We start from the raw sequence: 60,948 nt of genomic DNA, 5'->3' as shown, positions 1-60,948 counted from the left end.
GTGTCGTTTATATCAAAAATGAACCATTGTTTACTGAAACTGGTAAGGTGACAATTGTTTTAGTCGCCTCCTCCAGGATATGTATGTCAGTGGTCCTATTGGGCTTCAAATGGACTTCAACTGTCCCTGTCTTGGTTCTTAATACGAGATTTTCTAAATCTAAACTTGCACCTAACTTAATTAATATGTCCATTCCCAATAATCCATCAAACCAGGAATGAAAATGGAATAAAAAGAAATAAAACGATTCCCCTTTTGCAATTTCCTGCAGCTCGACATCTTTTATATAACTGTTTATTTTATGACTCCCTATTGGAGTTTTAACTACAAGGTTTTCTTTCAATTTTTGCTGTTGATCTTTACTAACCATTGCGGGATTTAAATACGAATTTGTAGCTCCCGAATCTATTAATAATTTTAGTTTTTTTTCGTTATTTACTTTAACTACCACGTATGGTAATGTCGCCTGATGGGTATTCTTCCTTATATACCCTGTCTGTTTTTTGAGGCATTCTGGTAAAAATTTCCCTCGTCCTCAATGTTATTCAACTCCTGCTCCTCTTCTCTTTCTACTGTATTTAATTGCCCTAACTGCCATCGTTTGGCACCTCTAGGCCCAGTTGATGAGCATTCTGCAATTTCTTGTTTTGGCATTATTGCCTTTTTATTATACCCTGAAGAGTTAGAGCTCGACTGATTGTCATATCCTCTATTCCTAATTCCTTCCTTATTCCACCTGGGATTCCTGTTATATCCTCCTTGTTGCCTATATCCTTCATTATCTCTGTTAAAGTTGTTATTGTATCCTCTGTTTCTATTATACCCAAAGTTCTGCCTGTTATAACCCCCTGCCATACTAAAATTATTGCTCCTGGGTACCTCTTTAGACCGGTAATAAATGTCTCTCTCCTTAACCGCTATCTCGTATGCTTCCAAGAGCGTCTTCGGAACTCTTCCCCTCACGGCACTACCTAAATTGCCTTTAAGACCTGTTACGAACGCCTCCAGACACGTTTCCTCATATAACTTTTTCTTCGCCTGAATTGCGATGGGGTCCGTATCTGTCCTGTCTGTAACATTACACAATGCCTTATGTACATCAGATACCTCTGAGTAAAATAATTCTACTGTTAGTTTTTTATTTTCCAACTGGTTTAATTCACTCAGTAAATCAGGTTCTGACCTCTTGTCTGCAAAATGGGCTATCAAAATTCTTTTAATTACATCCCAATTTAATCCACAATTTGATTTTACCAAAATGTCATCGGCCTTTCCTTGGATTTTATTCCTTATTTGCCTAAGGATCATTAGTCCCATAGGTGTTTGATCCATCCCTCTAATCATTAAAAGGATCTCCTCTGCGTTTAAGATGAACTCGTTTATCCTCTCTTTTTCCCCCATAAAAACATGCATCGACCGGATCACGTCGGAAATTTTCACAGTACCTAACATCTCAAATGTTGCCTGTTGCATTCCTAAATTGTCCTGATGCGTCATTGTATTAGCTTCCCTGTTCTGCACTGCTCTAGAAGTTGAGGGCTCAAAATTTAACTGTTCAACTATCGTTGGCAAACTGGTAGCCTTTTTTATAACTTTACTTCTAGTCAGAGGTCTAAGTGACTCTTTGACTTTGCTAATTTTTGACATTTACAATTCTCTTTTGTTTACTCTTTCAACTATTATTATTATTATTTTTTTTTTCTTTGTTTGTGCTTATTATATAGTATATGTGTATCTTGATATATATCTTGTCTTTAATAATTCCTTTTCCTTAGAAGTGAGGTGTGTGTCGGTGTCTTTTATCTGTAAAATTTTGTTATTATCATTTGTTCAATTGTTTTATTACTAAAAAAATTTTTTGTACTGTGTTGGAAGTGTTGTGTATGTGTTTCTTTTATTTTTTTTTTTAATTTTCTTTTCACCCTTCTATACCCTTGCGCGATGCAGTGGTATCAGGTTCCCTTGTATTTTTGTAACATATATATATATTCTATTATTATTGCATAATCGTCACCCTTGCGCGATGCAGTGGTTTCTGATATGGCAAAATTACTTCTTGTAGGTGTTATAATTATTATATTTAACTTTGAGATTCACCAAATACCCTTGCGCGATGCAGTGGTCTTTGGGATTTCCTTGTCTGTTTACTATTTTTTTTTTTTTTCACGGTGCTGAAGCTAACTGGAAATCCTGCGCGATGCATTTATTCCAGCCACGAGCGGACAGTCACTTGCAATAGATATTTCTTTTATAATCTGTTTATGTATTGACAGGCAGAGTATCCACCCAGCGACCTGGGTTTCTTTTCCCAAGCTGCATGTTTGATGTTCGCGTCCAACATCGAACTTTCGAACGTCTTACTTGCAACTCAATCCGTCGAACTAAATGGTTCGATGACGTTGCAGGTCGCCAGGTTGCGTCGCACCACATTATTTGATTTAATTTATTCTTGCCAATGTTCTTTGTTGTTTTTTCATTTTATGCCTTTCAATTTTATCATTATTATATCTGTGCACCCTTTCTTTTTCTATTTACACCACACACCTCACTCCCATCACATCACTATTTTAACTTACTGTTGAATAAATATTACAAATAATTGTTTTCATCATTTCGGTCCTTCTCAGTTCTCCGGGTATGTGAGTCCTTTTTTTCTCCTTCCGGCTGATAGGTCCGGCTGTACCAGTTTTAGTATGAAATAGTTAACGGTGATTCTTACTCATCCAATATTCAGTAAACGTTTATATATAGACAGTTGATGTGTTCGCTTTGGTTGTTCCAAACGGAATAATTTTTATTGTGGCTTGAGATTCAAATCAAACCTCCGCCAAAGAATTTTATGTGTTTACAATTATGTATGTGTGGGTGAGTAAATGCTAACAAAGTATTTTCTGGAGCTCTGCTGAGTGGGTGCCGTTTAGCAACATCCTGCCTTGTGCTGATGTTGCATTTCTTATGTGCATCTTATGTGGGACAACGAACGGCTAACTGTCGGTCACTGTCCACTTGGAAGAGGGTAACACGGGGAGGTTTAGGCGGTGGCATAGTCGATGGTACCGGTACGGTAACTCGCGCACTTAGCTTCTAGTGTTGTCCATGCAGTTCGACAGATGGCGCCACCTAAACTTCGATTGTTTTGTAGAAGGAATACTTAGTTTGAAGTTTTTTGGCTGAGTATCGGGTATCTCTATTGTTTTATTTTAAAATGATATCATAGCTGGTTAATAAGTTACTATTAACTATATTGTTAACACAGCTTCTATTAAGTAAATACATATGCTTTGTTAAATTCGCTTCGGTTATAAGTAATGCTATATTGGAAAGATCGAAGGATTCGGTTGACTACAAAAAACACACAATCTCGTTGGTAGCAGAAAAATCGATTATTTCTATATCTGCTATCAAATCAAAGTTGTGACATTATCTGAGTAGATTTCTCGCTGCGTTCCTCTCCAATCGGCAAAATTGAGAACAATCACCACACATGAAGATGTATCCAAAGAGTGTGCGAGCCCTTTATATATAACACCCCAGTGCTTCCCTTAAGTAATCCATACCCACTTATGTGAAAAAACGTTGAAAGGCTGCTAAACGAGCGCCTTGATGAATTCGTCTTGTTTGGCTTAAGCTAACCTGCAACGTTGGCAGGATCTGCGAATGCTTTTTTACGGTCCCGTGGTGATGCCATCCGACTACTAAGCGCGTTATGTGGTCTCCGTATGCCAGGACGATTTGTTTTTGGCTGTTAAGATTATCCGCGCGCCCCTCGAACTCGCAATAGCTTTTGGTCATCTAGAAAGAAGTTCAAACATATTAGATGGATTTGTGATGAATTTATCTACCCCGATCCTAACTTTAGATCTTCGAGTTAAACTTATAATATTGTGCGCAGCGCCATGAAGTAGTTTGAGCACGCTGCACCTTCTGGCCAAAACCGCTCAAAGTAGAGTAAAAACGTTGCTAGAGCCCGATATAGCCTCCGCCAGTCTGCATTTATGATGGACTGCAGAGTTAAGGTGTGGATGGCAAGCAGTCTTTGACTGATATCCATTGTGCCAAGTTTGAGCCGAGCAACAGGAACTCTGTCCCCCTGGGCCGCTTGTCGGCGTTTTTGATGCTGGTTGATTTTGTCGCAAGGTCAGCGGGTTTATCGTTGGTTGGCACCCAGTGTCATTGGTTCACGTTGGTTTTGCTTAGGATCTGTTTGGTCAGTCTCTTCTCCCAGAACTTTGCGTTTCAGTCGAGGGAACTTAATTTTTTAAAAACGAACTCATTATGTTCCAGCTTTTTCCGTTGTACACCTCTATTAATGGATTTGCAGTTATATCCGGTTTGTCAGGGATTTCTTCTGAGTTCTGATAACCAGTTGCGTATGCTAAAGCCACCCGCTGCCATTGGGGCCATTCTTAATGAGATTAACAGATCGGGTCCCCGATCCCAGCAAAGTCAGTACCATGTTACGAACGGTTAGGGATCATAAGATGATAAACAGTAGTCTACTTAAATAAAAAGGTAACGTAAGATTTGCATTTATATTAAGGTCCCGATAAACAACAATTCGTAACATTCTTATGGTACTGATTCCGTGCGCTCAATACGTATTCATCATTGTGAAGTCCTAAGCTTCAGAATCAGACGGACTAGCGAAATAAATAAAGTCTAGTTGACCTTAAACCTGATTCCGTTGGCACATTTGAGATTGACATTAAGCTTAATGTGACATGAACTTCACAGCGCGTAATGTGTTTAAAATAAATGTGTATATGAGTCATTTACCCCTACTGATCCAAGCAAAAATATCTTCCCAAAAGGGGTTCTCTAGCTGATTTTTTATAAACAAGAAAAGGTTATTGACATCAATAACTCATTTGAATAAATATTATATACAAGCGCACGAGTTATATTGTGGCTTGAGATTCAAACCGAACCTCCGCCAAAGAATTTAATGTGTTTACAATTATGTATGTGTGGGTGTATAAATGCTAGCAAAGTATTTTCTGGAGCTCTGCTGAGTGGATGTCGTTTAGCAACATCCTGCCTTGTGCTGATGTTGCATTTCTTATGTCAATCCTATGTGGAACAACGAACGGCTAGCTGCCGGTAGCTGACCAATTGGAAGAGGGTAGCACAGGGAGGTTTAGGCGGTGGCGTAGTCGATGGTACCGGTATGGTTACTCACGTGCTGCAAATCCTGCCTTATTGCAGGACCTCTGGCAGGAAAAACCACTCCTATTCATGGGGATTTTCTTTTTTTCTATGCAATTGTGGAGTCTCATCAGCAATCGCGTAAGACAAGATCATTAGCTTCTCTTCCTCGTCTACGGATATCCTGCTGAGCATTAAAAAGTTTCATAAACTCACGAATATATATGACTTTTATCGTAAACTATATTCGTTGAAAACATGTAACAAGTTGAGGGAAGCGATTTGAAACCGTAAAGGGCATATACATTCTTGGTAGTGATCATAAGCAGAGTTAATCTAGCCATGTTCATCTGTCTGTTCGTCTGCTTCAACGTCGAGATCTTTTAAACTATAAAAGGCAGAAGCTTGGAATTTAACTAACAGATTCAAGTTACACCTATGCAGTGCAAGTTTATTTTAAAATGTGTCCACGCCCACTCTAACGACAACAAATCCCAAAACTATGTTATGTTATTGGGTAACATATGTATTTTATAGTATATGTTTACATTTTCTAGTTTAAGCATCTATGTTTGAAAAACTTGTGACGAGGGTGGGGTGGTGCACGCTGTTAGCTTGTAATTTTGACCCTTCAGCTTGGCAGATGACAACGATTGATTAAATATTTGAACGGAAAATTTAGGAGTTTGCTCCTTCTTTTCAAAATCATTAACCAATATTATTTTTCTTGCCTAGTAAAAAAGTTTTATTTTTTTCTTTGTATAGGATGAACTGACTAAAGAACAAACTGCTTGTAAGTAACTGAAATAAATTAAGCAATTGTTTAAGTTTGAAGAATTATTTTTCTTATAGTACTACGCAATGCATTTAATGCTTTTGATCCAGAAAAAATGGTTACATAAATACGGGCATGTTTGGTACTATTCTAAGTATGCTGGGTCACAAACTTGACGATGCTACTCTTGCTGACATTATTGCTGAAGTCGATGAGGATAAATCAGGTCAAATTGTATTTGAAGAATTCGCTACACTGGCCGCCCGATTTCTTATGGAAGAGGACGTCGAAGCTATGATGGATGAACTGAAAGAAGCTTTTCGCCTTTACGATAAAGAAGGAAATGGCTATATTAAATGGAACCAACTTAGTTAATTTGTTTTTTTTTTTTTTTAATTTTACATTCATTTATTTATTTGTCGAATCTTCACCCTTAGGCAGTTTTAAAATTTTTAATCTATAAATTTAACTGATGCCCATTTACAGGGTCATTTGCTTTTAAGTTAAGTTAGCTTGGGTTCTGGTTTCGATGTACCAGTTCGTTGATGTTATAGTTCTAAGCACTTTTTACTGTGCTTTTTATTATTGTTAAACGTTGATGCACTCTAAACATTACAAACAAGTGGAGATTGAAATGCAAATATGATTATATAGATTATTATAATTATTATCAGGAATAGGAAAGGGTTCATGCAGGCCAAAATTTGAGCTACATCTTGGCAAGTTAAGAGTATGGTAGTTGCGGGTTAGTCTAAAAGGCACATTAAAAGTTAAGCGGCTTACCAATTCTTTGGGGTCAATATAACTTTTGACAAAATTGTGTATAAGTTAGTACCAAGCATGATTCTACGATTTAAAAGAATAGGTAAATTATGCAATAGTAATCTACTAAAGTATGAAGGCAACCTTACGTTATGATCTTAGTTCAAAGCACGAAGGCGAAAAGAAGAAATTTTGTTTGTATCGACTCAATACGATCAATGTGTACTTGATATTGGAGCGCAATTTAACAGCAGAAAGATCATTGATGAATAAAGTAAACAGCAATGGTCCCAAATTACTACCCTGGGGCACTAAAAATGTTATATCACAGCAGTCTGTATTTTAATATTGAATCCTTTAGCTATAATAGATTTCAATTCAAGTAGGTTCGTGGCAGACCTTAGTAAGAAACACAAATTTTGCAAATGAGCGGTACAAACGCGCTCAAATGCTTGAGGTATTGCAGACAATTTAGAAATACCTCTATAATTTTGAACATGCGACTTTCATCCCTTAAGCTTAATGTGACATGAACTTCACAGCGCGTAATGTGTTTAAAATAAATGTGTATATGAGTCATTTACCCCTACTGATCCAAGCAAAAATATCTTCCCAAAAGGGGTTCTCTAGCTGATTTTTTATAAACAAGAAAAGGTTATTGACATCAATAACTCATTTGAATAAATATTATATACAAGCGCACGAGTTATATTGTGGCTTGAGATTCAAACCGAACCTCCGCCAAAGAATTTAATGTGTTTACAATTATGTATGTGTGGGTGTATAAATGCTAGCAAAGTATTTTCTAGAGCTCTGCTGAGTGGATGTCGTTTAGCAACATCCTGCCTTGTGCTGATGTTGCATTTCTTATGTCAATCCTATGTGGAACAACGAACGGCTAGCTGCCGGTAGCTGACCAATTGGAAGAGGGTAGCACAGGGAGGTTTAGGCGGTGGCGTAGTCGATGGTACCGGTATGGTTACTCACGTGCTGCAAATCCTGCCTTATTGCAGGACCTCTGGCAGGAAAAACCACCCCTATTCATGGGGATTTTCTTTTTTTCTATGCAATTGTGGAGTCTCATCAGCAATTGCGTAAGACAAGATCATTAGCTTCTCTTCCTCGTCTACGGATATCCTGCTGAGCATTAAAAAGTTTCATAAACTCACGAATATATATGACTTTTATCGTAAACTATATTCGTTGAAAACATGTAACAAGTTGAGGGAAGCGATTTGAAACCGTAAAGGGCATTTACATTCTTGGTAGTGATCATAAGCAGAGTTAATCTAGCCATGTTCATCTGTCTGTTCGTCTGCTTCAACGTCGAGATCTTTTAAACTATAAAAGGCAGAAGCTTGGAATTTAACTAACAGATTCAAGTTATACCTATGCAGTGCAAGTTTATTTTAAAATGTGTCCACGCCCACTCTAACGACAACAAATCCCAAAACTATGTTATGCTACTCTGGGACATGGTAGAGGACAGTTATTGGGTAACATATGTATTTTATAGTATATGTTTACATTTTCTAGTTTAAGCATCTAAGTTTGAAAAACATGTGACGAGGGTGGGGTGGTGCACGCTGTTAGCTTGTAATTTTGGCCCTTCAGCTTGGCAGATGACAACGATTGATTAAATATTTGAACGGAAAATTTAGGAGTTTGCTCCTTCTTTTCAAAATCATTAACCAATATTATTTTTCTTGCCTAGTAAAACAGTTTTATTTTTTTCTTTGTATAGGATGAACTGACTAAAGAACAAACTGCTTGTAAGTAACTGAAATAAATTAAGCAATTGTTTAAGTTTGAAGAATTATTTTTCTTATAGTACTACGAAATGCATTTAATGCTTTTGATCCAGAAAAAATGGTTACATAAATACGGGCATGGTTGGTACTATTCTAAGTATGCTGGGTCACCAACTTGACGATGCTACTCTTGCTGACATTATTGCTGAAGTCGATGAGGATAAATCAGGTCAAATTGTATTTGAAGAATTCGCTACACTGGCCGCCCGATTTCTTATGGAAGAGGACGTCGAAGCTATGATGGATGAACTGAAAGAAGCTTTTCGCCTTTACGATAAAGAAGGAAATGGCTATATCACTACAGGAGTTCTAAGGAAATTCTAAGAGAACTAGATGATAAATTAACTAATGACGATCTAGATATGATGATTGAGGAAATCGATTCAGATGGATCAGGAACAGTTGACTTTGATGGTATACAATTTCAAACATTTTGGTTTGTTTAAAATTTCTTAAGAATACTTTTTAAATTATAGAATTCATGGAAGTAATGACTGGTGGCGATGACTATAAAACTTGTCCACGGAATACCTTCTCAAAATTATTCTTGAAAATGGAACAGCAACTTTTATCGAACACTGAACAATATTATGGTTAAAGCTGTTATAAATAAGTGAACGCGCAGTAATTTTTACATTTAAATGAATTTATTCATCCTAAAAAACGTCCCTGTTATAATTTCTTTATTAAATGGAACCAACTTAGTAAATTTGTTTTTTTTTTTTTTAATTTTACATTCATTTATTTATTTGTCGAATCTTCACCCTTAGGCAGTTTTAAAATTTTTAATCTATAAATTTAACTGATGCCCATTTACAGGGTCATTTGCTTTTAAGTTAAGTTAGCTTGGGTTCTGGTTTCGATGTACCAGTTCGTTGATGTTATAGTTCTAAGCACTTTTTACTGTGCTTTTTATTATTGTTAAACGTTGATGCACTCTAAACATTACAAACAAGTGGAGATTGAAATGCAAATATGATTATATAGATTATTATAATTATTATCAGGAATAGGAAAGGGTTCATGCAGGCCAAAATTTGAGCTACATCTTGGCAAGTTAAGAGTATGGTAGTTGCGGGTTAGTCTAAAAGGCACATTAAAAGTTAAGCGGCTTACCAATTCTTTGGGGTCAATATAACTTTTGACAAAATTGTGTATAAGTTAGTACCAAGCATGATTCTACGATTTAAAAGAATAGGTAAATTATGCAATAGTAATCTACTAAAGTATGAAGGCAACCTTACGTTATGATCTTAGTTCAAAGCACGAAGGCGAAAAGAAGAAATTTTGTTTGTATCGACTCAATACGATCAATGTGTACTTGATATTGGAGCGCAATTTGACAGCAGAAAGATCATTGATGAATAAAGTAAACAGCAATGGTCCCAAATTACTACCCTGGGGCACTAAAAATGTTATATCACAGCAGTCTGTATTTTAATATTGAATCCTTTAGCTATAATAGATTTCAATTCAAGTAGGTTCGTGGCAGACCTTAGTAAGAAACACAAATTTTGCAAATGAGCGGTACAAACGCGCTCAAATGCTTGAGGTATTGCAGACAATTTAGAAATACCTCTATAATTTTGAACATGCGACTTTCATCCCTTTTTATGAAGTGGAATAATAAAAGAATCTTTCCAGATAGTTGGAAAAACTGATGTGACAATTGTAACAGTTTAAGAATCGGTTTACAAATAGATAGGCACAAAACTTAAGCACGCACCCAGGAAGCCCTTCTGGACCTAGAGAGTATGCTGGTGTTGTGGTTTTTAAATTCCTTAGAAGAGAACTTTTTGTTATTACCGGGAAAAAAATACAATTTGACCTGTTAAAATTGTAAACTGAATTTAGACAAGAGCACGCACTATCGATAGTTTGGAAGAACTTGGCACATAAATCAGCAATTTCAGAGACCTTAAGAACATTAAAATCCGATCGAGCAACCACATTTTTCAAAAAATCAGATGGCTTGCCCGCCTTTTGTACTTTTGTAAGTGTTTGTTTTTAGTTTTTAAAGTCTTTGAAGCTCTTGTGTAAGCCACGGAGGTCTGTGGTCTTGGAGGAAAACTGTCAGGAACGCATTCATTAAAAAACGTGCTTAAAACACTATAGAATAGTTCAGTGGCACTTTCCATATCCATGCAATTGTTTGAAATGGTCACACTTTTGTGAAGCTCCGCTTTAAACACCTTAAGCTCGGCTTAAAAAACTAAAAACTGTTTAAGCAGCAGCATAAACATAAGTAAAACACTTAAAACTTCATTTTGCCCAGAATAAAAAATCCACAATTTTAAGTGCAACAACAAATCTGTTAAGAAACAGTGCATACCATAACACAAGAGCAAAAGACAAAACACTCAACACATCAAAACACTCAATCGAAAAACTCTCGTCACCAACACAAATATGTCTTCAACAGCAAAGCGACTCAGGAAGGAAACTCACTCTGATCTGAGCCCGTGACTCCGATGTTCAATTGCTTCACACGATCGACCAGAGATTTTCCGAGCTAAAGGAGGGGAGACCCGTGATGGCGAGGCACGTATAACCGGCAGTCTTTAAGTTGATAGCAGCTGACTGCAACAATCTTTCTCTGCGAGTCACTCAATTGGAGAGCGACTTGAGAGAGATGGGGATGTTGAGGCAGGGGGTCAAGGAGCTGGAGGCGAAACTGCCATGATCAGCGTGTTGAAGAGTTAGCGGCAGAGTGGGTGGCCTTCTGCAACGCACAGGCGGAGTCTGAAGTCGCCTGTGATTTGTGTTGGCATGGGGTCCCACAAGTCCAGGGGGAAAATGTGAAAGCACTTTTCCACGCACTGTGCTTCTCTCTCAAACTATTTTTCGAAGGTGTCCGTGAAAATCGGCCCATACAGTATAATTATAATTATTAAAATGGAACACGTGCACGATAAAGCGGCACTGCTGCGTGCGATCGGCGCATACCGAAGAGAAAATAAAACGCAACGGAGCTTAAAGCTCATCGGCCTAAATTTGCCAGCGTTTATATATATATAAACAATCGGCTGATCAAACCAAAGTACGAAATATTTAAGTGGGCGATGCATCTCAAAAGGCCAAAGCGCCTAACAGCTGTTTTCTCTCGGCGTGAAGATATCTTCGTAAATGAGAAAGGATTAGGAGAGGCGATATGCGTGCAAAGCTTGGGCGAACTAGATCGAATGGAGATTAGCACACCCGATGAATTAGCTGCTCTGGGAACTGCTAGTTCTGGGACTTCAACTGATAATTCATTTCGCGCCTTAAAGGCTTTTATATTTATATTCCATTTTTGAGAAATTATCATTAATTTTATTATATTTATTCAGGCTTAGAATCAGTCGCATTAATTTTATTTTGTTTCTTAGTATGGTGTTGTAGCGGCGCCTGAAGAACGTTTTTTAGCCTAGAAGCATGCTTTAGTTTGGTAGTAAGTGACCAATGGAGACTAGCCAGATGCATCTCCAAATTTAGTGTCGGTAATTAGTTTTTAACAAAAAAAAAATACTAAATAGTATTTTTGCAAGTGATGCCAGGTCGAGCTTGAATCAGCTGTTGCTGAAAGGTTTGTTCTACTCCGAAATGGAGGACTTCTCATCTGGCAGAAATTTCTGGCAATGGCCAAAACCGACGGCTCATGATTTTTGAACTATCTTCTTAATTGAACCAGCGTGGCAGTCAGATGAGGAAAATTTTCTTAGTACCAATTCGGTAAAGTTGTGTATATAGAAGCACGCGGCAGATCGAATTTCCCTCCAAGTGATTTTTCCAACGTACTAATTCCAACAAAGAAGTTAGTTATTTTTTTCTCGCTAATTATTTTTGAGTGTTGAATTTTGGTTTTTTTGTTTTCTAAAATGTGTTAACTTAAATCAAACAAAAACAAGAATGGAAGCAAACTTCGGCAAGCCGAAGTTCAAATACCCTTGCAGCAATTAAATATTTTTGAAGACATTAAAATTATGATTTACTTGCGTGTATGTTTAAAAGCATTGAAGCTATGATGATTTGCAGCTCAATTATTTGAGTTCCTATGGCAGCTATATTATATCGTTTTCCGATTTTAATAAAATTAAAAGAATAATTCTGAACTGAGAAATAATTAAATAATCTAAAAGAATTTCTAAAAAAAACAAGAAAGAAAGCAAACTTCGGCAAGCCGAAGTTCATATACCCTTGCAGCTATTGCATGAATTAAATACTTTTGAAAACATTTAAATTATGATTTACTTGAGTATATGCTGAAAAACATTGAAACTATGATGATTTGCAGCTCAATTATTAGATAGTTATTTTATATATTTTTATTATTTCTATGGGAGCTATATGCTATAGACGTCCGATTTTGATAAAATTTAAAACATAATTCTGAAATAATTAAACATTGCTATATGTCGAAGAACTAAACAAAAAATTAAAAAACAGAAAAGTTATAATTTTTTTTCATTTATTTTTCCGATTGTTCCTATGGGAGCTATATGCTATAGTCGTCCGATTTTGATGAAATTTAAAACATAATTCTGAAATATTTAACCATTACTATATCTCGAAGAACGAAACAAAAAATTAAAAAACATCAAAGTTATAATTTTTTTTCATATATTTTTCCGATTGTTCCTATGGGAGCTATATGCTATAGTCGACCGATTTTGATGAAATTTAAACCGTAAATCGGAAATATTTAAACATTGCTATATGTCGAAGAACTAAGCAAAAAATTAAAAAACAGCAAAGTTATAATTTTTTTTCAATTATTTTTCCGATTGTTCCTATGGGAGCTATATGCTATAGTCGTCCGATCCGGCTCGTTCCGACTTATATACTACCTGCAATAGAAAGACAACTTTTGGGAAAGTTTCATGCAGATAGCTTTAAAACTGAGAGACTAGTTTGCATATAAACGGACGGACAGACGGACAGACGGACAGACGGACGGACAGACGGACGGACAGACGGACATGGCTAGATCGACTCTACTAGTGATGCTGATCAAGAATATATATACTTTATAGGGTCGGAAACGTCTCCTTCACTGCGTTGCAAACTTCTGACTGAAATTATAATACCCTCTGCAAGGGTATAATTACAAATTAAAAAAGTTACATTTTTAAAAACTCGACTCGTTTCGACTTATATACTACCTGCAATAGAAAGACAACTTTTGGGAAAGTTTCATGCAAATAGCTTTTAAACTGAGGGACTAGTTTGCATAGAAACGGACGGACAGACGGACGGACAGACGGACATGGCTAGATCGACGCTCCTAGTGGTGCTGATCAAGAATATATATACTTTATAGGGTCGGAAACGTCTCTTTCACTGCGTTGCAAATTTCTGACTGAAATTATAATACCCTCTGCAAGGGTAAAAAAAGAACAATTTATTAAAAGAATAAGTGATTTAATAATGAAGGAACAATAACTATATCATGGAAAAAATAATTTTTAATTTAATTAAATAATTAATAAGATTAAAATAAGTTATGATTCATCTAGTGCGCGGTTAAATTACGGTTACTATCTCCCTGTCAAAAGTTTTCTTAAATTAGCTTTTGATTAAAAAAAAAAATAATGAAACGTTTATAAGTGCACATATAATCCAATGTCCAAGCAGGAATGCATTGATTTCTTATTCAGCCTACCTGGGTCGGAAGATCGATCGTCCGCCGAGTAACCAGCTGTGTGAGTTGTTTTACCTTTATGATGTTTGTGTACACATATTGAACACCCACTGTACCAAGATTACTTAAGGGGTACACACTGTAACACTTTGTTCCAGTGTTTACATAATCAAAATGCCCCGGTCATAAACCCAAGTGTCCGAAATATGATATGCCTTGGACTACACACCAAAAGTGCTAGCGTCGGCATAATTGTAACACGAATTGTACCTCGCGCTCCCGCTTAAGAGAGCATAGCCTATATACTTAAGCATATAAAAAGCCGTCTCTCTGCCGCCGTCTGTGGGCAGGGCCGTCCGTCTGTCAGTCCGTCCATCTGTCCGTATGTCTGTCCGTCCGTTTTTACGCAAACTAGTCTCTCAGTTTTAAGGCTATCTGCATGAAACTTTCCCAAAAGTCTGTCTATTGCCGGTAGTATATAAGTCGGAACGAGCCGGATCGGACAACTATAGTATATAGCTGTCATAGGAACAATCGGAAAAATAAAGGAAAAAAATTATAATTTTGCTGTTTAGATCTTCGACATATAGTAATTGTTAAATAAATCAGAATTACGGTTTAAATTTCATTAAAATCGGACGACTATATCATATAGCTTCCATAGGAAGAATAATATATAAAAAAAAATTTTGTTTAAAAACGAAACTTTTAGACTTTTAATTTTATTGAAATCGGAAAACGATATTATATAGCTGCCATAGGAATTATCGATTAATTAAGCTGCAAATCATCATAGCTTCAAAGTTTTTAAACATATGTTTTCAAGAATATTTAGTTTTTGCAATAGCTGCAAGAGTATATGTCGGAGGAGATCTATTGTTATAATTATAATTTTTGAGTTTGAATTTATCGTAACTGAAATTATGTAGCAACCACACACGGTTGCATTTAACATTTTACCAACACTGTGCCACGCATAACATTCTGTAAACTTAAGCCAAATTTAATGTAAGCGCGGAAGCGCAGCTCACTTTGCTTTTCGTCGATCACGCTAACAAGACAATTTTTACAACTTGAAGAATAAAAACACATGTATTGAGAAAATACGCATCAGAACACAACACGAGACTAAGAGCATTATCAAACGCTCGTGGATGACGGAAAGTAGCCAGTTAGCAGCTACGTTAATTCCGACCGTGACAGGATTATGAATAAGGAGAAGTATTGGTTCATTTTCGTCATTCGAGCGTCATTTGTTTGCATGAGTCTCTGATTATTAATCACGTGCAGGTTATGGTGGCAGTTGTATGTGCTTTCAGCTCGAGTGGAGTACTCGCACCAACACAACGGTGGTACATTCATCGACATAAACACGGACACAAACACTGAGCTCACCCTAACCTGAAACCCAGCGTGGGAACTTTGGTCAATCTTCTAGATCGAGTGGAGTACTCGCACCATATCAAAGGAGGTACATTCATCGACATCATTACGGAAACATATAGAGGGCTCATCCTAACCTCAAATCCAACGTGGCCGAGAACATTCGGGAAACAGGAGAGCATCAACGGCTGCGCCAGCTGAGGAACGCAATCATCGCAAATCATCTATAAATTTATCATTGACCCTGTAGCTTGTGGATTAAATATCAGCATTTCACCCCAATGACAAAGGCTACACGTGGAATTCAACGTCACACACATCATCTCACGCATACGCATTTGTAAACATCAAATCGCAAGTAAACATTTTCGATTATATTAAAGAAAATCCTGTATACTCGGCGTTACCAAGCTTATCATTATAACACACACATTCTGCGTCGGTTACGGCAATATCAGGCATGGGGAAAGAAGAATATCCTATTTTAGCTGCCGGCGAGGCAAAACTAACACATCTTAGATCGCAAAGAAACACCATCGAACGCCATATAGAAAACATACATGGCAAATTCATAGCTGATGGAGCTAATGAAGAAATTCCAGTTATCGAGTGTAGACTGCAAATTCTAGAATCGCATTATCGACAGTTGAGTCAGATGCAAACTCAAATTGAATCTATAAGGTCTACTGATAATAATCGGTCAGAAATAGATGAACGTTTCATAGCAGCTAGAGTTAGCATATCACTTATTCAGTCAAGACAACGTCAAGGCCATGTAGATCAAAGCGTCTTTGAAACAACGTTGGCTGGATCTCACCATACCAGGTTGCCAAAGCAGAAGCTTCCCAGCTTTGATGGCAAAGTTTAGGCGGTTCATCACTTCATTCAATAATTTAGTTCACAATGACTCTTCTCTCGCGCAAATGGGTAAGTTTAATTATTTACTAGGCTGCTTATCTGGTCCAGCGCTGGAAGTAGTTCAGGCATTTCAGATTTCGGAAGATAACTATCCAAAGGCTTTAGAGCGGTTGAAGTCAAGGTACGACAACGACGTGCTCATATTTCTGGACTGCATCTCTAGTTTATTCGCGCTTCCAAGTCTAGCGAAGCCCGATCCCTCACAATTACAGCATTTCGTTGACAAAGCTTCAGCCATCCGCGGCTCTCTACTATCATTCGGGAGTGCAGAGGACATTATGAATAACGTAATGATTCATGTGATTTTATCAAAGGTTGACAGCCAAACAAAGGCTAAATACAACGAACAACAAACATTCGAACAATTACCGTCTTGGGATGAATGCTGCAAGGCTTTAAATCGTAGATTCTAGGTTTTTGAAAGTCAAAATGGTGACGTTAGGAAGTCCGATCAAAGGGATCAAAAACTCAAGTCTAAAACACATATATCTCAAAATTCATTCGTGATCACAAACGTTGATTGTTTTTATTGTAATTCAAGCACACACTTTATCAGTAGCTGCAAAGCATTTGCAGACTTAGCAATTCAACAACGACAAGAGTTGGCCAAGAAAGCAGGAGGTTTGCTTTAATTGTCTTCGAAATTCTCATCAGATCAAGGACTGCTGATCTAAATCAAGATGCAAAATCTGTCGCAATTCACATCATACACTACTTCACCAATTCCAACCAGAGAGGCAAGTCACGAATCAAGCGAATCTTCAAAATTTATCCAAGGCCACACAATAATGTCATCCTAATAGCTCGCACTGTAAAAAGGGCATTCGTTCTAATCAGGGACAAATTCGGGCAATTCCATCCAGTTCGCGCTTTTTTAGACTTCTGTTCCGAAGTTAATTTCATAACCGAGGAAACATCAAAACGTCTTCAACTAGACAGGTTTCATGTACAACAAGAAGTTAGTGGAATTGCTGAAGTCAGACAAAGGATTCATTATACCGTGGTCGCAACTATAAAATCGCGAACCTGTCCGTTTGAATGGTCTTCAACGTTCTCAACAATTAAAACTATTTGTGCAAAACAGCCTGAAGAATCAGTTTACGTTCCAAACTGGAAATTATCAGAAGGCTTAATCCTAGCAGACTTTCAATTTCATGTTTCGTCAAAAATCGTTCTTCTTATCAATACGGAAGGTTTCTTTGAAGCGATTCGAGAAGGAAAGATTAGTCTAGGAGAAAACTTACCAAGTTTAGTAAACACATCGTTTGGGTGGTTTGTAGGTGGCAACATAGCGGTATATAATGTCATTCAAGAAAAGGCCTCACTCTACAAACTCTTAAACCAATTTTGGGAAATCGAAGAGTGTAAAATGGGCAAAGGCATTCTCACTGAACAAGAGAAACAATGCGAGCAATACTTTCTACAAACAGTCTCAATTCAAGAGGAGGGTCGAATTCAAGTCAGACTTCCATTCAATTACACCCCTGATAAACTAGGAAATTCATTCAATCAGGCTCTTAAAAGATTCATGTTCTTAGAAAGGAGACTCAACAAAAATCCCCAACTAAAACAGTCATATGTAAATTTTATGGCAGAATATCTCGCACTAGGACATATGTCACAAACTGAAAGCGTGGATCGTACTAAGCCACACATTTACATTCCGCATCACTGCGACTTACGGCCGGAGACCCTGTCAACAAAACTGCGCGTGGTTTTTGACGCATCTGCCAAAACCACCACTGGAAAGTCGATCAACGATGTTCTTTTGGTAGGTCCCACAATACAAGCAGACCTCGTCATAACACTTTTAAAGTTCCGTCTTAATGTATAGACAGTTTTCTGTTCACGAAGAAGATAGAAATTTTCAATTAATTCTCTGGCGAGGAGATTCAACTAACGAAATAAAAACTTACAAGTTAAATACCGTAACGTACGGTTTGTCAGCTGCGCAGAAATCAATGCTGCATAGCGATTTGTATGTGGACGATGTATTAACTTTCGCAAATACCTTAGCCGAATTAATGGAAATAAAGGAATAGCTCACCAAAATATTAGGTAGGGCTAAATTACAACTCGCAAAGTTTAGCAGCAATGCAAAGGACATAGTCGAAAGATCTCAAGATGAAATACTCATAGAACTCAATGATCAGGAATTCACAAAGACCCTTGAAGTAGCGTGGAAGCCAAACGCCGAAGTGTTTGGGTTCCATCCTAAGGTTGTACTCGATGCTCCAGTAACTAGGAAGTCGGTGCTATCAGCGATTGCTCGAATTTTCGACATATTAGGGCTTATAAGTCCTATAATAATACGTGCTAAAATATTTCTTCATGATCTCACACTGAAAAGGCTACCATGGGATACATGCATCTACGAAAAACAACTCGCCATGTGGACCGAAATCACCGATGATCTTCGTGTGTTAGAAAATTTTACTGCACCGCGTTATGTTCTCACTGCAAAATCCGAAACGTGTGAAATTCACGGCTTTGCGGACGCTTCCAAGCGGACGTACGGTTGCTGTTTATACATTCGTGTCCAGAACGAAACGAAAATTGGGATCAATCTTCTGATGGCCAAGTCTAAGGTTGCACCAATCCGCGCACAGTCGTTGCCCAAGCTGGAGCTATGCGCTGCGTTACTATTGAGCAGAACGTGGCGAAAAAGTGCAGGATTGCGAAAACCTTATCTCTCAAGTGTATACTTCTGGACGGACACAAATATTGTCCTTCGTTGGATGAGAATGCATTCTTCACAATTACAATGTTTCGAGCTAACCGAATTTCCGAGCTACAAGAGAACAATGAGGGCATTATCTGGAAACACGTCCCTTCCGCAAAAATCCCGGCAGATATCATATCACGAGGATGTCGAGCCGAGGATCAACCAATATGAGGTATACTGGACAAGCGTTTTTGAGAGAACCAAAAAAAAATTGCCTGGCTCTTCCAGAACCGATAGAAGTGCGAAATCGGGTTGTACTGCAATGCGCCGAAGAGTCTATTTTAGAGTCCATTATCGACAACAGTTCATTATACATAAAAATAGTTCGGATTCTCGCTTATGTCTACCGAGCTACCAGCAGCTAAACACTTTAAAGGAAAGACGTCACACACATTCCTGCGCGCGAAATGCAACACACATTTTGGAAAATTATATCTCATATTCAAAGGAACGTGTATTCGTCTGAAATTCTTGCGTTAAGAAAAGGAATGCCGCTGCAGCCAAGTTTGCAAACGCTTACACCTCTTTTACAGGAGACTACATCAGGAATCGTTATAATGAGGGTAGGAGGAAGACTTATCAATTCCGAACTACCATTTGACTCCAAATTTCCAGCCATTTTACCAAAGCATCATAGGTTTGTGTATCTTTACATTGAATATCTTCATCGCTCAAATCATCATGATGGTCCTAAGGCACTCCTAGCAATCTTGCGTCATAGATTGTGGATAATTAACGCCAGAGCAGTAATTCGAAAACTTGTTAGAAACTGTATCCATTGCTTTCATAATAAGCCCCAGTTGATGAAGCAAATCATGATAGGTTAAGGCAAAATCGACCATTTTTGATTTCGGGCGTAGACTTCTGCGGCCCATTTTTCACAAGTTATAGGATTAGGGGTAAGCCGCCCTACAAAACCTATGCAGCAATCTTTGTTTGCTTTACATCACAGGCCATTCACGTAGAACTCGTGACTGAGTTGTCTTTGGTGGCATTCTTGCTGAGTGTCCGCCGTCTTATCGCTCGGAGAAGCATCCCTCTAAAATTGTATGGCGACAACGGCACCAACTTTGTCGGAGCCTCATCCAGGTTAAAGGAATTCAAGGATCAAATGCTTAACGACGTATCATTAAACTTTCTTCATTCGTACAGTAGTTGTAAAGGCTTCGAATTCTGTTTTATACCCCCAGGTCACCTCATTTCGGTGGACTTTGATAAGCCGCAGTTAAACCAACGAAGACTTTGGTATTAAAAACGGTTTTAAATGCTAACTTTTTTTTTAGAAGAGCTTCAGACCGTGTTCATAGAAGTGGAGGCTATTCTCAAATCAAGGCCAATAGCTCCCGCATCTGATGACCAGAATGACTACGAGGCAGTCACTGCAGCTCATCTGATAATTGGTTCAAGCTTTCTAGCCGCACCTGACGAAAGACTTTTCAACGCCATGGATCCAAAAGGAATGCGCTATCTCGATCGTTGGCAAGGGGTTGCCTACATCAAGCAACAATTCTGGCACCATCTATTGTGATAATTATAAGTTTTGAATTTGAATTTAACGTAACTGAAATTATGTAGCAACCACACACGGTTGCATTTAACATTTTACCAACACTGCGCCACGCATAACATTCTGTAAAGTAAAGCCAATTTTAATGTAAGCGCGATCACGTTAACAATAAAAAATAAATATAAAAAAAAACAATTTTATCATTTTATTTCATGAGCCAATATACATGGCTCATTATTTATAAATTGAGAAAAACACCAAATGTAATTGGATTTAACTATAAAACAACCAAAATGGGTACCACCAAAGTGGTTGACTCAACGGCAAACGTTGCAAATAAGACCGAATCTGAAAAAATTGACACAGAAATGATCACAATAATGCTAATAATAATAGAAGCTATAATGTAAGAAAATGCGCTTTTAAAATTACATAAATTGCACAATAAGTGCCTACTCAAAAGAATCCAAAGTCAAGCAAACGACTTGGATAAAATGTAAAACTTGAACATCATAATTGCGATCATTATTGGCATTAATCAAAATTAAAAAAAAAAATATTAACGTATTTATTAAACTTACAATAATTCCTAATATCATTCTTATCTTTTGAAAAAGCCACAAATTAACACTCTAGAAGCTATTAAAAAGGTCTATAGAAATGACCCAAACTTTTGACATAGAATTCTACAATTGGTCTCAACGACCCCGAGGAGCATATAAGAGCTCGAATACAGTTACATTGATTTATACAGGTTAGATTTTTCACCAATGATTTATTGCTCAAGAACACAAAACGGAATTGTATTATCAACAATTCCAGGAGTTATCGTAAAATAGAAAATTAATATTTAGGACGAACACTAGATTTCGTCGCTTTCAAAAAGCGTTGGTATGGAATGGGAGGAATTAATTACCCATATGAATATTAGTGCATCAAAATAGAAAAATAATAAGTAAAACGAACTGGTCAAAGGTATCGATATTATTGATCAAGTTACGTTCGAACTTATTAACAGTCAGAGAGAGGTATAAATTGGATATTACTATACCAACAATAATAAATACCCCTCTGACAATAGATCCAAGTGAAGAACTTGAATCAAATAACCCTGAACCAACTGAGTCAGACACGCAAGAAAGCTTTGACTCTGAGGTAGAGGAAGAAACTAAGTAGAAGAAACCGACCTACATGATCTAACCATCCCTGCGGTATTAACAATATCAAAAACATAGGAAGAGGATACTAAAGATTCAGACCTGGAAATAATAGAATCCAAGCCAACCATAATGGCAGAGGAAACCATTGCCCAGCGGGCATACATAAAAGATATATCAAGTGCCATACCCGAATTCAATGGCCAAAAATTTAATCTACGAAGATTCATAGCAGCAGTCTAATTGGTTGACTTAACAAAAGACCATTTGAAAACCTGGATATCGAAGTAATTAAGTCGAAAATAGTTGGCTCAACCTTATACAAGGTGCAAAATGAATGAATGAAATGAAATGTATCAATGAAGTAGACAATTTATGAAAGCTACTTGAATCTTGATAAGTTCAGCACAAAAGAAGCCATCAACACAATGGTTAAAAACTGTGAGCATGGCAGACTAAAATCAATACTAGAAGCTGGTAACTTTACCACAATGTAATAAAATGACAGGCAACGCGAACTCCATATTATCCGCACGTGGAGGACAAGCCTATGGAGGTAATTTTCGTGGTAATAATAATAATAATAATAATAATAATAATAATAATAATAATAATAATAATAATAATAATAATAATAATAATAATAATAATAATAATAATAATAATAATAATAATAATAATAATAATAATAATAATAATAATAATAATAATAATAATAATAATAATAATAATAAAAATAATAATAATAATAATAATAATAATAATAATAATAATAATAATAATAATAATAATAATAATAATAATAATAATAATAATAATAGTAATAATAATATTAATAATATTAATAATAATAATACCCGAAAAGTACAAGCTACGACGAAAAACTCGTAAACTCCCTTAAGATTGAAACAAACGTAAAACAAACGGTTTATACAATCAATCTTAATTTCAATCTTTTCGTTTCACTCCGGAATGAACAAACTAAAAAAATCCAATACAAGGAGGTCATACAGGCATAGCTAGAACATTAGCAAAAATAAAAAGATAGTATTATTGAAAAAACATGAACAGAGATATATCAAAATATATAAGAAATTGCCTCAAATGCCAAAATTCAAAAACAACGAAACACACAAAGACCCCATTGACTATCACTGAAACGCCACAAATGGCTTTCGACAGGGTAATTGTGGATACGATTGGTCCACTACCCAAATCTGAACAAGGAAATGAATATGCAGTAACTCTAATCTGCGATTTAACAAAATATCTTGTAGCAATACCAATACAGAATAAAAGTGCAAATACAGTAGCAAAACCGATATTTGAAGATTTTATTTTGAACTACGGTCCAATGAAGACGTTCATCACGGACATGGGAACAGAATATAAAAATTCAATAACAGAAGAATTATGCAACAATTCGAATATCAAAATCATATCTTCTACCGCACATCATCATCAGACTTTAGGTACCGTGGAGCGAAACCACAGAACATTTAATGAGTTCATCCAATCATACATCTCAGCTGACAAAACAGATTGGGATGTGTGGCTCAAATACTTCGTGTATTGTTTTAATACAACCCCCTCTATGGCACATGACTATTGCCCATATGAGTTAGTTTTTGGTAAAACTTCAAATTTACCTACAGATTTTTATAGTATAGATTAGATAAAACCCTAATGCTAAAGAATCAATATCAGAAGAACAGCTCTCAGAGACTGTCCGCTGCAAAACACACAGCATGCATACAGAGCAGGCCGTTCAACAGACACTGCACTTTATCAACTATGTCGCACCCTAGAAGGGGCAATTGACAGCAAAGAAATAGCCATCTGTGCCTTTCTAGACATAGAGGGAGCCTTCGACAACACATCACATGATGCAGTTCGAGCTGTCCTGTCCAGAAGGAACAACGATGTTACTACGAGCAAACGGATTGGCAACCTACTTGAATCCAGGCAAGCAACATGTACGCTAGGTTCGGATAGAGTGGCTGTAGGAGTGTAGGAGTACTGTCCCCTTTGCTATGGAGTCTGCTAGTAGATGAGCTTCTCAGCAAACTTGCTGGAAAAAGAATCCAATGTCAGGGATACGCCGATGACATCGTGATAATCGCCAGAGGAAAATTTTGAAGCGACACTCTGCGACATCGTCCAACTCGGACTAAAGACAACGCTAGACTGGTGCAGGGATGTTGGACTCAATTTAAATCCTGCTAAGACACTCATCGTTCTCTTCACAAGGAAGTACAAACTACAGAGAATGAGACAAATCTCACTGCTAGGAACTCCTACAGAAACTAGCCGAGAGGTTAAATATCTAGGAATCACCTTGGATAGTAAGCTGAACTTCGCTTCCCATGTCCAAAAGACATTGGAAAAGTGTTACAGAGCAATCCTGGGGAACCAGGCCTCAGATAATACGATGGCTATACTTAATGATCGTGAGACCAATCCTCACTTATGGAGCACAATCCTCACTTACAGGCAAAGACTTGCCTGCGTATGCATGACAGGGGCAATGAGGACCTGTCCTACAACTGCCTTAGAAATTCTGATGGAGCTAACACCACTCCACTGTGTAATTGAAATCCAACGCAAAGCTACACTGAGGGCACATGTAGTGGTTGTATTCTAAATAACAGGGATGCGACTAATCTGTTAGGTGAGGTGCCCCTAATACTCCACCCTAGGGTTGAAATGACAGCCGAACTAATCTTCGAGCAGAACTTCACAGCACACCTAGGCAATAAGAAAGATTGGACCACATTGTCTGAAGTGCACCCGATGGCTAAACACACCATTGCATGGTACACAGATGGATCCCTGACACAACAAGGCACGGGCCTTGGAGTGGTAGGGCCTCGCATAAAATACCACGAATCCCTTGGCCAATATACCAGCATATTCCAGGCTGAGGTATGTGCCATTGGACGTTGTGCAGAGCTCAACATACAGCGTGGATACAAGGAAAAGGACATATCGATTCTTTCGGACAGCCGAGCAGCAAATACTGCTTTACATAGTAACAAAATCACCTCGAAGCTAGTCCTAGAGGTGAAGTGTAAGCTAAATATACTGGGCAGCCGAAGCAGGCTGGCCCTCAGATGGATTCCGGGACATAAGGATATATCCGGAAATGAACTTGCCGATAAAATGGCAAAACTAGGAGCCGAACAGCCCCTGATAGGACCAGAGCCCTACTGTGGCATAGGGAGGCACACTATAAAAAAATACCTTAGAAAAGAGGAAGGCGCCATGAGACAAGAACACTGGAGGAATACCCCAGGCCTAAGGCAAGCCAAAACTCAATTAAATAACTACAACAAGAAGAGGTTCAAGGAACTTATTCAACTAGGGAAAAATTCACTTAGGATTGTTACCGGATTACTAACCGGTCACTGTAGACTGAAAAGTCACCTAGGTAAGATGGGAATAACCAGCAGTAGAACTTGCAGATTCTGCGACATAGAGGACGAAACCTCTTAACACATCATCGCAGACTGTCCGGCTTTAGCAAGTATATGATGTAAAATCTTGGGAACCAGAACTCTTACACCTGAGCTCCTAGGAAGAATCAACCCACTAAAACCCCTCGACTACACTAAACACCCCGATACTAATAATAATGCTAAAGAATCTATGTTAAGACTAGATCAAGCATTTAAGAGAGCTAGAATAATGTTAGAAGCTCATAAGCAGAAACAAAAAATTATCTATGACAAAAATACTTTAGATTTTGATTTAAAAATAGGAGATCAGCTTTTATTGAAAAATGAAACAGGGCATAAGCTAGACTTTAAATATACTGGACCATATAAGGTTGAAAGCATGGAATAAAATAGTAATAGTAGTAAACATAGTAATTTCAAATAATAAAAAACAAACAGTTCATAAGGATAGGTTAAAGAATTTTCATTCATTATTTTCAACTAAATAAATAACAATGTGTTGAAACTATGTAATGTAAATCAAAGTAACAAATGTAAACGATATGATCAGCTCTTTATGATATTGGCATAAAGAGATGAGAATCATATGTAAAAGCTTAAAAGTAACGGCTTATCTCTCTTCCCTCATTTATAACCTAATGAAGTGTAGATAAGCGCGACTCTACCCCTTTTTATAAGTTAGTCAGCTTCAAGCCGCAGATCGCGCGAGTTATGTATCAACCGTCAAAATATACTTAGATAATTAAAGAGCATTTATTCTTTAACCTACAAGTACACGTGTTTCTTTCATTCGCTGCTTCAGGTTATGGGCCCAGACCATATACCCGCGCAATAAAAGAACACTTCACCTGTAGGCCGTCATAGTTAGATTTGGTCGCGAAAAAAAATGTCCGGCGCGTTTATAAAAATTGAGCCGCTTTGTGCGGATAACTATGACACGTGGAAAGTTCAAATGCGGGCAGTGCTCGTGAAAAACGACCTGTGGCAATATGTGGACGGTACGAAGGAGTGCCCCAGTGGAAGTGGAAGCACATCGGCTGCTGACTCCGCCGTATGGAAAACGTACGACGAAAAAGCGCGTGCAGATATCTTACTATCGGTCAGCCCCTCAGAATTGGCTTTGATCGAGGGATGCAATACAGCTAAACGCTGTTGGATGAAACTGCAGGAAATTTTTATGACGAGAGGACCAGTGCGAAAAGCAGCTCTTCTAAAGAAGCTAATATTATCGCGCCTGTGTGAAGGCGGCAATATACGAGAGCACATAAACGAAACATTTGAAGCCGTAAAGAAATTAAGGGAAATTGGCGTAGCAATCGGAGACGACTTATTGGCCATTATTTTACTCTACAGTCTGCCAGACACCTTCGAAACGTTTAGATGCGCGATGGAAGCAAGGGATGACTTACCACGCCCAGAATTCTTAAGAGTAAAAATATTAGAGGAGGCCGAAGCCAGAAAAAATAGGCACGTGCCAGATGAACAAAATGCAATGTTCGCGAAACGTCGAAAGGACAGGAATGGAAAGCAAACTAGAAACAAAGAGACTAGAAAATGCTTTAACTGTAACAGAGTCGGGCACATATCCAAAAACTGCTGGAATAAAACGAATGGAAAGGGCGAAGAGTCCGATCATAGAGAGAAAGCAAAGAGAGCAGAGGAATCAACATTCGCATGCCAGGCAAATTTCTGCGCGAATAAAGCTGGCGCTTGGTGCTTAGACAGCGGCTGTACCTCGCACATGAGCTCAAACACGAAACTATTTGCAAATATAAAAGAAATAAAGAAAACTTTACATTTGGCCAACGACGAGACAACAACTATAAGTGGTGTGGGTGAAATAAAAATCGCAGTCGACGACAAAGGAGAGAAGAAAAATATTACTCTCACAGACGTGCATTACGTTCCCGACCTCAGGCAGAGCTTGCTGTCAATATCAAAGATTACGGACAAGGGATACGAGGTACACTTCAGGAAAGACGAGGCTCTAATCGTGAAAGGTAACAACGAAATTTGGTTACGCGCACAAAGACGCGGAAATCTGTATTATTTGGACAGCTTAGAACATCAATCAAATAACATCGAGAAAATCCACTTGAGCAATATCAACGGATGGCATTATCGAATGGGACACTTGAACGAACGAGATCTAAAGAACATGGCAAATGAAGGTAAAGTGCACGGAATGAATATAAAAGAAAACGAAAAAATGTCGGATTGCGAAATCTGTGTGAGCGAAAAACAAGTGGCGAATTCGTACAAAAGTTCCCCTGGAAGCAGAACAACTGAACTACTGGAAATCGTACACAGCGATGTGTGCGGGCCCATGCGAAAAGAATCTATGGGCGGATGCAAGTATTACGTAACATTTATTGATGATTACTCTAGATATTGCGAAGTTACATTTATTAAACAGAAATCTGACGTATTGAAAGCTTTCGTCGATTATAAGGCCGCCGCTGAAAATTTTACTGGAAAGAAAATAAAGACGCTACAATCAGACAACGGAACGGAATACTGTAAGCGGGAATTTGACGCCTACCTAGCATGGAACGGGATTAAACGAAGACTAAGTGCACCATATACCCCCCAACAAAACGGGCTAGCAGAAAGGCAAAACAGGACGCTAGTCGAGATGGCCAGATGCATGATGAGGCAAGCAGGAGCACCTGCTATTTTTTGGGCTGAAGCCGTGAACACAGCGTGCTACATACGCAACCGATGTCCAGCAGCAGGCTTGTCAGGAGGTATTCCCTATACGTACTGGACGAAGAAAATTGCGACAGTGGCACACCTGAGAGCATTCGGCACCAAGGCATTTGCACTCGAAAAAGGCATCAACAAGGGAAAATTTGATCCCAGATCGGTTGAATGCATTTTGGTAGGATATGCAGCTACTTCAAAGGCATATCGACTTTATGTCCCGGAAAGGCGAAAAGTAATAATTTCTAATGACGTAAAATTTCTGAGTCTTCCAGGTTTCAGTACCCATTTTGAGGAATTTTATACGGAGCCCAACTCAGAAGAGATTAGCATTGAGATGACGGGCACGAAAATTAAACAAGTTGATCTTGAAGCGGATCCGTCGGTGGACTCTCCACAGGAACCCACTATTTCGGCGCAACGCCGTGGCAGAGGGCGTCCGAAAACACTTCGAAGTGGATTCCGTGGCAGGCCACGGAAAATTTATCAACAACCGAATGTAGAACACAGCAATGAAGACGACGCGGAGAGCGAGGAACTACAAAGCGATAAGCCTTACGAAGAGTGTGAAATAGCCAACGCACTATTTGACGATCCTGTAAATATCGCCGAAGCGAAAAGCTCTGACGATGCCGATAAATGGATAAAGGCGATCGAAGACGAATTTATGGCGCATCTAAAAAATAAGACATGGGACATCGTGGAGAAACCAGATGACCGAAAGACGATTGGCAACAGAATGGTTTTTCGCACAAAGGACACTGGAGGCGATGAGATCAAGAAAAAGGTGCGTTTGGTGGCTAAAGGTTACGCACAGAGACCGGGTGAGGATTTCCATGAAACATACTCACCCGTAGTTCGATTCAGTACGATCCGACTCCTCATGGCATTATCCGTGGAAGCGTGTATGGAAGTTCACCAAATGGATGTTGTGACAGCTTACTTAAATGGAGAGCTCGAGGAGAAAATCTTTATGGAAATTCCGGAGGGATTTCGCGATTTTGTCACCAGAATGGCAACTGGTGCGCCTATTGGATCACACGGAAGATCTCTAGATCGAAATTCCACCGAAACAGCGAAAAACTGGATACACAGCATGAGCAGATATCAGAAGCCTGTATGTGCGCTTCGAAAGGCGTTATATGGACTACGACAATCCGGGCTAAGATGGTATCAAAAGCTAACTGCGAAGTTGGTAGACAGCGGACTGATAGCGACCAAGGAAGATCCATGCTTATTTGTGAAACGGCGAGGAGAGAAGATATTACTGGTAACCATTTACGTCGACGACCTTCTTCTTGCCTCAAACCATGCCGCATGGATAGACGAAACCAAATCAAATCTTACGGAAGCGTTCGAAATGAAGGATATAGGCTCTGTTAATACCTGCCTAGGTATGGAGTTCCTGCAAAACGTGAAGGAGAACTGGATATTTATCTCGCAGGAGCAGTATATAAACAAAATCTTAAGCAGATTCGAGATGTCGGAATGCAAAGTAGCGTTGACCCCCATTGAAGCGAAGAGCAACCTCAAACGCCCCGACGTAGCTGATGAAGCGGAAATGAAGAAATATCCTTATCAAAACTTAATCGGTGCTTTAATGTTTCTTTCAGTTTCCACCCGCCCAGACATTACGTTTGCTGTCAATTTTCTGAGCCAGTTCAACGCGAATTACAATGGGGAACACTGGAAAGCAGCGAAACGCGTCTTACGGTATCTTTCTGGGACAAAAGGACTAGGCCTATTATACCTTCCGAGCAAGGAAAATCTATACGGTGTGGCCGACGCCGACTGGGGAGCCAACCTTAGCGACAGACGCTCCTACTCTGGACAAGCGTTTGTGTTGTCTGGCGCAGCTATATGTTGGGAAGCCCGAAAACAGCGGACTGTGGCACTTTCGAGCACGGAATCGGAGTATCTGGCTATGTCCGAAGCAGTCAAAGAGGCCATATACTTAAGGAGTCTCTTAACCAGCATTGGGAGAGGTTGCGACTCGATCCGTATATTCAACGACAACCAAAGCGCCCAAAAAATTAGCTAAAGGATTTGGTTACAACCCGCGCACCAAACACATCGACGTGCGCCACCACTACATCCAAGAGAAGCAGCGAAGTGGTGACATCCAAATCGAGTACTTGCCGACCGAACTGATGCCAGCAGATGTATTGACTAAGGGTCTTAGCCACAATAAGCACAAAACCTGCTTAAGATCTTTAGGCGTCACTGAAATTTAAAATTAACTTGTAACTTTGAGAGGGCGTGTTGAAACTATGTAATGTAAATCAAAGTAACAAATGTAAACGATATGATCAGCTCTTTATGATATTGGCATAAAGAGATGAGAATCATATGTAAAAGCTTAAAAGTAACGGCTTATCTCTCTTCCCTCATTTATAACCTAATGAAGTGTAGATAAGCGCGACTCTACCCCTTTTTATAAGTTAGTCAGCTTCAAGCCGCAGATCGCGCGAGTTATGTATCAACCGTCAAAATATACTTAGATAATTAAAGAGCATTTATTCTTTAACCTACAAGTACACGTGTTTCTTTCATTCGCTGCTTCACAATGGTCTGATCAACCAAAAAAGTTCTAATAATATATACTAACATAAAAAATAAAAAATAATAAAAAACAAATAAATAAAAACCAACAACAAATAATAAATAATTAAAACATTTTTAAATTTTCCAAAATGTTATTTTTTAAACAATAAAACATAATGACTAGAAAATAACGTCATTTTATTACGTTATTTTTCAAAAAGTGAGTGTAGCGCAGTGTTTACATAATCAAAATGCCCCAAGCGTCCGAAATATGAACCGATCGCTATGCCTTGGACTACATACCGAAAGTGCTAGCGTCGGCACGAACGGACCTCATGTGCATATACCTCGCGCTCCCACTTAAGAGAGCATAGCCTGCCTATATACTTAAGCGTATACAAAGCCGTCTCTCTGCAGCCGACTGTGGGAAACGCAGCGACGAGACTTAGCCGTACTTAGAATTAAAAGAATAATGTAAGAACCAGAAAACATTTAAACGTTGGAGCGGCACCATTACTGCTTCTAAAAAATAAAGAATTAAATTTAAATTAAAAAAAAACTTAATGTTTCAAAGTGTGATCAAAAGTGGACACTTCAGTGATAAATTATCAAAAAAAAAACAAATGAAAATATTTGTGCCAATTAAATCCTCATAAACCAAAAAAAAAATATCAATGCTGAAAATTGAAGAAAGCCAAATTTAACCAAGCCAAAAAATTTTTCTTTGATACAAATAATTCATTTTAATAAAAATAAAAGTAAATAACTCGCGGACCACTAATGAATGATAAACTAAGAATGAATATTAATATTTATAAAATAACAAAATATTGCATTTCCTTTGAACATAAAACTATTTTTGAACAATTATATTATACGAACTGTTATACAATATTTATTTAAACTATTTCTCTGCACATGTTTATACACTCATCATACATATATACTTCACATACAAAATTATATACACCTGTGAAGCCCAGTATTTACCCATGCGGCTTAACACTTACTATATCTTATCTTTTCTCGCTGAAATTGTTTCACCCTGTCGTAACTTAATCAAAAAAAATTAAATATGTTACCTGTATATGAAATAATTATTAAATCAGAAGCTTACAAAAAAATTAACTAACTGAACTCAGCTGATGTCTCTGCGGTCCTGGTCGAACGCTACAGTTATAATTTATTATTATTAATAAGAAAAGTGGCGCCCAACCTGTAGGCCTTATTGAATACAGTTTAATTCATTGAGACTCACAGATGCATAAATTTAACAGTCGTTAACATTCTTATTTACTCTTTTTAAAATTCGTTCTTAAATTTTAAATTATACCTGGAAAACAGCTCGAGTGACTATTAGTATTTTTGACTGTCCGAAAATTATAAATTAACGAGAGAATTTTCCTACAAAAAGCAGAAAGGACAAGGTATCTTGATCTAAGGAAAACAGAGGCATAAGCCCGAACTAGGTAGATTTTCTGTCCCGGAATCAAATGCCGAGTCATTGAGCTAATCACCCTTATGAAATTAAATTATTACATATACTTTGCTTTCATTTCCATTGCATCCATTGCTTTCATAATAAGCCCCAGTTGATGAAGCAAATCATGATATGTTAAGGCAAAATCCACCATTTTTGATTTCGGGCGTAGACTTCTGCGGCCCATTTTTCACAAGTTATAGGATTAGGGGTAACCCGCTCTACAAAACCTATGCAGCAATCTTTGTTTGCTTTACATCACAGGCCATTCACGTAGAACTCGTGACTGAGTTGTCTTTGGTGGCATTCTTGCTGAGTGTCCGCCGTTTTATCGCTCGGAGAGGCATCCCTCTAAAATTGTATTGCGACAACGGCACTGCAATGCTTAACGACGTATCATTAAACTTTCTTCATTCGTGCAGTAGTTGTAAAGGTTTCGAATTCTGTTTTATACCCCCCAGGTCACCCCATTTCGGTGGACTTTGGAAAGCCGCAGTTAAATCAACGAAGACTTTGGTATTAAAAACGGTTTTAAATGCTAACTTATTTTTAGAAGAGCTTCAGAGCGTGTTCATAGAAGTGGAGGCTATTCTCAAATCAAGGCCAATAGCTCCCGCATCTGATAACCAGAATGACTACGAGGCAGTCACTCCAGCTCATCTGATAATTGGTTCAAGCTTTCTAGCCGCACCTGACGAAAGACTTTTCAACGCCATGGATCCAAAAGGAATGCGCTATCTCGATCGTTGGCAAGGGGTTGCCTACATCAAGCAACAATTCTGGCACCTTTGGCATAGGGACTACATACGCAGCCTTCAGCAACGAACCAAGTGGCCAATCAGACAGCCAAACTTGGAGGTTGGCCAGCTTGTCATTGTTCAAGAGGATAACATGCCTAATGGCTCCTTGCAAGAGTGACCAATGTTATCACTGGACGAGACGGAGCAGTGCGCGTCGCCGATTTGAAAACTTCAAAGGGTACTATGAGGCGTCCGATTCATAAATTATTATAAGTTTTGAATTTGAATTTAACGTAACTGAAATTATGTAGCAACCACACACGGTTGCATTTAACATTTTACCAACACTGCGCCACGCATAACATTCTGTAAAGTAAAGCCAATTTTAATGTAAGCGCGATCACGTTAACAATAAAAAATCAATATAAAAAAAACAATTTTATCATTTTATTTCATGAGCCAATATACAAGGCTCATTATTTATAAATTGAGAAAAACACCAAATGTAATTGGATTTAACTATAAAACAACCAAAATGGGTACCACCAAAGTGGTTGACTCAACGGCAAACGTTGCAAATAAGACCGAATCTGAAAAAATTGACACAGAAATGATCACAATAATGCTAATAATAATAGAAGCTATAATGTAAGAAAATGCGCTTTTAAAATTACATAAATTGCACAATAAGTGCCTACTCAAAAGAATCCAAAGTCAAGCAAACGACTTGGATAAAATGTAAAACTTGAACATCATAATTGCGATCATTATTGGCATTAATCAAAATTAAAAAAAAAAATATTAACGTATTTATTAAACTTACAATAATTCCTAATATCATTCTTATCTTTTGAAAAAGCCACAAATTAACACTCTAGAAGCTATTAAAAAGGTCTATAGAAATGACCCAAACTTTTGACATAGAATTCTACAATTGGTCTCAACGACCCCGAGGAGCATATAAGAGCTCGAATACAGTTACATTGATTTATACAGGTTAGATTTTTCACCAATGATTTATTGCTCAAGAACACAAAACGGAATTGTATTATCAACAATTCCAGGAGTTTTCGTAAAATCAATTATAAAAGAAAATTAATATTTAGGACGAACAATAGATTTCGTCGCTTTCAAAAAGCGTTGGTATGGAATGGGAGGAATTAATTACCCATATGAATATTAGTGCATCAAAATAGAAAAATAATAAGTAAAACGAACTGGTCAAAGGTATCGATATTATTGATCAAGTTACGTTCGAACTTATTAACAGTCAGAGAGAGGTATAAATTGGATATTACTATACCAACAATAATAAATACCCCTCTGACAATAGATCCAAGTGAAGAACTTGAATCAAATAACCCTGAACCAACTGAGTCAGACACGCAAGAAAGCTTTGACTCTGAGGTAGAGGAAGAAACTAAGTAGAAGAAACCGACCTACATGATCTAACCATCCCTGCGGTATTAACAATATCAAAAACATAGGAAGAGGATACTAAAGATTCAGACCTGGAAATAATAGAATCCAAGCCAACCATAATGGCAGAGGAAACCATTGCCCAGCGGGCATACATAAAAGATATATCAAGTGCCATACCCGAATTCAATGGCCAAAAATGTAATCTACGAAGATTCATAGCAGCAGTCTAATTGGTTGACTTAACAAAAGACCATTTGAAAACCTGGATATCGAAGTAATTAAGTCGAAAATAGTTGGCTCAACCTTATACAAAGTGCAAAATGAATGAATGAAATGAAATGTATCAATGAAGTAGACAATTTATGAAAGCTACTTGAATCTTGATAAGTTCAGCACAAAAGAAGCCATCAACACAATGGTTAAAAACTGTGAGCATGGCAGACTAAAATCAATACTAGAAGCTGGTAACTTTACCACAATGTAATAAAATGACAGGCAACGCGAACTCCATATTATCCGCACGTGGAGGACAAGCCTGTGGAGGTAATTTTCGTGGTAGAGGAATAATAATAATAATAATAATAATAATAATAATAATAATAATAATAATAATAATAATAATAATAATAATAATAATAATAATAATAATAATAATAATAATAATAATAATAATAATAATAATAATAATAATAATAATAATAATAATAATAATAATAATAATAATAATAATAATAATAATAATAATAATAATAATAATAATAATAATAATAATAATAATATTAATAATATTAATAAAAATAATAATAATAATACTCGAAAAGTACAAGCTACGACGAAAAACTCGTAAACTCCCTTAAGATTGAAACAAACGTAAAACAAACGGTTTATACAATCAATCTTAATTTCAATCTTTTCGTTTCACTCCGGAATGAACAAACTAAAAAATTATATACATTATTAGTTGATACTGGTGCATATATTTCATTAATAAATGAAAATTCAGATTCATTCAAATATCAGGTGTTGGTGAGGGAACAACCAACTCTAAGGGAGTAACTTCAATAGAACTCCATTCAAATAACTATGCCATCCCACATAATTTCTATATAGTAACAACAGATTTTCAAATTCCATGTGATGGAATAATTGGCATCGACTTCATGAAAAAATATAATTGTCAAATATGTTTAAAACCAGAAAACGATTGGCTTATACTAAGGCCCAACAATCTTGATCACCCAATCAAAATTCCAATAAATCATACATTTCAAAACAATTTGACAATTCTACCAGCAAGGCCCGAAGTTGTCCGTAAAATTGCTATAAACGCAGCAACCAAGTATGTATTTATACCAAACCAACAAATCCAAAACGGAGTTTTTATTGGAAACTCCATTGCAGATTCAAAAAATACATTTGTCCGAATATTAAATACTACAAATAAAAACGAAATTACCCACTTACAGGAACTAAAAATTGAACCTTTAGATGACTAAGATGAAATAGTAAAAACAAACGAAAATGACAACAACACAGATTCTTTAAATAAATTGAATAAAAATTTCCCTTCCCAATTTAAAACAATACTTAAGGAATTATGCACAAAATACATGGGCATACTCGGAAAAGAAACCGAATTAATATCAACAAATAAGTTTTACAAACAAAAAATTACAATAAAAATGACGAACCAGTTTATATTAAAAACTACAGAATTCCTCACAGTCAAAAATAAGAAAAGATTAACTAGTCGATAAATTAATCAAAGATAAAATCATAGAACCTTCAGTTTCAGAATATAACAGTCCATTATTAATTGTACCCAAAAAGACACTACCCTATTCAACCGATAAAAGATGGCGTTAAGTAATTGACTACCGCCAAATCAATAAGAAAATCATATCTGATAAATTCCCATTACCAAGAATAGACGACATTCTCGATCAACTAGGCGGTGCAAAATACTTCTCATGTTTAGTTTTCATGTGAGGATTTCATCAAATAGAACTCCAAGAAAACTGTCATTTTCCACGAGCACGATCGTTTCACGCGATTACCTTCTGGCTTAAGAATAGCACCAAATTCTTTCCAAAGAATGATGTCAATTGTATTTTCAGTTATCGAACCTTCTCAGGCATTCTTTTATATGGATTACCTAATTGTCATCGGTTGTTCAGAAAAGCATATGATTAAATACCTCACAAACGTTTTTGATTTATGCAGGAAACACAACCTTACATTGCACAAAGAAAAGTACACACACACACACACAAAGTTACCTTCCTTGGACATAAGTGTACTGACAAAAGTATTCTACCAGACAACAAGAAATATGAGGTCATAGAAAAATACCCAGTCCCAACGGACGCAGATAGCGCTAGAAAATTCGTTGAATTCTGCAATTATTACAGAAAATTCGTTAAAAATTTTTCCGATTTTTCACGACACATAACGCGATTATGCAAAAAGAATGTAAAATTCGAGGGGACAGATCAATATCAAAAAGCCTTCGAGTGCCTAAAAATACAACTGATGAAACCAACATTATTACAGTATCCCGACTTTAATAAAGAATTTTGCATAACAACGGATGCAAGTAAACAAGCATGCGGGACGGTTCTATCACAAGAACATAATGGGACGCATCTACCAGTAGCATACGCATCACGTTCATTCACAAAAGGAGAAAGTAATAAAAACACGACAGAACAAGAATTAGCAGCTATACATTGGGCAATTAAACACTTTAGACCTTATATATACGGAAAACACTTCACAGTAAAAACAGACCACAGACCACTAACATATCTATTTTCAATGACTAACCCAAGTTCAAAATTAGCCAGAATGAGACTTGACTTGATTTTACTGTTGAATATCTTAAGGGAAAGGAAAATCACATCGCAGACGCATTATCTCGAATAACCATAACGGACTTAAAAAATATTCAAACGAATAATGCAATTCTGAAAGGACTACCAGAAACCACAGTAAACAAAAAATTACTGCGCAGAAACAGAACAAGAAAAAATAGATTTGCCTAGACAAACTCTAAATGAAGCTTCTCAGCACAACGTATACGAAGTCATTGTAAATGATGAGGTACGAAAAGCAGTGACCTTGCGATTAACGAATTCACTTTGCTTACTAAAGCTTGGGAAGAAAGTTATAGCATGAATTGACGTTAGCGATATATACATCAATGGAATTCTCGACTAAGGTCAGTTCTTTCAAAGGCTTGAAAAGCAAACCGGTATACCGAGCGAAAAGATCTTTGACACCATCTCAATGGAATCTTTCAAAATAATTGGCATTAAAATATTACAATCTCTAAGAGTAGCGCTAATCAAGCCGGTGACCCTATTATCAAATATTGATAAAGAGAAAGAAGCAATACTGTTTACATTCCATGACGATCCAATACAAGGAGGTCATACAGGCATAGCTAGAACATTAACAAAAATAAAAAGATAGTATTATTGAAAAAACATGACCAGAGATATATCAAAATATATAAGAAATTGCCTCAAATGCCAAAATTCAAAAACAACGAACAACAAACAAACTGGAACGCCACAAATGGCTTTCGACAGGGTAATTGTGGATACGATTGGTCCACTACCCAAATCTGAACAAGGAAATGAATATGCAGTAACTCTAATCTGCGATTTAACAAAATATCTTGTAGCAATACCAATACAGAATAAAAGTGCAAATACAGTAGCAAAACCGATATTTGAATATTTTATTTTGAACTACGGTCCAATGAAGACGTTCATCACGGACATGGGAACAGAATATAAAAATTCAATAACAGAAGAATTATGCAACAATTCGAATATCAAAATCATATCTTCTACCGCACATCATCATCAGACTGTAGGTACCGTGGAGCGAAACCACAGAACATTTAATGAGTTCATCCGATCATACATCTCAGCTGACAAAACAGATTGGGATGTGTGGCTCAAATACTTCGTGTATTGTTTTAATACAACCCCCTCTATGGCACATGACTATTGCCCATATGAGTTAGTTTTTGGTAAAACTTCAAATTTACCTACAGATTTTTATAGTATAGATTAGATAAAACCCTAATGCTAAAGAATCAATATCAGAAGAACAGCTCTCAGAGACTGTCCGCTGCAAAACACACAGCATGCATACAGAGCAGGCCGTTCAACAGACACTGCACTTTATCAACTATGTCGCACCCTAGAAGGGGCAGTTGACAGCAAAGGAATAGCTATCTGTGCCTTTCTAGACATAGAGGGAGCCTTCGACAACACATCACATGATGCAGTTCGAGCTGCCCTGTCCAGAAGGAACAACGATGTTACTACGAGCAAACGGATTGGCAACCTACTTGAATCCAGGCAAGCAACATGTACACTAGGTTCGGATAGAGTGGCTGTAGGAGTGTAGGAGTACTGTCCCCTTTGCTATGGAGTCTGCTAGTAGATGAGCTTCTCAGCAAACTTGCTGGAAAAAGAATCCAATGTCAGGGATACGCCGATGACATCGTGATAATCGCCAGAGGAAAATTTTGAAGCGACACTCTGCGACATCGTCCAACTCGGACTAAAAACAACGCTAGACTGGTGCAGGGATGTTGGACTCAATTTAAATCCTGCTAAGACACTCATCGTTCTCTTCACAAGGAAGTACAAACTACAGAGAATGAGACAAATCTCACTGCTAGGAACTCCTACAGAAACTAGCCGAGAGGTTAAATATCTAGGAATCACCTTGGATAGTAAGCTGAACTTCGCTTCCCATGTCCAAAAGACATTGGAAAAGTGTTACAGAGCAATCCTGGGGAACCACGCCTTAGATAATACGATGGCTATACTTATTGATTGTGAGACCAATCCTCACTTACGGAGCACAATCCTCACTTACAGGCAAAGACTTGCCTGCGTAGGCATGACAGGGGCAATGAGGACCTGTCCTACAACTGCTTTAGAAATTCTGATGGAGCTAACACCACTCCACTGTGTAATTGAAATCCAACGCAAAGCTACACTGAGGGCACATGTAGTGGTTGCATTCTAAATAACAGGGATGCGACTAATCTGTTAGGTGAGGTGCCCCTAATACTCCACCCTAGGGTTGAAATGACAGCCGAACTAATCTTCGAGCAGAACTTCAAAGCACACCTAGGCAATAAGAAAGATTGGACCACATTGTCTGAAGTGCACCCGATGGCTAAACACACCATTGCATGGTACACAGATGGATCCCTGACACAACAAGGCACGGGCCTTGGAGTGGTAGGGCCTCGCATAAAATACCACGAATCCCTTGGCCAATATACCAGCATATTCCAGGCTGAGGTATGTGCCATTGGACGTTGTGCAGAGCTCAACATACAGCGTGGATACAAGGAAAAGGACATATCGATTCTTTCGGACAGCCGAGCAGCAAATACTGCTTTACATAGTAACAAAATCACCTCGAAGCTAGTCCTAGAGGTGAAGTGTAAGCTAAATATACTGGGCAGCCGAAGCAGGCTGGCCCTCAGATGGATTCCGGGACATAAGGATATATCCGGAAATGAACTTGCCGATAAAATGGCAAAACTAGGAGCCGAACAGCCCCTGATAGGACCAGAGCCCTACTGTGGCATAGGGAGGCACACTATAAAAAAATACCTTAGAAAAGAGGAAGGCGCCATGAGACAAGAACACTGGAGGAATACCCCAGGCCTAAGGCAAGCCAAAACTCAATTAAATAACTACAACAAGAAGAGGTTCAAGGAACTTATTCAACTAGGGAAAAATTCACTTAGGATTGTTACCGGATTACTAACCGGTCACTGTAGACTGAAAAGTCACCTAGGTAAGATGGGAATAACCAGCAGTAGAACTTGCAGATTCTGCGACATAGAGGACGAAACCTCTTAACACATCATCGCAGACTGTCCGGCTTTAGCAAGTATATGATGTAAAATCTTAGGAACCAGAACTCTTACACCTGAGCTCCTAGGAAGAATCAACCCACTAAAACCCCTCGACTACACTAAACACCCCGATACTAATAATAATGCTAAAGAATCTATGTTAAGACTAGATCAAGCATTTAAGAGAGCTAGAATAATGTTAGAAGCTCATAAGCAGAAACAAAAAATTATCTATGACAAAAATACTTTAGATTTTGATTTAAAAATAGGAGATCAGCTTTTATTGAAAAATGAAACAGGGCATAAGCTAGACTTTAAATATACTGGACCATATAAGGTTGAAAGCATGGAATAAAATAGTAATAGTAGTAAACATAGTAATTTCAAATAATAAAAAACAAACAGTTCATAAGGATAGGTTAAAGAATTTTCATTCATTATTTTCAACTAAATAAATAACAATGGTCTGATCAACCAAAAAAGTTCTAATAATATATACTAACATAAAAAATAAAAAATAATAAAAAACAAATAAATAAAAACCAACAACAAATAATAAATAATTAAAACATTTTTAAATTTTCCAAAATGTTATTTTTTAAACAATAAAACATAATGACTAGAAAATAACGTCATTTTATTACGTTATTTTTCAAAAAGTGAGTGTAGCGCAGTGTTTACATAATCAAAATGCCCCAAGCGTCCGAAATATGAACCGATCGCTATGCCTTGGACTACATACCGAAAGTGCTAGCGTCGGCACGAACGGACCTCATGTGCATATACCTCGCGCTCCCACTTAAGAGAGCATAGCCTGCCTATATACTTAAGCGTATACAAAGCCGTCTCTCTGCAGCCGACTGTGGGAAACGCAGCGACGAGACTTAGCCGTACTTAGAATTAAAAGAATAATGTAAGAACCAGAAAACATTTAAACGTTGGAGCGGCACCATTACTGCTTCTAAAAAATAAAGAATTAAATTTAAATTAAAAAAAACTTAATGTTTCAAAGTGTGATCAAAAGTGGACACTTCAGTGATAAATTATCAAAAAAAAAACAAATGAAAATATTTGTGCCAATTAAATCCTCATAAACCAAAAAAAAATATATCAATGCTGAAAATTTAAGAAAGCCAAATTTAACCAAGCCAAAATCAATTAAATCTTAAAAATATGAATTCTTTTACTTTACAAATAATTCATTTTAATAAAAATAAAAGTAAATAACTCGCGGACCACTAATGAATGATAAACTAAGAATGAATATTAATATTTATAAAATAACAAAATATTGCATTTCCTTTGAACATAAAACTATTTTTGAACAATTATATTATACGAACTGTTATACAATATTTATTTAAACTATTTCTCTGCACATGTTTATACACTCATCATACATATATACTTCACATACAAAATTATATACACCTGTGAAGCCCAGTATTTACCCATGCGGCTTAACACTTACTATATCTTATCTTTTCTCGCTGAAATTGTTTCACCCTGTCGTAACTTAATCAAGAAAAATTTAATATGTTACCTGTATATGAAATAATTATTAAATCAGAAGCTTACAAAAAAATTAACTAACTGAACTCAGCTGATATCTCTGCGGTCCTGGTCGAACGCTACAGTTATAATTTATTATTATTAATAAGAAAAGTGGCGCCCAACCTGTAGGCCTTAATGAATACAGTTTAATTCATTGAGACTCACAGATGCATAAATTTAACAGTCGTTAACATTCTTATTTACTCTTTTTAAAATTCTTTCTTAAATTTTAAATTATACCTGGAAAACAGCTCGAGTGACTATTAGTATTTCTGACTGTCCGAAAATTATAAATTAACGAGAGAATTTTCCTATAAATAGCAGAAAGGACAAGGTATCTTGATCTAAGGAAAACAGAGGCATAAACCCGAACTAGGTAGATTTTCTGTCCCGGAATCAAATGCCGAGTCATTGAGCTAATCACCCTTATGAAATTAAATTATTACATATACTTCTCTATACGGAAAATACTGGCATTACTCACGAGCTGAGCCATATCCAGAAAGATATTATGACCAAATTTGTGTTCCTTCTTGTGACTAGAGGGTTTATATTCTTTTAATCCTGAGTTGGAATACAAGCGAGTATGTTTTCGAATAATCCGCTGACCAAGTCCAAGTAAAGTATGAAACTTCTTTCCTTTCTTCGTCTTTTATTTTCTAATTTTTGAGAAATTTTATAAAAATATGGATACTCTTCGTCGCAGAGCATCAAGCAAAGAGTTCAGTTAATATTGTCTTATTACGTAATTTCGATTTTTTCGTTGGCTTCAAAGATTTAGATTTTTGCTGAACTATTATCGAACCTCTTTTATCTTATCACTGAAACTACTATCGTACCGCTGATATTTTTGGGGAAAATAATACCTTACCGTTTATATACATTTGATTTGCTAAAACTATTTTTTTATTATCGTCCGTGTGCATGATGGGGATAGACCGATCTCCGGAAAGGGTTGCCGAAAGAGGCGCCAACATCGTCTGTCCGATATGCAAGGCCGAAGTATACCTAGTAGAGGTTTGCCTTACATCATGTCAACATGAATTTCACAAGCGATGCATAGAAGCGCATTGGAAGAGAAGCGCACTGTGTCCGGTGTGCAAAGCTTCCTATAGGCCATCTCTCCCAAAGAGAGGGGATAGCCGACAAACTCGTAGCCAATCGAAGAACCGTCAGCCCGCAGATAACGCGGACAAACAAGTATCAGATGATATAGCTTCTTCATCAGGATACAATTCCAATACCATTAATAGCGGTGTTATTACTGCAAATGGCATTCTTTACTAGCCATGGAGCAAAGATTACTAGCTACACTTACAGAAAATATGGCCAGTTCAATTCAAAAGTCCGTTTCTGACGCTCTTTTCGAAGGGAAAGCTAATGAATTCTATTGGCGATATCACAAAGCTTATGGCGAAGTCCGATGGGATAGCTTTTGTTCAGCCTTGCGTCTACAGTTTCGACCGAGTAGGGATGATGGTGATCTTGAGGAGTTGATTAGGAACACCAAACAGAAGCCAAACGAAACTTTTCATAGTTTCTATGACACCATTTCAAGTCTAATCGATCAATTATAACAGCCTTGGATGCCTCACAAGCTCATTTGGGTTCTCCGAAACAATCTGCGTCCCGAAATTAGGCATGAAATCTTGAATATCGACATTCAATCAGTTTCAGAACTGAGGGAGATTTGTCGCAAGCGTGAAGCGTTTTTGTCTGATGTTAGACGTTGTCAGGGATATTTCAAATCTTCCCCTTTCAAACGTGAAGTCTCGGAATTTAGTCCAGAGCCGGAGATGCCTCCAGAACCAGAATCGGAATCCGATAAAGAAGCCTTTTCCTTGTTGTGCTAGAATTGCCGCAAGGAAGGTCACAGGTATCAGGACTGTGTAGCCGAAAGAAGAGTTTTTTGTTACGGATGCGGAGCTGTCAACACATACAAAACAAGTTGTAACAAGTGTACAAAAAACTCCAGAGCGGGCAGGTCGATGCCGCCATACAAACAGAAGACCTCCAGTGGCGTTCGGAGCCAAGCAACGATGACCGATCTATAAAGCATGCAGCTACAGTTGCACCAACGTTTTCACCTGACAAGCAAATATCCCCAGACAGTCCTTTGCTTCATAGCAAAATTCCAATATTAGGAAAAATTAATATCCCGGAAGTAAATAATGAACAAGAGTTAAAAAAGCGGAAAACGCGAAGTTTCGTCCGAATAAAATCATTTTGGCAAGAGGTCAAAACGTGTAAAGCCGGACTGGAATATATTAACTCTCTACCTGCAGGACCAAAAGAGCCTCGAGCCTTTTCATCAATTCGCATGTTCGATCGTACCGTTTACGGACTGTTAGACTCTGGCGCGTCGATAAGTTGTGTCGGTGAAAACCTAGCCAGTGACATAATTAACAGTAAAAGGCAGCGCTACAACTGCTGATGGAACATCTCAGCAGATAGTTGGTCATTTAAAAGTTGTTGTATAATACAAAAACGTTAAAAGATCCTTAAAAATCTACGTGGTACCTTCGCTGAAGCAAAATTTTTTATTTAGGCACAGATTTCTGGAAACTTTACGATTTGCTTCCGAAAAGCCTTAATGTATCCTCACTAGAATCCATTCCGACCGTAAGGTTAATGCTGATCAGCATAACTTGTCCGAGTTTGACAAAGCCAAATTAACGAGCGTCATAAATGGTTTTCCGTCTTTCACTCAAGAAGGTTTCGGCAAGACCAACTTGATAACGCACTTAATCGATGTCGGTACGGCCAAACCGATAAAACAACGACACTTTCCTGTCTCACCCGCAGTGGAAAAGGCCATGTATGCTGAATTCATATCCAGCCTTGACTGGTTCCTTTAGAGGTTTCATCACGAGACATAACGGCTTTCACTATCCCTGGTAGACCGCTCGAACAGTTTAAGGTTATGCCTTTTGGGCGGTGGAATGCCACTAGTACAATGTCCCGTTTAATGGACGAGGTGTTCATTTACTTCGATGATTTATTTGTAGTTTCTTCCAGTTTTGAGAGGCATCTTGAAGTTCTCAGAGAAATCGCTCTGCAGATACAGCGTGCAGGTTTGACGATCAACATTGGCACAAGTCATTGCTGCATGCTTCGTGTGCGATATCTAGGTCATATAATCGGCGATGGTGGAATACGCACCAACCCAGAAAAGGTGGCCGCAATTACTAATTTTCCGTTACCGAAGTCTTAAAACTTTCGCTCAGCAAGGCTCCAGTCTTATGCAGCCCCGACTTTACAATACCTTTCGCGATACATTGCGACGCTAGTAAAACAGGGATAGGCGCAGTACTAGTACAGCTGCCGGAAGAAGAAGACGAACGGCCTGTTGCTTTCAATTCAATGAAGCTCAGCGTAATTATACTGTCACCGAGTCTAGCGGCGGTAGCAGCTCTTAAGAATTTTAGGGCGTATGTGGAGAGACATAAATTTGAAATCATAACAGATCATGCCTCATTGAAGTGGCTAATGTCAAATCACGACTAGCTCGATGGGCTTTAGCTTTACAAAGATATGATTTCACAATTGAACATCGAAAGAGTTCTCTAAATATTGTTACCGACAAACTTTCCCGTGTTAACGAAGACGTGGTAGCCGCTATAGACTTATGCGAAGGATTTTTACTGGACCTGAAATCAGAGTATTTCCAATCAACTGAGTAAGTTTCTCTTGTAGAAAAGGTTAAAGCCAATCAAGAAAATGTTCCTGATCTTAAGTCTGACAGTGGTTATGTTTATCGGAAAGCCGAACATGTAACGGGAAAGCAAGTCCATGATGAGTATGCCTAGAAGCTTTGGACCTTATCCCAGATCTAGAAGTGGAAATATTGGTATATTTATCGTGCTCGACCATTTATCAAAATATGTCTTTCTCAAACCCGTAAAGAAGATAGATACAAGTGCAGTTATAAAATATCTAGAAGGGGAGTTGTTTATGGCACATGGGACTCCTGAAACGGTGGTGTCCGACAACGGCTCACGATTTCGCTCTCACGCATTTCAGAAAATAGTGCAGCAATATGGCATTACGCATACGCTGACGGCCGTCCATTCGCCTCAGGCTAATGCGTCCGAGCGCGTTAACCGCTCTGTATTTTCTGCAATTAGAGCTTATCTTTGACCTGACCAGAAGGACTGGGACGAGTATCTCAACAGAATATGGTGCGCGTTGAGATCGTCCGTTCATGCTAGTTTGGGAACCTCTCCCTACTACATGGTCTTCGGATAACATATGATTATATCCGGTACATATTCTTTGTTAAGGAAGTTAAATTTACCAGATGATCGTTCTTTGAAATTCAATCGTCAGAATTAATTTGAAATAGTTCGATATAAAGCTTGCAAGTATATACAGGAAAATCACGATATAAACGAGAAGCGATATAATCTTCGACCTAGAGTTGTGTCTTTAGAAGCAGGGCATTAGATTTTTTGTCGAAATTTTAAACAAAGCTGTTTTCCAACTGGTTACAACGTCAAATTCGGTCCTTTGTGAAAGCGAGGGTTTAGAGAAAGTTAGGAAACTCTTATTACGTATTGGAAGATTTACAGGGTCGAATTAAAGGTACATATCATTCAAAAGATGTTCGACAATAACGTGTCTTCAGTCGGTATCAGTCTAGGGTACGGAGAACCCTAACCAGATTTTCTTAGGGGCTTTGTAGCGGCGCCTGAAGAACCGTTTTTTAGTAATGTTTAGCCTAGAAGCATGCTTTAATTTGGTAGTAAGTGACCTTTGGAGACTTGCCAGATGCATCTCCAAATTTAGTGTCGGTAATTAGTGTTTAACAAAAAAAAATACTAAATAGTATTTTTGCAAGTGATGCCAGGTCGAGCTTGAATCAGCTGTTGCTGAAAAGCTTGTTCTAATCCGAAATGGCGGACTTTTCATCTCACAGAAATTTCTGGCAATGGCCGAAACCGACACCTCATGATTTTTGAACTTTCTTCTTAATTGAACCGGCGTGGCAGTCAGATGTGAAAAATTTTCTTTGTACCAATTTGGTAAAGTTGTGATATATAGAAGCAAGCGGCAGATCGAATTTCCCTCCAAGTGATTTTTCCAACGCATATATTCAAACAAAGAAGTGAGTTATTTTTTTTCCCCAGGATTTCCCAGCAATTTTCCGACAGGTATAGAGTGCTCTGTAACACTTTTCCAATGTCGTTTGGACATGGGAAGCGAAGTTCACCTTACTATCCAAGGTGATTCCTAGATATTTAACCTCTCGGCTAGTTTCTATAGGAGTTCCTAGCAGTGAGATTTGCCTCATTCTCTGTAGTTTGTACTTCCTTGTGAAAGGAACGATGACTGTCTTAGCAGGATTTAAGTTGAGTCCAACCTCCCTGCACCAGTCTAGCGTTGTCTTTAGTCCGAGTTGGACGATGTCGCAGACTGTCGCTTCAAATTTGCCTCTGGCGATTATCACGATGTCTTCGGCGTATCCCTGACATTGGATTTCTTTTCCAGCAAGTTTGCTGAGAAGGTCAGCAGACTCAATAGCAAAGGGGACAGTACTCCTCCTTGCGGGCAGCCATTGCTGGTTGCAATTGTCACAATATCCGAACCCAGTGTACATGTTGCTTGCCTGGATTCAAGTAGGTTGCCAATCCATTTGCTCGTAGTAATGTCTATGTTCCTTCTGGACAGGGCAGCTCGAACTGCATCATGTGATGTTTTGTCGAAAGCTCCCTCTATGTCTAGAAAGGCACAGAAAGCTATTTCTTTGCTGTCAATTGCCCCTTCTAGGGTGCGACATAGTTGATAAAGTGCAGTGTCTGTGGAACGGCCTGCTCTGTATGCATGCTGTGTGTTTTGCAGCGGACAGTCTCTGAGAGCTGTTCTTCTGATATTGTAGTCTACCAGTTTTTCCAGCGTTTTAAGATAAAACGAAGTTAAGCTGATAGGTCTGAAGGACTTTGGGCTGGTGATGTCTTTCTTCCCGATCTTGGGGATGAAGACCACCCTAGCGCTGCACCATGCACTTGGGATGTACCCAAGGGCTAGGCTGCTCACCATTACTCTTCTTAGGCGGGTTAGGAGTAGTTAATGCCCCTGCTGTAAGAAAGCTGGAGAGATCATGTCTAATCCCGGTGATTTAAATGGTTGGAAGGTTCCAATAGCCCATTTGAGTTTCTCGGGCGTAACTATAGACTTGGCTGCTGCCCAGTCACTGGCTACTGTCCTAGGGGTTCTATGTTGATCACGCCTTATGTTTCCCGTAGTGGAAATTTCCCCGGGAAATGCGTGTCAAATAGCAATTCTAATTTCTTCCGATCCGTGGAGGTGAAGGTGTTATTCCCTTTCCTCAGGGCTAAATTACTATCCGTTCTCCCGATCCGTGGAGGTGAAGGTGTTATTTCCTTTCCTCAGGGCTAAATTACTATCCGTTGCACTTTTAGTGCAGTCTCGCGCCCTCGTTGACGTTACTTATTGCCTCACAGAAGTTCCTATAGTTTTTCCGTTTGTCCTTCCTGATCTCTTTGTTGTAGAGCGTCAGGCTTTGCCTTTATAGTTCCCAGTTCCTATCAGTTTTTGGTTGGTTGAAGAGCTTCCGAGTGGTTACTCGTAGTCGTTCAAGACTAGCATCCCACCATGGTGCGTCTGTTTCCCGCTTCTGTCTGCCTAAAGGACAACTGTCTTCAAAGGCATTTTCTATCTTGTAGCCTAGGTTGTCTACCGCTCCATCTAATTCCATGGGATGTCTAGGGTATCCAGACGGTTCGTTGGAAAGATTGAGCTCTAGAGTTGACCTGAATTTGTCCCAGTTTGTTTTTCTGGGGTTTCTTTTAGGGTTACATCTTTTTGTGTTGAAGGCTACCTCAAACAAAATTGTCCTGTGGTCGGACATAGATTCTTCTGGTGACACATGCCAGTTCTTAATTGGTTACTAGAGCTATGTCTCGCACCTCTTCCCGTACCCTAGTAACAAATGTCGGCCTGGCGCCGACATTACAGATCTGCTCTGCTCTCTGCTCATGAACTCTGAAAAGATACTATAATTGATATCTTTCCTTATAACGATGCATTATATGGAAGGTGATCCTCCTGGATCGCATATTACCTTAGTGTCCTTCGTGTACAGGCCTTTTATGCCATGGTGCCACCACCATGGCTCCAGTACAAGGGCTAGCCAGAGGTGTTGGGAGGTGAACATCCTCGCCAAGACAGCAGATGCTGCTTTGGCCCGATGGATGTTTACCTGGGCTATCCGAGTGCTGCTTGTTGCAGTCATCACTCCGAGGTTTGGTGCTCCGTGATGTCTGGTGAAGAGAGAGAGCAAGTCTCTCCACCACCGTCTATCACGGTAACCTCGGCTTCTTCGCAGCTGTCGTCCAGGAGGAGCTCCTGGGCCAGCTCTTGGGATGACATAGGGTGTCCATCCCCTTGGTCGTCCCCAATGTCCATACTGGTGATGGATTGTGCATTTTGCTCCCCACTCTGCAACTTCGGCTCCACATTCAGTGGTTCGAGGATATCCTCGACAGCCTTACATACGCCGTCATTGGGCGTCTCTTCCGGAGCTTTCTTAGTTTTTTTCAGACCGCTCACGGTGACGTGGCCAAACCGGAAGTTGAGCTTGTGGTCACGCTCCACTATTCGTCCCTTCCGGTCTGGTCCATCCCTACGACCAGGAGTGCACCAGCTCCGTCGTTCTTCCTGGAGATGACCTTCCAGGCGTCCGTCTCGACCCGGTTTTGGAAACCAATGAAGGCCAGTATCTCCTCATTGGTCCGATCGGAGCTCCTCGGGCAGAACAACGTGGCGTTGTACGCTGCCGGGATGTCCTCTCCCGTGCGGGTTTCTAGGAGTACTCCCTTCCACGTCCGCAGCTGAGGTACGGCAATCTTGAGCCAATCAGCTGAGCCTTCATCCAGGCAGTCGATGATCAGGTAACCCACCCTGAAGTGGATTTCCCTGAACACGACCGGACCGCTCCACGCTGACGTGAGCATCTCGTCCATGACCGACTCCTGGAGCCCGGATAGTACCTCTGCGGTCAGGCTGGCCGCCGGGAAACCCTCCGGGAGTATGGCCACCCTGATGAACGAGGCTTTCTTGGCAGCCTCCGCGTATGTCGGACGGGGTCCGATGACCGGTGGTGCCGAGCTAGAGGGTCGTCCTCCAGCGGTTGTCAGCTTCTGGTTTTGGTGGGGCTGGGAAGGTATCTTCCTGGCCTACACCTTTGCCTTTTCTGCCGCTGCTGCTGCTGTGCTAGGCCCCTCTTGCTCAGGGACCCGTGAGGACGTCTCACTATCCCCTGCGCCGTGCCTAGACCTCTTGGGGTGTCCGTTGGTGGTGTGCGGCTGGTGTTCAGCCGTTTGCCAGCCGGTGCTGCCCCCAATGCCGGCTGCTCCCTCGGCTCCTTTGCCTTCTTCAAGGCCTCCTCCGGTGTCATACCCTGCATGAGATACCTCAGGTACCACTTTACCTTTGACCCTGGCAGGCCACGCCTGTTGAGGTCGTCCATTCCTCCGGGCTGTCCCAGGGCTGGAAGAGCGTCCTGCTGCTTTGGATGTCTGATAGAGTAGCTCCTGCTGGCACACTACGCTCCCTGGCTGGGAATGACTGCGGTGCAGGTCTTCTCGCCTGGGCTGCTGGTGAAGTCCTAGGCGGGTGCGCTGCCGCCTGGGGTCTGTCGCCTTCGAGGGATCTTTCCTCGAAGTGTCTTGCGACACCGGCTGCAGGGATATTCTGCGGGTTTTTTATACTTTTGTTCTTTTTCGGGAAAGGCGTAGTTAGGACAGACGGTCGCCACTTGCCTGAACCCTCCGTTTGCGACTGGGCTATTTGTTAACTCGGGCCCCCAGCCAGGCTGACTATCGGCACGGGTCGAATGACACCTTAGTCCGGCACCGAGGTGAGATGTGGGGGATAGGATAGAGGTAGGTAGTTGTGAGGAAGTGGTGTGTAAGGCTACGGTGTTAAGACGGCCAAACAAGCGTCTTGTCGGTATACCTCCATCGGTATACCCGCTGTTTGTCCGGGGTTGCTTATTTGCTTGCGCTTATTCGCAACTAACCTTCCCAGAAGGTCGTTCGCTATCCGCAACCTGCGACCCGTCTGGTGGCCTCAGCTAAGCCTCCCTTCGAACCATCTCACTAGTTCTTGAGGACCAAGTAAACAAAAAAAAAAAAAAAAAAATTATATACTTACACATAATTGTTTCGTTATTGGTTGATTTCCAGGAAAGTGAATTCACGGCTCAAATTCTGTATTAATTAAACATTGTAAAAAATTAAAAAAATGCCCTTCAAATTATACTCTTCAACAGACCCGGTGGTTCGAGTTGCACGCTTACAAACCGATATGTTTTCAGGTCCTTCCTAGGAATAGAATAGAACAACACGCTTCAACAGACCCGGTGGTTCGAGTTGCACGCTTACAAACCGATATGTTCTCAGGTCCTTCCTAGGAATAGAATAGAACAACACAAATTTATTATTTATAGCTTTTAATACAGAACCAACCTTTTTAAGCCACTGTTTCTCGTAATATGTTTAAAATGGAGAAAACATCTTTTCTAAAGATTGTGCTTGGCATTTTAACATATTAAAAGCTTCGACTATTTTGAGAAACCTGAGAAAGAGCACATTTGCATGTTTATTGCATTTTAGCATTTTTTTCGAATCCGGACGTCTTATTTGAATTTTTTTTCAATCTTGTGCAAAATGGGATCAACAAGCTAAGAAGTTCATTGAGGGATGCAATTTTTTCAGAGCGCCCAAAATAAAAGGTGCACCTTTTAAGCAAAAAATGTTGGAATCAATATACACAAACAAGTGTTGGTAGCACAGCTCAGTTTTTCGCGGCATCAATACGAATATAAACGACATTATCTAAAGCAATGAAATAAATACTTTATTCTATTTATATCAATTAAAAGAATTAATTTACCTTCTGCATATGTTTAATGTAAATTATTAAAAGTTGCCTAAAATCTCGAAAAGGACAAACTTTAAAAGTGGCATCAATATGGGAGTGAGATTGCATTATTCCCCTAATCCCTCCCATGAAACCCCAGCATTCGTATGACATGACGACCTAGGCAACGACAGAAGCAGCTAAAACTAAGAAGAAGAGTAGATGGTCAGAAGACGCATTCCAAAGGAAGACGAGCCGATGGAAAAGAAGACGACGATCAAACTTTTAAATAATTACCTACTTAATAAATAAAAACCCCACATTTGGGAGCTCGCCGGTTCTTATCCAAGGAAAGCTGAAGGTAAAAGTGAAAAGTGACTAAAGGCGACTGTGAAAATAACATTTTTTTTTTTCTAAACTATGGCTTGCCTAAACGATATGATTTCCAATACGCTGAAAAGTGCATCGAAAGAAAGCATTTGTGCACTTCACAAATTCATATTCGAAGGAGAAGGGGACAGAAACAATCGCAAACGTTAACGTGAATTTGCTGGCTTTCAGTATGACGAAAATGACGCCATTTATAAATCCAAATGTGTATACATACACGCGAAATTGAAAGACAAAGATTTGATATCAATATGCGCAGTTTTGGGAATTAACAAGGACGTAGAAAATTTACAGCAGCACATTTTTCGCAATTTGCAGTTTGACAAACTTCTCTTTTTCAACGAGGTGGACGATTCAGAGAGCGAGGAAACCGACGAAGAGAAGGAAAATGACGAAGACAGCCAAAATGATGATGAAATTAGAAGTGTAATTTCAACAGGAGTATAAATACCTTCTACAAGCGAAAGGAAGAGAAAGTTGAATTCGCAACGAATCAAAGAAGTAATTTTGTGCCGCGTTTTGCTCTAAGTTTTCGAGACATAGAAGAGTCAATTAAACATTTTAATGGGAGTGATGAAATCCCAGTTGAGGTATGGATAAGCGACTTTGAAGATCAAGCCTAACTAATGGTTTGGAATGCGCTACAAAAGCATATCTTCGCCAAAAAGTCACTTAATGGTGTCGCTAAGATGTTTATATTGAGCGAAAAGGGATTAAATTCGTGGAATGCATTAAAGCAGTCTTTGCTAAATGAGTTCAGGTCGAGAGTAAGCAGCAAACAAATACATATGCAACTAGGAAAGATCAAACGACGTGAAAACGAAAATGTGCAAGAACACTTTTATCGCATGAAAGATATTGCATCCCGAGGAAATGTTAAGGAAGAAGCTCTTATTCAATATGTGATCGACGGTATCGACAAACTTTCTTTAAATAAATCAATTCTGTACGGTGCTAAGAACATGAAAAAATTCAAGTACAAATTGAAGGACTACCAAACAATAAGTGCAAAATCGAAAGTTCTGGAAGGAAGTGTGAAAGACAAAAACGCTTTTGCAGCAAAAAGTGGTTTAAAAGGTGGCAAAAAGGAAGTCGTTTGCTACAACTGTGGTGAAAAGGGACATATTTCTGGTGGCTGCAGCAACAAAGAAAAAGGATGAAAGTGTTTCAAGTGCAACAAATTTGGACACATTTCCAAAAATTTTCCACAAAATGAAAAGGCAGTCGAAGAATGCAAGCCCGATGCGCGAGTTTTAAGTGAGCACAGTGACATGACGAGCAAAGCAGTTTCAATTCAAAATCAGAGTTGCGTGGCGCTGTTTGATACGGGCAGCAAGTTCAACACTTTGCGCAAAGACTTATACAAGCAATTAGCTTTGCCAAGGTTGAAAGAGTGCAGTGTATATCTAATTGGATTTGGAAAAGATCGCAATGCCAATTAGATCAAGCCGATTGGACAGTGTAAGCAAGCAGTATCGATTGACAACAGTGTTTATGACTTGAACTTCTTCATAGTTCCGTTTGATTGTATGGACACTCGTTTGATAATAGGTGAAGAACTGTGCTTGCAAGCAGAAGTTTCGTTCAGTCCAAGTGGTTTGCGTGTGCGAAAGTTGAACAATCTTGACGAAGATGAATTGGAATCCAATTTAATGCAAATCGAAGCAGGGCTTGACAACGAAGAACTCGATATTAATCAATCAGCCAGTGAGTATGCAACGAAAGAGGTGCGTGAACTAATAACGAAGTACATTCCTAAACCATCGAAGTCAACAAACATTGAAATGAAAATCATTTTAAACGACGAAACCACAATCTTTTCGCGTCCGCTTAGAATTGCATTCGCTGAAACGAAAGTAATTGACGATCAGATCGAGCAGTGGCTCTCAAACGGCGTAATCGAAGAGTCCGACTCTAAGTTTACAAGCCAGGTAGTGCTTGCTAAGAAAAACGACGGTACCCAACGACTTTGTGTGGATTTCAGGCGTATTAACAAGGTAATACTAAAAGACCATTTTCCGTTGCCCCTGATTGTCGACCAGCTTGATCGCTTACAAGGAGCTATGATGTTCAGCACGATTGACTTGAGGAATGACTTTTTTCATGTGCCAGTAGCCGATTTCAGCAAGAGCTACACCTCATTCGTGACCCAAAGCGGGCAGTACCAGTTCCTTAAGGTGCCTTTTGGTTTGTCAAATTCACCTGGAGTGTTTCAGTGACACATTAATGCGATTTTCCAAACGCTGACTCGCAGAGGAATCGCTCTCCCTTTCGTTGACGATATCATTATAACAGCAAAGGACGAAAAGGAGGCTGTATCGAACTTCAAAGAAGTTATAGAAACTTGCAGCAACTATATGCTAAAACTCAACCTAAGAAAATGTCATTTCCTGCAGACCCGTATTCAGTTTTTAGGTCACATCGTAGAGAATAAAACAATTTCCCCGAAGCCTTAGATGATCGATGCCGTTTCCATATTCAAGAGTCCACAGAATTTCAGGCGGCTAGAGAGTTTTATGGGTCTTACAGGATATTTTATAAGTTTATCTACAACTATGCTCTTATTTCGAAACCCCTGATTGATCTGACTAAAAATAAAGCAAATTTCGTAATTGGTCCAGAAGAAGAGAATGCGATTGAATCCTTAAAAAAGTACTTGACTTCCACCCCTTTTTTGGTAATTTACAACCCGAAGTTTGACACCGAGATACATACTGATGCATCAATCGATGGTTTTGGCGCCGGGCTTTTGCAAAAATCACCAGATGACGGCCAATTTCACCCTGTCTACTTCATGAGTAGTAAAACAACGGATGCTCAGCGAAAATTTTCAAGCTACGAATTATTGGTGTTAGCTATTATCGAGGCCATAACAAAGTTCAGAGTGTATCTCCTTGGCATTCCATTTAAGATAATCACAGATTGTAATGCATTCGCGAAGACGCTAGACAAGCAAAGCCTACTTTTGTCCAAGAGTACGACTACAAAGTTGAACACCGTTCAGGTTCACGTATGAAGCACGTTGATGCCCTTTCTAGGTACCCAATATTGACGATCGTTGACGACTCCATTGCCCTTGGTTTCAAGCAAGCGCAAGAAAAAGATGAACACCTGAAAGCGATTATTAAAATCCTAGAAGACTCCAACTCACCATATGAAGACTATTTTCTGAAGACCGGTGTCCTGTACAAACTTTTCAAGGAACTAGTTGTAGTTCCGATGGACATGCAGAAGCAGATCATTGGTAGAGCACATGACCGAGGACACTTTGCTATTAAAAAAACGAAGGCGCTGATTTGCAACGAGTATTTTATCGAAAACATTGACGAAAAAATACAGAAGTACACCGACTGCTGCATTACGTGCATTTTGACCAACCACAAGCGTGGCAAACAGGAGGGCTGGTTAACATCCATTGCACTAAGAGGATTTCCCGCTGCATTCCTGTCACATTGATTTCTTAGGTCCACTAGACTCCACCAGCAAAAATTACAAGCACGTTCTTGCCGCAATCGACTCGTTTACGAAATTCTGTTGGCTTTACCCTACCAAGTCAACCACTGCCAGCGAAGTCATAGCCAAACTACGAGGCCAAAGTTTTATATTTGGTAACCCAGCTTGCATTATATCGGACCGAGGCTCAGCTTTTACCGCGCAAGACTATCTTCAGTATTGCGAAGTCGAAGGCATAAAGGTGGTGAAATCAACGACAGGCCTACCACGTGTTAACGGACAAGTGGAAAGACTGAATGCCATCATTATTTCAGTTCTATCCAAACTGAGTGTGGATGATCCCACGAGTTCAACAAGCCATTAACTCCACTTTTTCGAGAAGCATCGATGCCACTCCTTTTGAGGTTCTAATCGGAGTCAAAATGAGAAACAAAGATGACCAGAAGCTTCAAGAAATTATCAACAACGAGTCCATAGCCTTGTTTCAGAACACGCGCAACGACCTTTGATTCAAGGCAAAAAGTCAAATTTTGAAAATCCAAACCGGCAAAGACTTATAAGATTGGTGACCTAGTAGCCATAAAACGAACGCAGTTTAGCGGCGGTCTCAAACTAAAACCTAAGTATTTGGGTCCTTACGAAATAACCAAAGTGAAGCACAATAATGCCTTCGGTGTCCAAAAAGTCGGCAACTCAGATGGACCAAAAATTTCTTCAGCCTGTGCAGAGTACCTTAAGCCGTGGCTTACCCTCGAAGACAAAGACGAAACATTCGAGGCGAATGTGGGAGTGAGATTGCATTATTCCCTTAATCCCTCCTATAAAAACCAGCATTCGTATGACATGACGCCCTAGGCAACGACAGAAGCAGCTAAAACTAAGAAGACGAGAAGATGGTCAAAAGACGCATTCCAAAGGAAGACGAGATGTGACGACGAGGGAAGAGCAGAGCAACATATCGAGAGGACGAGCGATAGTTACTGACGGGATCGAGTTGAGTAAAGACGTGCTCAAGCGAACAACGTGTGACGACGAGACGACGATTAAATCAAAAACAAAGATTCAGATTTCTTACTATGCTAATTAATATTAATAATCAAACTTTTAAATAATAACCTACTTAATAAATAAAAACCCCACATCAATGATGTAATTACGATTTTGCTCCTCAATATTATTTTCAATCTTGTCGGGAGAAAAAATGCAGTACGCAAATGAGCTTGATACGTTAACTTTTTTGAAAAAGCGTTGTGGAGAATATCCTTTGTTCATACCAAAAAGGCTCATGTCGTTTTCATCTTCAAACATTAAACGAACGCCCTCGCGGTTGTCGAAAACTACGGCACGAATGGCTGCCTTATTCTTTATAGAGTTCGTTTGACAGTGTCATAGTTGACCTCAATTTCCTCATCACCTTTTGTTTTTCTCTATCAAACAGAAAATTTAAGAAAGGAATAATTAAATTTTAATAACGAGTTTTACTAAAAATACATTGTGCAATCAACTTTATCTACATAGAACCACTAACCATACAACATATAGACTGGTCATTTCATACAACGAATTTGGACACAAAAATTTTTTATCGGGAGGCCCCTTCTGCTCTAAGCAGCAGGCCCCTGCACTTCGTGTGCATTTTGCTCTCTCATTCTTATTCTCATTTTTATGCTCGCGCACTGCACGAGTTCAGTCGTTCAGTCGCAGAGAGGCGCTCCTTGAAAAAAGCTGCCGTGCGCTTAAATTGGTCTTTGTATGTATGCGTGATCATGGGAGCATGTGTGCGTTTATTTCATTTCGGCGCATCAGGAATATTTTGTCTTTTACCTCTTTTCAAACTATGATAAAAATATGAATATTATATGTTATAATACATTTTTTAATGTTTCAGGATACATTTTATTTTTGTTTACAAATTCAAATCAGTGGTAGCAGTAATGATTTACATATATGTATGTATTCGAATTAATAGAAATAAGTCCACTGAGATGGGAACAGGGCATATCGGTGTCGTGTCACTTAAAACACCGACTGCTCTTCAGTGGTTGAGAAAACTTCAAACGAAATCAGCTTTTGTCGATGTTTTGCGAGCGGTTGGTGCCTGCATACCCTACCGACGCACTATGGTTTTTTTCCGTTTTTTTTTTTGGCATAAACTCTAATTTTAAACCTATTGAATTGGTATTTGGTTTGTATACATTTTTTAAGCTTCCAAGATGGCGTACCAAGTTTCAAATGATTTGGGGCACTATTTCATATAGCTGCCATATAACCGATCTGACCGACATGCAAAAAAGCTGCATTAAACATTTTTATTTTATATTTTCTTTATATCAAATGAAAAAAAAAACAATTATCTAAGATCACATTTTAGTATTCATTTCCATTATTAGGGCTGTGAAAGTATAGATACATATTACAAAGTTTTAGATAAGTACGGTTATGTTACTTACTATAGAAGATACTCAGTTTTCTTCTATTTTATCTTCTGAAGCAACAACCTCAAGTCCGTCCAGTTCTTCAAAATCTTCGTCGGACGAATTCTGTGTGGAATCTGGATCATCATTTTCATAATGAATTTCCCAATGTGGTGCTTGTAGTAGAGATATAACTGCTGCTGGTATGGTTTTCTTTTTAATTGTATTTAGTCGATCTTTTAAATATGTACTGGACAGCAATGGATCAGAACTATCCATGGATCTATTGAAAACGTCTGTAACATTGTCTAATCGACTACATTTTCTAGCGTGGCCTTTTCTATCGCTGTTATATAATTTGTTTCGGGTCTCTGATGCTTGTTCACCAAGGCATCCTACAGGAACTGAACAAGTGTCTATGACTAAGACAATGCGACATCGGATACCAAGGATATTTTATTGTGATAAGCCACAAAAACTTTAGCACAGAAATCTTTAAACTTTCCGAGTTTATTATTCATACTCGCAGTTACTTTTTATTAAAATTGTATGAAAACTTTGTAAAATATAATCAAAACCAAGAATTGATTAAAGCAAAGCTGCATTGGAAATGCTCTTCTTGCAGTGTTGCCGTCATTGAAGTTTCCACTGCCATTTGAAAGAGGCTTTTTTAGTTGTAAAAGTCTTTTTCGTTCTTTTAGTTTACGCTTATCGCTGTCCTTGACATCTTCTATATAAGATTTTTAAAACAAACTCGAAAAAGCGGATCCAAGCATGTAGAGGACTGATTCCATATTGAAGAGCGTGTGCCTTAGCCATAAAAGCCTTCGAGCTTATGTCTTTAATTTTGAGCAATTGTTTTGGCTTTGCTCCACAGATTGGGCAAGACTGCCAAGAGTTGGTGCCTGTTAATATGTTTAAGACTTTACCATCTATTAGTGTCATGTGACCAATATACTCGACATATATTTTTTTTCTTTAAATTTATACAAATATATTTGCATGTTGCGAATCTGGGCATCCAAATTTTCATTTTCTTTTGATATAAGAGAGATAGTTTCCTTAATGAATTCAAACTTCAATGGGCGGCAAAATCTAACAGATTGCGGAGTCTTATTGAGCCAAATAATTTGTTGAGTGAAGGACTGGATCTGAAAACTCAGTTTGTATTAACTCTGGCCGGACGAACCATCATATCCATAGCTGAAGAATAACTTGCAATGTACCACGTTGGGAAGTGTTTCTAAGACCTCTTGTTGCAATTTAAAAATGCGGGATGATGTATGATCCAAAAGATTTTGCAATAATACAAGTGCCTTATTTTTAAAATATTCTATTCCTTTTGACCTGATTTTTAATTTTATTAAGTATTAATATTAAATTAAGTACGGACGGATATGCCGGGTATATATCACATCCCATGAAAAAGAACAAAAGTATAAAAATCCCGCAGGATATCCCTGCAACCGGTGTCGCAAGACACTTTGAGGAAAGATCCCTCGAAGGCGACAGACCCCAGGCGGCAGCGCACCCGCCTAGGACTTCACCAGCAGCCCAGGCGAGAAGACCTGCACCGCAGTCATTCCCAGCCAGGGAGCGTGGTGTGCCAGCGTCTGATAGGCCAACCTCTATCAGACAGCTGAAGAAGCAGGACGCTCTTCCAGCCCTGGGACAGCCTAGAGGACTGGACGACCTCAACAGGCGTGGCCTGCCAGGGTCAAAGGTAAAGTGGTACCTGAGGTATCTCATGCAGGGTATGACACCGGAGGAGGCCTTGAAGAAGGCAAAGGAGCCGAGGGAGCAGCCGGCATTGGGAGCAGCACCGGCTGGCAAACGGCTGAACACCAGCCGCACACCACCAACGGACACCCCAAGAGGTCTAGGCACGGCGCAGGGGATAGTGAGACGTCCTCACGGGTCCCTGAGCAAGAGGGGCCTAGCACAGCAGCAGCAGCGGCAGAAAAGGCAAAGGTGCAGGCCAGGAAGATACCTTCCCAGCCCCACCAAAACCAGAAGCTGACAACCGCTGGAGGACGACCCTCTAGCTCGGCACCACCGGTCATCGGACCCCGTCCGACATACGCGGAGGCTGCCAAGAAAGCCACGTTCATCAGGGTGGCCATACTCCCGGAGGGTTTCCCGGCGGCCAGCCTGACCGCAGAGGTACTATCCGGGCTCCAGGAGTCGGTCATGGACGAGATGCTCACGTCAGCGTGGAGCGGTCCGGTCGTGTTCAGGGAAATCCACTTCAGGGTGGGTTACCTGATCATCGACTGCCTGGATGAAGGCTCAGCTGATTGGCTCAAGATTGCCGTACCACAGCTGCGGACGTGGAAGGGAGTACCCCTAGAAACCCGCACGGGAGCAGACATCCCAGCAGCTTACAACGCCACGTTGTTCTGCCCGAGGAGCTCCGACCGGACCAATGAGGAGATACTGGCCTTCATTGGTTTCCAAAACCGGCTCGAGACGGACGTCTGGAAGGTCATCTCCAGGAAGAACGACGGAGCTGGTGCACTCCTGTCGTAGGGATGGACCAGACCGGAAGGGTCGAGATAGTGAAGCTTCCGGTTTGGCCACGTCACCGTGAGCGGTCTGAAAAAAACTAAGAAAGCTCCGGAAGAGACGCCCAATGACGGCATATGTAAGGCTGTCGAGGATACCCTCGAACCACTGAATGTGGAGCCGAAGTTGCAGAGTGGGGAGCAGGATGGACAATCCATCACCAGCGTGGACATTGGGGACGACCAAGGGGATGGTCACCCTATGTCATCCCAAGAGCTGGCCCAGGAGCTCCTCCTGGACGACAGCTGCGAAGAAGCCGAGGTTACCGTGATAGACGGTGGTGGAGAGACTTGCTCTCTCTCTTCACCAGACATCACGGAGCACCAAACCTCGGAGTGATGGCTGCAACAAGCAGCACTCGGCTAGCCCAGGTAAACATCCATCGGGCCAAAGCAGCATCTGCTGTCTTGGCGAGGATGTTCACCTCCCAACACTTCGGGCTAGCCCTTGTACAGGACCCATGGTGGCACCATGGCATAAAAGGCCTGTACACGAAGGACACTAAGGTAATATGCGATCCAGGAGGATCACCTCCCAGATCATGCATCGTTATAGGGAAAGATATCAACTATAGTATCTTTTCAGAGTTCATGAGCAGAGACCGCGTCGCCGTAACCATCAACGGCACAGAAGCT

At 39.2% G+C, this 60,948-nt stretch overlaps 2 pseudogenes; both read left to right on the top strand.

Moving 5' to 3' along the window:
* Positions 1-5,156: 5,156 nt before the first annotated feature.
* LOC121466791 lies at positions 5,157-6,295 on the top strand (annotated as a pseudogene).
* Positions 6,296-8,157: 1,862 nt separating this feature from the next.
* LOC121466768 lies at positions 8,158-9,197 on the top strand (annotated as a pseudogene).
* The last annotated feature ends 51,751 nt before the right edge of the window (positions 9,198-60,948 follow it).

Source organism: Drosophila elegans, unplaced genomic scaffold, assembly GCF_018152505.1.
Source record: "Drosophila elegans isolate 14027-0461.03 unplaced genomic scaffold, ASM1815250v1 contig_1, whole genome shotgun sequence".
NCBI lineage: Eukaryota > Metazoa > Arthropoda > Insecta > Diptera > Drosophilidae > Drosophila > Drosophila elegans.
This window is presented reverse-complemented; position numbering and strand designations above follow the sequence as displayed.